Source organism: Ambystoma mexicanum, chromosome 6p (genome assembly GCF_040938575.1).
Source record: "Ambystoma mexicanum isolate Mex_15411 chromosome 6p, UKY_AmexF1_1, whole genome shotgun sequence".
NCBI classification, from domain to species: domain Eukaryota; kingdom Metazoa; phylum Chordata; class Amphibia; order Caudata; family Ambystomatidae; genus Ambystoma; species Ambystoma mexicanum.
In genome coordinates, this window is record NC_090935.1 from 510,097,206 (window position 1) to 510,169,294 (window position 72,089).

Consider the following 72,089-nt stretch of genomic DNA (forward strand, 5'->3'; position numbering starts at 1 on the left):
CATCCCCAAACTGGCCCCTCTAACTAGACTCAAAAGAACAACTACTCCTCGAGACATCTGTTTGAACGATTAGAAAACCTAAGTAAACAAGAATTTAACAAATGGTGGGAGATCAAAACCCTTAAAATGTATCTGGAGGTCAATCGGATTCCAAGAGGCCTCCGAATTTGTATTTTCCCGTCCTTCAACGAGGATGACACAACAGCTCTAAATGAATGGGTAGAACTACTAAATAATACATCTAAAGAAATGGTGACACGACTGATAAATCAAGCAGCTTTGACACACGAAAGAATAATGAAAGATATAGAAGATACTAAAGAGGCAATTAAGGATCTACAAAGTCTGGAGATTACCTTTAAAAATTATCAAATATTGGATGATTTTCTTGGTAACTATGAAAAAGAACTCAAAATCAAAAAACAAAGAACCTTTATTAGAGATGAGAATGACTAGATCAACAATAGGATTTTCACATTCCAAAGAAAGTATGATGTTAACACCAAACGACAATCTAAAAAAAGACAAACTCCTACAAATAAAAGTCACCTCTCTACACCCTCTTCTTCGGATATATGAACTTCATGTGACAAGGAATTACCCAAAATAGAATCTATTCCAGCTGCATCATCCTCACCCAATGATCTCACACCTGAAACCAACCAAACTCCTAAAACAAAAGCATGTCCTTTTTTGGAAGAAGTTCTGAGACACAAAGAAAGTTCGCGTATAAACAACTCAACGTACCATGGTGCACCACTAAACCAACAAAATCTCAAAATACCTCTCACCTAAACACTTCAGAGGTTAGAGTGGAGGAAGCAAAACACGGAGAAGAAAACCAAGGAGTAGAAACATGAGCTCAAAGACAAGGGAAGAGAAGATACATTTAATTATCAACTTATCAGATTACCAAGTTACACCAGCTTTAACTTCAGCTCTTAGTAAAGGGCTTTCCTTCAGCCCCACGCATAAAGGAGACTATTTTGAAACACAGCTGGAACTCTATAGATTTTGTAGAAAATGGAAACTCAAGAAATATTTTGAGGAAACTCCAACTAAAAAAGAACACCTTCAAACATTATTTCCATCCCAACTTTCAGACAAGATGGTCAAAGACACAGTGGACCTACTCAATATTGAAGAAGATCTAAACTAAGGAAATGTTCCTGGATGAACAAGGTATATCATCATACTTGTTTGTTTGTTTGTTTGTTTATTTATTTGATAATGCGCACCAAGCCTAAGGGCAGCCGGGCGCAGTGGTACAAGAATACTCGAAGCTTAGTTACAGTGTTACATAGTTGGTACGTGCATACATTACATAGATTACGTAGATTACATTGCAGTATGGGAGACAAATACAGTGCAAGATTAGTGGCAGCTATTCTTAAAGATAGCGTATACTATAGTAAATGAAGTGAAACACCAGATGGGTGGCCTATGGTTGCACTTGGGAGAGCAGGAAAGTGTGTCATAAGAGTTTGGGTTGTGAAAGTCAGGAAAGAGAGATGTTATAGGTCATTCGAGCAAAGCCATTTGGGGGCGTTAATTCTGAAACGAAACTGGTGTAGGGAAGAGGGCATCTAAGGTCAGTAAGGAGTGAGTTCCATGCTTGTGCAGCTTTGACTGGGAAGCTAGTTCCTCCCGCCGTAGCACGTTTAAATCTGAGAGTGTCAAGCAGGAAGGCATTGGCAGATCTCAGTGGTCTGGTGGCAGTTTTCCTCGTGATTTTTTCTGAAAGGTAGGGAGGTGCTAGTATGTTGAGACATTTGGAGGTGAGGGATATAGTTTTAAAGAAGATTCTGTCTTTTATTTTTAGCCAGTGGGCCTCTTTCCTAAATTTAGAGATATGCTCTCTATGAGGTATGTTCAACGCTGCTCTAAGAGCGTTGTTCTGCAATCTTTGAAGTTTGTCAGTGAGATACTTGTTGGCTCCTGAGTATAGGGCATTGCAGTAATCAAGTCGGGACATGATGAGCGCATTTGCCAGAGTAATGCAGCTGTCTTTAGACAGGAATGGTCTAGCGGCTCAGATTAATTTGCAGGTGTAGGCAGTAGTAGAGGAGAGAGAGTTAACTTGCTTTTTTAGGTTGAGAGAGGAGTTCAGGTAGAATCCTAATGTTTTAACCTCCGGCAGGACCTTAATGATGTTATTGTCAATGTTAAAGGATTTGTAAGCTGGAGTTAGTTTTTTTAGATTTGAATTGGAGCCGAGGAGTAGTATCTCAGTCTTATCGTCATTCAGGCAGAGGCCATGGGTTGCCATCCATGCCTGAATGAGGGTGTATATTTTGTTCACCATAGCCAGGTCCTCTTCATAGTTGCCGAAAGGGGTATGAGGATCTGGGTGTCATCTGCATAATTCGTGTAGGTGACACCCAGTCTGTCCAACTTGTCGAATAGTGGTTTAGTGAAAATGTTATACATGGTTGGTGAGACACAAGATCCCGGTGGGACTCCAAAGGAGATTTGGATAGGATTGGCGCAAGAGGAACTAGCCTTAAACCCAAATCAGCTTTTGTACACATCCTTTCTTCAGGAAATGTCATCTATATCTTTCACAAGGTAGTTAGCAACAATATCAGGAAGAACTATCTGAGTAACAATTATACAAAAACAATGAATAATTTAACAAAGGAAGAAAAGTTAGCCATTAAGAAACTGGCAGAGGACAAATCGGTGGTAACAAAGGCAGCAAACAAAGGAGGAAAAATAGTTTTACTCAACAGAATAGACTACATAAAGGAAGGCCTCAAACATCTTAACATGACAGAATGCTATAAGAAACTATCCAACAATCCTATACCAGATTTAGAAAATGTTTGGAATGAGACAATCAAATCATGGCACGAACAGGATCTTCTTAGTGACAAGGAATACCAGGGCCTACTATGTAAAAACTCCATCATGGCAGCAATATATTTTTTATCTAAAGTACATAAAGTTTATGAAGATTTTCAATCACTTCGACCAATAATAAATGGTATTGGCTCCTTAACAGAGAAAACTTCACAATACATTAACTCACACCTTCAACCCTTGGCAGTACGCTTAGCCTCATTTGTCAAAGATTCTAAGCACATAATCCAACAGATAAACCTCATCCCATTGGAACAGAACTATTTGTTTGTAACTCTAGATGTTGTTTAGTTATACACTAACATACAACACAATAAAGGTTTGGAAAGTACAATGTTTTTTCTAAAAAACAGATCAGTCTCTTTCCTAGAGCAAAACAAAATGATTATTGAGATGATACATTTTTGTCTTCATAATAACATCTTTACCTTTGACAACAACATCTATAAACAACTCCAAGGTACGGCCATGGGATCAAAATTCGCCCCGTGCATACGCAAATTTGTTTATGGGCTTTTTCAAACTACAACATGCTTGGAAACATCCCCTCTTTTGCAGCAATATTAAATTCTGAGGTCGTTTTATAGATAGTGTTTTGATCATCTAGGAAGGCAATACCCAAGATCTAGACAATTGTGTCACCCATCTCAACAGCAACACATATAATCTATCTTTCACAAAATCAGTCAGTGCAATAAACATTGAATTTTTGGACATGGAATTATTTGTGGAAAATGTGCAAATTCAAACTAAACTGTTCATAAAACCCTCGGCTGGCAATAGCCTCCTTTTTGCTACATCACATCATCCCAGATATACCATCAACAACATCCCACATGGGGAGATCCTCACAATCAAAAGGAATTGCAGTGCACCTCTCACCTATCAAGACAACCTTCAACAAACTTACCATAAATTCAAACAGAGAGGCTATGGATCTAGGATCATTACAATTGCTATCAACAAAGCAGAGGAAGTCTCAAGAGAATCTTACTTAAAGACAAACCGAAAACTAGTACATCGAGACCCAAAAACTCAGTTCATCACTACATATAGACTGAAGCTAAACAAATCAAATGTACACTATCCAATCACTGGAATATTCTTCTCACAGACTCAAGCCTACAGAAACATCTGGACAACTTCCCAAGTATTTGTTTCTGGAGAGCACCAACTATTAATAAATTGATTAGTCCAAGTTTTGTTAGCCCAATCACAAGCGAAAGAAAGACATTTTTCCAGACTACCACTAAAGGCACTTAAAAACATGGGCACTGCAAGTTATGCCCATGTCTACACCAAGGAAAAAAGGAAATCGGTCTTCTAAATGGAAAAACTAAACCAATTAAACAAATGATCAACTGTAACTCAACATATGTTGTACACGGAATTGAATGCATCTGTGGGAAACTCTATGGGAGTACCATAAGAAAACTCAATGTGAGAATATTTGAACACAGGAGTTATTCGCAACAAAGATCTCAGATCTCCCATTTCGGTCCACGTCATTAAAAACCACCCAAACTTTGAAATCGCAAACCTAAAAATCTTTGATTGATTGATTGATTGATATTTTATTTCTATCACGCTCATACACAATTGTTTCAGAATGCGACAAGGCAAGGGAGGGGAACAGGGAGAACAAAACAGCGATCTTACTAGGCCCAGTGACATTGAGAACGCGCAAGTGCATGGGAGGGGGGAGGGGAAAAGTGCATGGAAGGGGGAGAGGTGGAAAGTGCGAAGCAGAGGGGAAACAGATAAATAACAATAAATAAATAATAAAGGCAACAAACAGTGGTAATGCAGACAGCAATTTGCAAGTGCTAGGTTTAAGGCAGCAGACAGGGTAGGTCTGATAAGTGCAGGAAGAAAAAGGGGGAGCTGTATGGGTACAGATACAGACCCCAGTGCAAGGGGTGGCCCGGAGGGAGTGCGGGAGGAGGGCAGGATGAGCAGGTAACTGGGCCCAAAAGACACAGGGTGGCCAGGTACACGGTGCCAAGAGAGAACATATCAGCAGGGGAGAGGGGGAGCGAAGGCAGAAGAAAAGAGGAAGGTCTTGAGGTGCTTCCGGAACTGGAGATGGTTCTCCTCAAGTTTTAGAGTGGCAGGGAGGCTGTTCCAGAGGGAGGCCCCAGCCAAAGACAGAGATCTACCCCCAGCTTGTTTCTTAGAAAAACGACTGACCCTGAGTGAGTTGGAGGTAGAGGAGTGAAGAGCTCGAGAGGGGAGGTATTTGCAGAGGGATAGCTGAAGGTATTTTGGACCCAGGCCCCAGAAAGCCTTGTGGACAATGCAGAGGGTTTTGAATTTAATCCTTGCATCCACTGGGAGCCAGTGGAGAGATTTCAGAGCTGGAGAGATACGATCCCAGGGCTTGAGGCCAAGGACAAGTCTCACAGTCCTGTTCTGGATTAGTTGCAGAGGGCGGAGAGTAGAGGCAGGTAGATTTAGATAGAGGGTGTTGCAATAGTCCAAGCTAGAGAGAACCAGAGCTTGAGATACCAAGAGCTTCTGGGGGAAGGAGAGGAAAGGCAGAGTACCTCTGAGGATGTGCAGTCGGAAATTTGACTTTTTAGAGACCTCAGAGATGTGGGCGGAGAAGGAAAGAGTGGAGTCAAAGATGACCCCGAGGTTCTTAGCCTCGCAGGTGGGGGTAGGAGGAGGGCCAAGGGAGGCCGGCCAGAGAGTGAGGGTAAAGGATGGTGAAGGTGTGCCGATGAGGAGGATCTCCGTCTTGCTGGCATTCAGACAAAGATCATTGGTGGCACACCAATCTTGAATGGCAGTTAGGCAATCAGAGATGAGAGAGGGAGAGAAGGTGGCAGAGGGCAGCCTGAAAATGAGTTGTATGTCTTTGGCTTGGAGAAAGTAATGCTACCCCCCAGAGGAGGAAACAAGGGGGAACTGTTACACAAACAGGAATGCAAATGCATTTGTATAATGGATACTTGTGTATCAGGTTTAAATTGTGATACTGAAATGTATAACTGGTTGTAGATATTATTCTTATTTTTCTTCTTTTTATTCTTTCCAGGCATGTATAAATAATCAAAAGTATTTCTAACCACCTGAAATACCTGACCTCAAATATTTGTTCTGAGCATCCCACTGTGCAATAACTTAACCTGCTTACAACATTCTCTATTTATATTTACCTTCATATTATTAAGATTCATGCAATGAGATACGTCTGAATGTTTTGAATACCTCATTATTATTATTTTCATGCCATCTACCAAACACTATAAATTTAAATCCCCAATAGGGCGTAAAAACTAGATCTCTATAAATCCATCATTTGAAATTCCAATTTAACTCTACAGTATTTAACTTATATACATAACCCAAATAAAAAATATGTATTCAATCACTGATGCATAAATTGTTGTATTGGAAAGAAAAAATATTTAACCTTTGCTTAATAACTCCTTTTCTTTAAAAATTCTAAATATAAACATGCACTCACTCATTGATGCCTAAATCAATGTAACAGTAAGAAGAAATAGCCATTTTAGGCTAAAATATCTCCTTTACCAACCTGCCTAAACTTTCAACCTGTAACTCTGCTTTTCCCATTTTAAAATGGCCGACAAAAACATCTTAATGCGTGATGACGTCATCTCGTCACGCTAGATAACCTTGAGCGTGGCATGATGATGTCACCGCGCGTAGCGCTGACAATATAAAACGCGCGTGCACAAACACTTGCATTGCGCATCCGGGCCGGCCTTCTTTATACAGCTTATCACGGCTGAAATGGACTGTTACACCCTCAGAGATTGGAACTCTGGAATTATTAGGTAAGTCAACATAGATTTAAATGTTAAACTTGAAAGCAACATTTGCTCTGCTCCAAGCCTTTCCTTCTTTCACTTTATTTAAACAGAGGTTATCTATACTTCTCTCTTCCCTGTAAAATTTCTGATCTTTTGGATTCAAATAAAAGGAACATCAGGCAATTCTATAGCCATTTCTTGAAGACCATTTTGGACACACATATTTGTCATTTATCAGAAGCCACTTGAAACAACAATTGGATGAAAGTTAAATCTTTAAAACTGAATCACAATTAGGCTGAGTCAAACTTTATGATTTCTTTCAAAGGTGCATTTTCAGATTATGAACTAACATGAATTGTTAAACCAATTCTAAACTCCTTTTTTCTGACTTTAATAACTTTGCTTTCGTTTATTTTCTGTTAGAGATAATTTCCTCTCCTGATGAACCATTGACAGACTCAATGGGGAAACACGTGTCGAGTAAAGGCTATATTAACTGACCCATAATAAGGATTTGTGTACGACAACTGACTTGAAGATCATGAGGTGTGATGTTAACACCATGCTAGATATGATTTGTTTTTTCAACTAATTAACGAAAATAAAGAACATTTTGAGAACACTATCACCATTGAATTGGATTCCTTCTAAAAATATATATATATTTTTAAATCAAACTCTAACTAAACAATGCTAATTGGATGCTTCATTGACTCAACTTTGAATACTTTTAGCAATTAGGTTGGAGCATTGGAGTAACTTTTTCTCAAATTCTTATTTACTCACAATGGATCTGTGTAACAGCCACACAGCCCATGGGAATTACTCATGTTGACAACCTTGTGCATTTTTCTTTAAATCAACCTAGAGCTTTGCTGGCTGCAACCATTTGGGATGAAGAAGATGCCTGCACAGAGCTATGAGGGTCAGGCATATCCCTTTAAATATGGTCAGGCAAATCTAATTAGGAACCCACACCTGCAACCTGCCAAGTAAAAATGAGAACCAGAGAATAGCAGAGAAAACAATTGGGAGACCTGTGGGGGAGAAACCAGCTGGAGACATTTGACATAAAGAGATGACCATGGAGAGGTCTGCGTGGAAGCTCGGATGCCGGCCGATGCCCCTAGGAGCTGTGGAGCCCAAGACAGTTTCCACTGTGGGACTACCACAGATGTGGAGCCTCAATATTCAGAAACGTGTTGCTAATCCTGCTGGCAAGCAGGAAAGAAGAACGGATGCCGTCCGCGTTGGGAAAGCAGAGGCCCAGGCGTGTACAGGCGAACACACAGAGTTTGAGCGGGGCTCGCTTGGGGCGGTCTGCCAAACGGAGAAGCGAACCGAAGGTAAGAGCAGCCACCAGAGAAGACGTCAAAAGCCAGTGCGTGTCAGCGAGGTCACTCAAAGCTGGCTGCCCCAGGAAGCCTGCACACAGATAAACTGCCACACAATGTTGGATGAAAACATGAAACAAAGCTGCAATATACATGATGAATACCAAACTGAATGAAAACTTGAATCAAATATAAAATATGCATTTTAAACACATAGCTGAATGAAAAGTTGAACCAACACTGAACTATATATAAATTGAATACCCAAGTGAATGAAAATGTGAAATAAGAACAAGTTATGAATTTTGAATATGGGCAAATATTAGAACAAATTAAATATACAAGGGTAAGTGCCCAATCAAAAGTAATCTTCACAAAAAGAGCGCAAGTGGGAAAGAGTGTCACAGAAAGGTGGGGCATGAACCATAACCACCGCCATACAGTAAACTTTATGAATGAGTACAGTGCTAAAAGTCGAAAGACAAGCACAGAGGTTTGTAACACATAATGGGCAAAGTCAAGAGGCTGACAAAGATAAGCCAGGAAAATGTGAACCTATAAATAAAGCCAAGAGGCCGACAAAGAGAAGTCAAGTGAAGATGAATATATACATAGGGGTAAAACAGAAGAACCTTAGTGGGCTAAAGAGCCTTAGATTCCTGGTTGCATGACCTGTGTTGGGTGGACCGTGTTGTCTGACAACATGCCTAGACCAGGGAACCCTAAAGTGTGAAAGCCAAAGACATTGTGAAATATATCCCGAAGAAGCACTACAAGTAAATTGATGATGTAAACCGGAAGGAGGGTCAAGTTGGCATGGATTTGTGTTGAAACAAATATCAGTTGTGGTATTTAAGTCTTGGGGAAGGGAACCCTTAGACCTGAGGAACTACAAACACTGTCTTGAGGACAGAGCCTCAAGACCCTTTCATTTTGAACTGTGTTGGTTTCAACTTGGGGAAGGGAACCCCAAGGATTTTGTGGAACTGTGTTACCTTGAACTTGAGAAAAGTAATCTTAAGAGTCTTGTGGAACTTTGTTGAGCTTTGGGAAGGGGAGCCGAAAAGGAGGCAACGAACAGGGAGAAGCTTATACTTCGTGGTGAACAATATTTCTTTGATTATTGACATCCCTACATGTTGTTTAGCTTTTCTGTTGTCTGTGTCTTGCTTCCTGATGCCTTCACACCAACCATTCACCCCGTCCCACTTATCCACCTACACATTGCTCTCTCTCTAGGGCTGCCTATATCATCTATTCCACTTGCCTACCACACAACACCTGCTTCTCTCCCCCACCTCACACCACTCTTTGTCTTGGCCTCTGGAATGGGGAGTCCTTCTGCTACAAGTCACCCTTCATTACTGACTTTTTTACCCTCAACTTTCCATTCTTACTACCAAAGAAACCTGGATCTTACCTCATGCCTTACCTACAATAGCAGATCTCCACACTGTGAGAAACCAAAGGGTGTCTCACCTACTAGTCCCCACGGATCTCTCTATGAGGTGGCCAGGGCACAGCCATCACCTTTGGGTCCAGAGCCTGGGGTGGCCCAGTGTAGGAGGATCACCTGGCTAAGGAGACTTCGGGGATTGGGGATAAGGAAATCGATGGTGAGACGCGGTATTCCCCCCTTTCACGTACCCATGACCCATCCTATTGTATAGGATTCTCCCATGTTCCAACCTGCCCTTCTGCACAAACACTGGGCCAAGGAAGAGAGTGGCTATGAGTAAAGAGGCTAACCTTTACATATCTTATTGGGCATGTCCCACTAAACGGTTCAGGTAAAGTCAGGCTCTTGACTTTAATCACATACATCAGATACCCATTAGCTCTCCCCACATGGATAAAAGGCGCAACATAGAGACACACTCTGAGCAAGGTGGAACACGAGAAAGAGCAGATCTTCAGCGGTGATGGCCAACCTACTGGAGCAGAGCCACCGATCGAAGGGCTGGAGAAAAGGGTAAACAATACCTGATGTTCCCTGCAGGTGGTGTTGACTCTGGGAAACTGAGGGAGACACAGAGAATGCCAAATCGCAAACCAGAACAAACCTGCATTGTGTTATGAGGATGCAAACCCTGGTGAACGACAGGGTTGGTGAGATGAGGCCAACCCTGTGGTATTAACTTGGACGTGTGAATCAAAGTCGCAAAGACAATAAAGGAACAAGCACAATCGGTGAGTTAGTGAAAGACATGAAAGGCCTGTTTGTGTCAAGGAAAGATTGAAGCCACAACAGTGTATTCACAAGTGAAGGTTGTGCACATGCTGATGAGACACAAAAGAAAGCTAACCAGTGATGAACTACTGTAGAGCCAGTGATGCAGAGTAGCGTAGTGGTCCGGCGAAAGGAATTGGCCCACTCGAAAGTTTACACAAAATGTGAAATGTTTGGTTATAAAGTGACAAAGTGAACAAACTCTGATCAAGATTAACCCCAGCAAAAGGGGAAGTAAAAAAGGTGACTGCTTAAAGGGAAATATGTATTTTGAACTTTTGAGCTTCTGGTACTAAACTACCAAGACCAAGAAACACTAGGTGAAATAACATAAGAGTGTGAGCTGAAGATAAAGTTAAAGTGGTCCCGTAGTAAAAGCCTTGCACATTGGACAGTCTTCAACATCAGGAAAAGGTCTGAGCCCAACTGAGGGAGACCGGAAGTCTGATAAGTTAGGGGAAGGGAACCCCTAAAGAATGTGAATTAAGCTTGGGGAAGGGAACTCCTGCAAATGCTGTGATTGTAAGGTCTGGGCCTGACTCAGGGAGATCAACGCTAAATAAGGTACTTTATGGTTGAAAGGTCTGAGCCCGATGAGTATACTCTCTTTTCATCTAAAGATTGTTCATCGAAATCCTTTTCACCGAAAAATATTAATTGAAAGATTCTCATTAAGATTCTCAAAAATATTTTTGGGTGGGGGAAAGGGTTATATTTTGAACACAGGGGGTTGGGCCCCATCCCCATAAAAAAAAAAAAAAAACATGACTCCAGTTCTGGAAATTACTCACTGACACTACACAAATTACAGGGAGCTATCCAGTGCCGAAGTACATTGTAACTGTATGGAATCTATTTCAGCACTGGACAGCTCCCTGTAACTTGTGTAGTGTCAGTGAGTCATTTCAGAACTGGAGACATTTCTTTTATTGGAGGTTTGGAGGAGGGGAACTCGCTCACACTACACAAATTAGAGGGAGATGTCCAGTGCTGACCCAGATTGTTATTTTTTGCAATCGACTGCGGTACGGAACAGCTTCCTGTAAGGTTATGCATGTTTCACCGATTTTACATTCAAAAAATGAAAAGTGTTCACATACCTAAACTCTTTTCGGTAAATTCGATTAAACTTTTTTCACTAAATAAAATTAGATTAAACATGCCCTTGATTTACATTTTTTGAGGAAAAGAGATGTAACCAGCCCGATGAGGCACACCTACATGAACATTTTGCTTTGAGAGGTCCGAGCCTGACTGAGGGAGACCTACGTGAACTTCTGTTGAACTGTGAAAGAACTTTTGAAAGCCAGAATTAGTGACTTTAATGTGGAAGGCCAGGCAGGCCTCGTTATGACAATCTTAGCCAGAGTGTGTCATCCTGTCTACGGGGGCTACCTTACTCCGTTGTTGTCCAACATGGGGTGGAGATCTGACTCAGCCACCTTGATCCTTTATGTTATAACACTGATTCTCCTTTGCATACATATTTCCCTTTACACACCTTTTCCATAAGAGATAGGGCATGCATTAGGTTTTGTTAGTATGGGCTATTTTGATTTAACAGAGACTGACTAGGACTTGTGTTTTCTTTATTATTTGATGGTAGAGACTACTGACATCATAGCTATAGGACAAAGCAGGAGTTTTTCCAAACCCTGAAAATTGAATAAAGGATTGAAACGTGTACCTTTTGTGTCAGTGTCATTCTTGTGATACCATGCCTTCCTTACAACAGTGACTCTGATACCTTTTTACACTCCCCATGATCTGTTGGGAAGTGAGACAGTGTGAGGTTCCTCATGAAGGTCAAAAACAATACCACCTTTCACCCGTCCGATATTACCTCTTCCTGTTTTGAATGTCACAATTCAACTCCTCCTTACTTCTCTCACTGTGCTGGCTCTATAATGACCCCCCTGGTCCTCAACTCCTCCTTCCCTGAACTGAACCTCTCCTTGAGTCTCTTACTACCGATGTACCCATTGTCATGTTGGGAGGCTAACATTCCCAAGTCCTCTGCAGCCGCATGCCTGAACATAACTCCCTCCTATGTGAAAACTCCCTCTACTCCTCCACGATCAGCATACCCACTCTGGGTGCGAAATAACTAGACCTTCTCTTTCCCTCTAATATGGGTTCTTCCTCTGACCACTTCACCAGTAATCCCTCCATTGTTCAATTTAATGCTCAGCCCCTCCACCCTCCACTCCCTGCTTCAATGTCTAAGTTGACATTGAGGTGGGACTCTCATGTACCTTACCTTGATAATGTGAGGATCTCTCGCTTGTCTTTCTACCCTATCCATCCTTCTTATATTGACCATATGCTCCTGACTTTCACTATGCAATTATGTCTCTCTTTGACCAAACTTACCCCATACACCTTTCATCTGCTTCCACTTACCTAGAGCACCTTTGAAATTCAGACCCTAGAAACAACATGTGCCTTGACTGACTCTGGTGCACATTACAGACTCCTACCCTAAGCCTAGTCTACAAAATAAAATCCTCTGCCATTACCTATGTACTGACAAATTGTCTTACTTCATAGAGCTAAACTTCACTCTTTGGAATCACCCCCACAAACTTTCAAATATCTTCCAAGCTTTGCTCACACCTCCCAAGCCAATATCCATTGCCTCTTCACTTTCTGCTAATTACTTTTGCTCACGTTTTCTGTAAAATCTCTATCATTTTTTACACTGTCACAGTCCTCCTCTCTCTCTCCCTTCCCAGACCACCTCCTGTCCACCACCTTTCATGCCTACCTCCTCTTCTCTTGACTACTTCTGTCCTCCCTCTCCTATTGAATTAGCACCCATCCTGTGCCCAATGCATCTTGTACTCCTTTCCACCTATTTGATCCCTAAATGGTCAAAGACTTTATCTCCATCACCTACCCTTATTTCTCTGAGCTCTTTAACCTGTGTTTATGTTTCTGGACTCTTACCTGTTTCCTTCAAATCTGCAACTGCCTTATCCCAATTGAGGAATCCCATTGCTTAACCAAACACCACAAAAAGCTATTGTACAGTCCCCCCCCCCCTTTGTCATTATTCAAAGATCCTTGAGTGGGAGGTCTTTAACCGGCTCACCAAGAACCTTGAGAATAATGGCATTAGACATCCACTGCAATCTGACTTACAGATAGCACTCATGCCAGTCCCACAACTCCTCTCTTCTACACTCATCCTTTTGGACCTCTGCTGCTTTTGACACCAATGATCACTCCTCTCTCCTCCTCACTCTTCAGGATATTTGTTTTTGAAAATCTTCTCTTGCCTGGATTGCCTGCTACCTAGAAGATTGATCCTTTAAAATCTATTGAAACTCACATACCTCTGTTCACAAACCTCTCCCTGTCGGGGTCTCCCAAGGATCAGTCCTTGCACTTCTACTCTTCAGCCTCTACACCTAAGCCCTAGGAAGACGTATCACATTCTTTGCTTTTCGGTTATAGGTCAAAGTTTTGAATGCATAGGATCGAATGACCAAAGGGTCGAATCAAAAGGACTGAAAACCAAAGGGTGGAATTTCTTTTTTTTTGGGGGGAGGCGGGGTCCACCCCCAAACACTCTTTTTTGTGGTAAAAACCACTTTTGTTTCCAAAACGGAACTAAAAAAAAAATATTTAAAAAAGAAATTCAACCCTTTTGTTTTAGGTCAAATTGAGTCAAACCTTTGGCATTCGATCCTATTGTATTCGGTACTTTAACTGGACACCTTGCTTTTCCTAGCAGCTTTTTTCTGGTGACAATCACATTTATTTCCCTCCTTCACCTCAGCCGAAAAGATTACCAACTGTCTCACAGCAATTTGCCACTGAATGGCTCTCCACTGCCTCTTACTGAACTCTTCAAAAGCTGAAGTTCTCTTTCCCCCAGCTTCCAATGCCATCCCTACCTTACCCTCTCCAATTTCAATCACGCCTGGCCTCCTTGCTCTCTTGCCCAAGGCTCGAAACCTGGAGGGGTCTCTTTGATAGCATCCTTTGACTGTGAGAATTCATCACTGCCACTATGTCTGCTGTTCATGTTAACCTCCTCAACATTTAGAAAATGTGTAATTTTCTTACTAGCCACTATTCTAGTCTACTTCTTTCTGGCCTTCCTCTTTACTCCTTCCCTCCTTGAGGTAAAGTCCTCCTCTTTGCTATCCCCACTGTCTACAAACTACCCTGATCATCCTCCACTTCAACCTACCAACAAGCATGTGGTCTATTCTCCATGCAAAACTGTTCCCTTTTAAAGTTCCTTCTCCTAGTCTACAAAGCGATCAATGGTTTTGATCATCAGTACCTGGCTGATTGTATTGCTGTTTACTCCTCATCTCATTCCCTCTGATCCTCCTCTGCAATCAACCTCACTGTTCCATGCTCCCTGTGCCTGCTCAAACTTCCTCCATTGCTCTACTCTCCCAGCTCCACTGGAAACCACTGTCCATCACAACCAAAGCCAGCCCAACTGTAGATCTTTTCAAATTTGGGCTAAACTTAATTTATCTGCTAAGCAATGCTGTATATTTATGCAGTGCACCTCTTTAGTTTGAAGCACCTCCCACCCCCCTTAGGTTATTTTTACTTTTGTAATTCACCTGTTTTTATATTTATATATTAAAGGAAACACTTTAGTTTTAGGGACATTAAGGTGAGAACAAAACCCCTGAAATTCAGCTGAAGCAACCTTAACTTCGCACCCTCTGTTGTGCAGCCTATGACCACAAAGATGACATCACAGTTTACAGTGGCCCCCTATTGTGTTAAATTATACAGTGGGCATGGCCAAACATTGTTGCCACGGTTGGTTAATGTTTTAATGTAATCAATGATGTCATCAGTGATGTCATCGTTGATGTCATCAGGAATGTCGACTGTGATGTCCTCATTGTGGTTATATTTTGATTACATCACTAATACCATCATGTATCATTTCACTGATGGCATCACTGAGGACATCAACAATAACATAATATATGACAACAATGATTATTTAACTGATGGCATCAGACATAAGATCACTTTAGGTACTTGCATATACTTAGACCACCGTTATGTTTTTACATATGAGGTAATAGTATTTTAGAAAAGTTCCTAGCAATGAGTATGTTGTGAGAAATGGTCAGCAGTTACACATACATCATATGACTATTTGTGAAGCTCTCATTTGTAGTAGTTTGTTAAAAGATGATATCTGAATTATAAGTATGAAGGAGTGAGAGGTAGTGAAGACCCTCTGCCCTCAGGGGTTGTATCCCACCATGCAGGGTAAGATTAAAGGAGTAGGAGAGTACAATGGCAATTGAGGACAAATTGAGTCACACAGCAGAGGCAGCAGCATCAGAGTCCAGCATACAGACAGCACTGGCTGTCCAAGGTCAGTGTCTTCTAATGAAGGACCATCCATAAACTGGTGAAATGTGCAAGAGTTCTACTTTGGCTGCTGGTGAGTGGAGAGGTGATGTCACTAGTGATGCCATCTGTGATGCCATTATTGTGGTCATAGTCTGCACAACAGGGGGAGTGAATCATTGTCTCTGTGCTGGTTGGTGGATCAGGAATGCTGGTTGAGGCATCTCGGATGGCTATGGTGACTGCAGCGTGACAACAGTCAGTGGGGCAGCATAATGCAGTCAAGGACTCAACTGTCTTGAAAATGTCCATAAAAGATGGACGTTCGATGATGCTTGTGTGGCACTCCTCCTAGCTTCTTCGTGGGGCTCGTGCTTTTTCAATGCGGACAGGCCAAAGCTCAGGGGAGTGATTGCAGGCAACGGCATTATCCTTTGTCCAGAGACTCTGTGGCACTTACCACCTGGGAAGCTTGCTGGCAGAACCTAGCATTCAGCCCTCTTTTAAAGCCAGGTGGGCCCATGTGATTGGTGTAGGCTAAGCCCACCTTAATGAACCAATCCTGGGTCTCCACCAACAATCTTCTGTTAAGCAGGAGGTCAGAACCACAGTGCTCTGCAACAGGACAGACAAGTGGGTGACAATATATAACCAAGTCCCACCCATCTCCCTGTCTGTTGTAGGTCAAAGCGTCTCTCTGGTTAACTGAGCTCTTTGTGATGTTTTATTAAAAGCGAAGGTGTCCCTTGAAGCATGAGCTGGGAGCAGACTTCCTGTCTCCCCCAAACCACATTCTTCTCCCTTCTGAAAGGGGTCTGCTCTGCAGGGACACCTGCGGTAACTGCTGTACCCAGACAGGGCATTCACTGCCTTTCACACAGGGGTGGGAACTAGCTTCAAGTTGACACATTGCATACCAAAGGGGTGTTAGCCACGACTTTCTTGTTGTCTATTCTGGCAACCAAGCCCCTTCAGGCTTGCTTCAACTGTCTCAGTAGTATGCACTGCACTGCCCGAGGACAAAAGTAATGCAGATTCATGGATCATTTGATACTTAAATTAGGCTGCCCATTCTGGAGGATGATGTGCCTTCCCCATCCTTGAGATGCTTTGATGTACCCAGGGCTGGCACATTCCAGCTGAATATAACATGGGAAGATGGGGCCTGTAGGCTGTGTCTTCCCAGAGTACATGTAACTTTGCCTTTTGTGCGGGAAGCAGATGAAATGTGCATGGAATGGCCTCATACATTTCTCAGAGGTTGATCTCCCATAGTTCATTTTCATTATTAAAAAAAAAGAAAAAAAAAACATGCGAGTGCACTCTCCACGTGTGGATGGTCAAATTCCTCACAGACACTCAACTATGTAAATCCTTATACAACTATGTTAGGCAAAAAAAGGTACACTTGTGGCATTATTCCACCATCTTGACAAGTAGACTACACATACCATAATGCAATTCAGCAGAAGGCAAAATAATAGTCTCTGAGTGCAATACTTTCAAGGACTGACAGTATCACGGTTTGAAAAAAAATATAATGGGGATGCTGTATATTTTCTTAGTGTGTAATGCAATATTTAAAACTAAGAAAATACACAGTATCCGTGACTGTGGACTGTCTCCAGTAACCAGGACGAAACCTGCCTAGCTTTAAAGTGAAGAAAGGGCCGGCCCCCTCAGGCCATGTTGCTCTAAGTGGCCTTGTAACTTGGACTAATTTATTAGTCAACATGGCCATAGGGGGCTGGGCCCTTCCTCGCTTTGAAGCTAAGTATGGTCAGTCTTGGTTACGTGTCTCTAGCCATGCCCAAATGGCCAGTTATTTCTCATCCCAACGTAGCTGTAAAATATCTATTTTTATTGTAAACCTTTTTTTTTATATTGCCCCGGTTATTGATCTATAGATATCCTCGGCTATCTGCAGTCTTATTATAGATGCAAATATCAGAAAAACTAACAAACAAAATGCTTTCCAGCCCCCAAGAAACATACCAAGTGCCCCTGCCTCTGTCCCCACATACCCTTGATCGCCTCCTCAACTCCCCTGCCCTTTCACATTCCCCCCACAACACACATTGTTTCTGTAATGCTTTCAAATGTCTGCTATTTGCGGCTATTCTGTCCATAGCGGAGGTCACAGAAAAGCTTTGTGTTGCAAACTCCGTCCCTAGACCCCCTCCAATTCCCAAATTTCACTTGGTGTCCTCTTACCTCCCCCCAACCACTAGCCTGATTGTATTTGCATGACAGGCAAATGGCTTTGTTTCCTGTGTTTCCTGTGTTTTTACCCAGGGCTGGCACATACCAGCTGAATATAACAAGGGAAGATGGGGCCTGGAGGCTGTCTCTTCCCAGAGTACATGTAACTTTGCCTTTTGTGCGGGAAGCAGATGAAATGTGCATGGAAGGGCCTCATACATTTCTCAGAGGTTGATCTCCCATAGTTCATTTTCATTATTAAAACATAAAAAAAAACAGGCGAGTGCACTCCCCATGTGTTGATGGTCAAATTCCTCACAGTCACTCAACTATGTAAATCCTTATAGGACTATGGTAGGCAAAAAAGGGTACAATTGTGGCATTATTCCACCATCTTGACAAGTAGACTACACATACCATAATGCAACTCAGCAGAAGGCAAAATAATAGTCTCTGAGTGCAATACTTTCAAGGACTGACAGCATCACGGTTTGAAAAAAAATATAATACGGATGCTGTGTATTTTCTTAGTGTGTAATGCGATATTTAAAACTAAGAAAATACACAGTATCCGGGACTGTGGACTGTCTCCAGTAACCAGGACGAAACCTGCCTAGCTTTAAAGTGAAGAAAGGGCCGGCCCCCTCAGGCCATGTTGCTCTAAGTGGCCTTGTAACTTGGACTAATTTATTAGTCAACATGGCCATAGGGGGCTGGGCCCTTCCTCGCTTTGAAGCTAAGTATGGTCAGTCTTGGTTACGTGTCTCTAGCCATGCCCAAATGGCCAGTTATTTCTCATCCCGACGTAGCTGTAAAATATCTATTTTTATTGTAAACCTTTTTTTTTTATATTGCCCCGGTTATTGATCTATAGATATCCTCGGCTATCTGCAGTCATATTATAGATGCAAATATCAGAAAAACTACCAAACAAAATGCTTTCCAGCCCCCAAGAAACATACCAAGTGCCCCTGCCTCTGTCCCCACATACCCTTGATCGCCTCAACTCCCCTGCCCTCTCATATTCCCCCCCACAACATACGCTGTTTCTGTGACGCTTTCAAATGTCTGCTATTTGCGGCTATTCTGTCCATAGCTGAGGTCACAGAAAAGCTTTGTGTTGCAAACTCGGTCCCTAGACCCCCTCCAATTCCCAAATTTCATTTGGTGTCCTGTTACCTCCCCCCAACCTCTAGCCTGATTGTATTTTGCATAACAGGCAAATGGATTTTTTTCCTGTGTTTCATTTTCGAATACCCTTGCCTATAGCCACAGCTATTTCTCCCATGGTGAAAAATCAAAGATGATGGCTGTTTCAGTTATAAACACCCTGCTTCTCATCAATTGACTTGAGATATAGCTATCTATTTTGGAGAAGAGGCACCCCCTCTCCATCAAACATTTAAAAAACTACTGGACGGAATAACCACAAACCACAAAAAATCCTCCAGTCAACGCTTTGTGTCCAAGTTGTCTTGAACTTGGTCCAATTCCGTCCAGCAGTTTGGGCTGTGCAGTCCGGCAAACCATGACCTATTTTGCCTATGGGAAAATGAATGGATGAATGGAAAGTAAGCTGCAACTTTTTTTTGTCATTTTAACAAATGTTTACCAAACTTTGCAGTCTGGGGGTGGAGGGGTGTCTCTGATATATGTGTACCTTTTTTAACACCCTCATAAACTGGCTTACCATTTGTGCTCATCATTGTGCTATTGTACATGCACCCTTCATGGCTATGCCTCTGCCATCTTTAAATGTGTTATTGTGAGTCATTTGTAATTTCAAATAACATTCCTGTTCTTAAAATAAATACAAATACAAATGTCCGGAGGATAGCTCTACCAAAAAGCATACCCTCTGGAAAGAGCACAATTTTGACAACGCATTTAAGAGACTTAAATTCAATTTAATGAAAGCTTTAAAGACATGCCCCTGGGGGCGAGAAAGTTGAGACTGTGCTGAAAACTGTGTAAGGCAGCATTGGGTGTTCTGGAAACAGATAGTGAGACACACCAAAGAAGCAGATGGGTATGACCCCCCTGATGAATGGATGACCTACTTTAAGCAAGCGTATGGTGGCCCAGCTATGGTACACAAGGGTCCAGGTTAAACAAAGGAGAATTTAAGAGGATGAAGGTTATCAAGGCACAGTTCATATATTTACCTATAAATCAATGTATGTTGCATTACAAGGGGTACAGTTGCCAGAGGGAGTTATTGTGGAAATCTTCAACCTATGCCTAACCTATGGTACCCTCTGCGTATGATAGCTTTCAATACTGTGTTTTGAACGTTTGCCTGGTGCCAGGAGGCTAGATACCACTATACCTATTTACAATAGAGGCATACAATCTTCTCCTACTGCATACTGCCCAATTTCCTGTATGAGAGATATGGCTGAGTTATTTGGGAAAATTATATGTAAGGTGTCTCTCCCTTGTTTTTTTGCTTTCTGTATATGTATACGTGGGCTGCAACCTGTAGTATAAGTGGGCTGCAACCTGTAGTAGACCTGAGCAAAGGAGTCTAACACCTCACTGCACACCTACACAGGGGGATGGTGGATGGACCCTAGTATGGGCCAAAGGGAGTTCCTTTCATACAGAAGAAAGTGACCCCAGTGCCCCGGTTGAATAAACAGACACAGTCTGGCTTTGTGTAACAAACAAAGACCACCTTACTCAGTGGTCGAAGTGAGCGGGAGCGGTCAGGAGCGGTGCTCCTATACTTTTTTAAATTACCTATTACCTTGTACAGGTCCTATACTTTTATTTTAAAAAGAAAACGTTTTGTTTTAAAATAAAAGTGTAGGATTAAATTGAAAGCTTCACTTTCAGTGCACTGCACGTTCCCTGAAACAGCAGGTGCAAGTGTTTGGGGGGGGGGGGGTTATTGTGTGTGGGGGGGGGGGTTGTGGCAATGGGGTTTGTGGGGAGCAGGGACAGGCCAGCAGGCAACATAGTTCCACTACTTCTTTTCGTACACTTCGACCACTGGCCTTACTTCATGTATATGTATCAGACCAACCAAATCTTTGTCACATATAAGCCATATTACATTACTGAGCTCCTAATAGAAGCTCCTTCCGATAATACAGGAAAGTAGCAATGTTCACCATGTTCATTTCATCACATTTGGTATAATTTAATTACACCTTTTCTATCTTAGTTTTTCTTTTTTTTTTTCAGTGCCTCCTGTGCGGCCTTTGGGACCCAATTCATTACCATTATCTGAATAACTATTCATACATTTCAGTGTGGGCCCCTGCAAATTGGTGCATACACTTTAACTAAATATACACTTATTTAACACTGAAATCACTTGACAAAGTGCGCATTCACCTTTTGGTAAATCAATCTTCAAATATATCATGTAGGTCACATGAGTAAGGGCACATTCACCTTGGGTAAATAAATATGCAAATATATGATGTAGGACACTTGGGACACTGCGCATTAACCTTTGATAAATAAATATGCAAATATATCATGACGGACACATGGGAAGTGCGTATTCACCATTGGTATGTAAATATTCAAATATATCATGTATGTCACTTGAGGAAGTGCGCATTCCCCTTTGGTAAATAAATATTCACATATATCATGTAGGTCACATGAGGAAATGCGCATTCACCTGAGGTACTAAATATTCACATATATCATGTAGGTCACATGATGGAGTGCACATTCACCTTTTGTACTACACTCACACCACCTTATGCCAAGCTACCCAGTCAAGACACCGGCACGTAACCCCTCAGCGATGCGTTATGGAAAGGGCCACCCTCGGCACCATTCCAGAGGGAATCATACAGTTCAGCCCCCAGAGCGGGTGAAATGTACCAACTACTGGGGTGTGTCGAATCACTTGTACCATCAGAGATGTCAGCTCACCAAACCCTGGATCAATCTCTACTCTATCAACCAGGACCTAGGACTGGCCACATGAGCCATGAGAGGGGCCCTTCCTGGGTCTGGATGGTCCAAAGGTCCCTATCCAGGCACCACAACGCCTTCTCCTCAGCGTCTCAAACAAAACCTGTCAAGCTCCCTTTCCTCAGAGGCAGACCAACTCACAGGCTTATCTGCATCCCCGATGGGATTGGAGAGGAGGACTTTGTCATCCGTCAGGGCACTCCACGGCCCACGTGTAAGCCAGCAAGCGGCTCACACAGGGCTCGGGGCCCATTCTTAATGTTTCCCTTTCCTACCTTACTCCAACATCTTAGCGTGCGCACCGCCCTTCTCTCTTTCTCAAGGTAGCTGTGGCTGGCTGGTTGAACATGCCCACCAGAGTGCCCTTACTGTGTCCCCCGGCACACTCCCTCGACCCTGGGTGGGGGAGAGAGACTGGCTTCCGCCAGGCAGGTGGCCCAATGGGGAGGGACCGCCAATGGAACAAGAGGGCTGGGATGCCCTCTGAGGCAGACTCAAGGTCCTGTCGCTCTTCACCTCCTCCTTGCTCTGCCCCTAGCAGTCCCCTTCAGCCCCTTATCTGTCGCGGGGACTCACCAACCGTATCCGCCAACAGGGGGGCCCGCGACAGTCCTGAGATGAAATCACCTCACAGACAATCCTGCTCCCCCTGCTGGTGGAGTCTACCTTCATTGTTCCAAATCCTCTCTGCGCACCAAAAGGAAAAACCCTTGCATGAACACACAATACTACGAGAGTGTAAATAAACATGAACAGCCGTAACACTGTGGCATAATTACCATGCTCACAGAAAACCCACAGTAAATGGGGGGTTACATATACACGCAAGGCTTGTAGTATGGTGGATACAAATTCTGAGATGCCAGATATTCAGTCAGGTTTCTGCTTTGGTGGGGGACAGTTTACTTGACATACATGGACCTCTCATCCGCATTTGACGATGATCAGGACTTCCTGTGGCTAACAATTTGAACATGGGATTGCAAGAGATGTAATATTCTGTGCCGTGAATGAGGTTACCAGCTGGAAGGTAAGGTATATTAGTGAAGGTGAGGTCACAGTGAGGTTAGGGGTTGGCACATGGTTTCCAGGGCTGTGTCCCGCTCCTCTCCTCTTTAATCTGTATGTGAAGGTATTCCCTGCACATCTTGAAAAGACCTCCCCAGATGTCCCAAGAATAATGGGGCGATGGGTTCTGGTGCTCATGTACACAAATGAGGCAGTCCTCCAGGCACCTACTCCAGAAATGCATGAGTAAAAGGGGCCTCTCAGTTAACATGGGAACATGTAAAGTGATAGTGGACTCAAGGAGAACTAAATCATGCAGACCCATTCTACTTAACAGGGTGAAGTTGGAATCTTCCAGTTGTAATGATTACTTGCGGATAATGGGTGCCACATATTTTACATGACAAAGCCAGAAACATCAGCGGAGTGTAAGTACCTGTCTCCAAATGGGGCACAGGGAAGCTGGCTGTTAAGATGGATTTCTGAACTCTGTCCTGGAGGGGCAGAGGTTCAGAAGGCCAGCCTAGTTTCTTGGAACAGGGTAACCTCTGAACAAGCCAGACCAATCAGGGTAGCGATAGCAGCGGTCAAGACTAGGTCTCAAGAGGGGTGAGGGTGACTGAAAGCCCGCAATGAGCACACAAAGCAAGGACGCTTACAAATTACTCCAGACAGGTGTTATATTAAAAATATAGACACATTTATTACAAGGCCTTTGTAACATCGACCATAGTAAAGAATCACGGTAAAACTCCAATAAACCAACACATCACAAGCAATACAATATATATACAAGACCAAGGGGTCTAAAGAGTTAGAAGCACGAAATATGCAGACCACCTAGATGGGGAGGAAAACAGGCAGTGCAAGTAATCGTTAGACCCAGTTCGACATCAGAGGCCACCTAACTAGAAGGAAGATCGAGCCCTACGAAGAGTGGAGCCTTGTGCTCAAAAGTACCTGCACATGCGGGTGCCAACGGGCAATGGAGAGTCTCTTCAGGGAGATCAGGCAGTTCAGAGAGGTGAACAAAACGATGATGAACAGTTCCCGCTACTCAAGCGCTGCCTCCACTTGTGGGCAGAAGCAGGACGCGAGTGCGGAAAAGGGTTGCTGTTTACGACAGCGCTGGAGTGCCAGAGGCTCCTGCGGGAGGGCGACCGGTTAGGGTATTGACTACTCACCGGTCCCCGATGCAGGCAGACCCAGGCTTCTCCGGTTCCGTTTCGGTACTGGCAGGTTCAGATGCGATCAGCAGGATGTCTCGACACCGTGTAGATTCCGCAACAGCAGGAGTCAGGGTCGAGGGTGTCCCACATGCAGCGAACATGCACAGTTTTGTTACCACAGCAGGGCAACTCGGCAACCGTATGTATTCTGGTCCCAAATCACACGTCTCACTTCAGACCTGGGAATGCCAAGTGTACGAATCGTGTGAGTGCGCCGAGGACACGGGATTAGCAGTAAGCCAGCCAGCGGTGACAGAACAAGGTTCCTGTGTAGGCTGGTCAGTCCACTGGATGGCCCAGGGACGCTTCCGAAGGCTTACGTACAGGATTTGGTGACGATGCCGAGAATAGTTGTTCCCACTATTCTAAAGGGTCGAAGCGCCAGTACAGGCCTTCTCGTTCGATCAGAGGGGTCTCACAGGACGACAGCAGTGCAGGGTGCCAAACCTTCAACGGGTCACCAGCGATTCCTCAACTCAGCTTCTTAGTTGCAGGATACATGGCTCCTTATCCTTTGTTCGTGAGAACTCAGGAGATCGACATGGTAGTGGTGTTTCCAGCCTCCTCTTATCCAGAGTTCCCTTCGCGCCAAAACGGAGAGGACCCAATGTGAGATCTGCCCACAAAACACACACACCATACGTGGACCTATCACCGACCATGGTGGTCCCAGGCATTCAAGACACTCTAGACTCTCTGGCACCCAGGATGTGTATTGGGAACAGACATCCCAGCCCACATCCTGGAGGCACACAAAAGGCATGTAGAAGCAAGCGAAAGCGTTGTGTTTCGCGGGAAAGTGCATGACCAAATAAGGACTGCCCCGGGTCGGCTCGTCCTGGGGGAAGGTGAAGGGGCAAGACGGTCAGCGGGCAGGACAAAGAACCTCGTGGCATGGCCATTTTGAAGGCCAGGCCACCCATTTGGGCCAAACGCGGGAAGCGCGTTTAACATGGCAAAAAGGCGTTCAAAACACAAAGAAACGATAGCTGCCACCAGTCCCGTCCGTGAAACACTTGCACATTTCATGATAAGTTCAGCGAGAGTTTCTAGGGCCATTGGAATGACTAGAGACCCAAGAGCACGGTAATGTAAGTTACGGTGCACTCTTGTTTCATGTTGCTCAAAAGCTGCAACATGAGGAAAGGACTAAGGGAAACGAGTCTCCCGGTACTGACTGTCTTAAGGGCATGTCAGTTTCTCCGTAAGAATGGAGCAAAAGCCCAGAGGAGTGCGGCAGAAGGCTGCGCTTCTCCGGCAAAGTCTAGATCAGGGTGTAAAACAACCGCAAAAAGATGGGGGGTTCACACATAGAAGGAAAATTACCTACAATCATTAAATCTTTCCTAACACTGGCCAGCAGATTTAAATAGTTATCTTTGACCAACTAAAGTTAGCTAATCTGGTAAAAGTGGCAACACCAGGTATGGCACAGGCGGGATATAGTGTTGATATCGTGTATATTGAATACCCATATATGAAATCTTTCATCTTGAAAACCTTTATAGTGAATGTATTTAGGGTGGGGTAAAGGGTTAAATATTTTTGGGAACCGGGCGGGATGGGTTTTTAGGGTTGGGAAACGTGGGTTGGCCGAGGAGGGCCAAAAAAATGCTTTCACTATAAAGGTTTTCAAGATAAGAGATGCGATATATGGGTATTCGTTATAATTTACCTCAACATAAAGACATGTAACTGGCACAGGCTTCTAGGGATATGTGAGGTCTGACAAGTTGTAAGTAGTGAAAAACAGTTACTGTCAATCTTTAATACACATACAGAATGGAGATTTCCCATCCTCTTAGACATCATTGCTTGTCATCCCGTAATGTTTTGTGTCTGGAACAACCCCCAAGTCAACCCTAACATACGCCATCATCAATGACATTCAGCAGCGCTGCTTTATGTTCAAAATTCCCTGGCCATCATACATGTCAGATGTTTAAGGCAATGACCACGCTACTATTCAGGAGTGTGCTACACATACAGTCATGTTACTTATAAAACACTTAGGGGACAACCAAGAAGATGCAGAATTAGCAAGCACAAAACAAGCGGAGGCCCGCCACACCATCCTAGCCGTCTTGTAGCATCCATACACTGACCAATGAAGCAGGGCCTTTCTGGAGCAAGCCGCATGCGGCCACTCTTAGATGTTCTAACCACCAGACACCGACACAGTCCCAGAAATATTGGAAAGCCTTCCTGTTCCCACAGTTATCTTATTTAGTAGAAAAGTAGACTTCATTGTTAAGACGTTGACCATTGGCCTCAACAAGTGGGTGGCACTTTATTCGTACCACAGGTTAGCCTGAATTTCTAACATGTGCTACTGTTTACAATAAAGGTATATGTGAAATGGATAAATATTTGCAGAACTTATATGTGTTATATGTAGGATGTATGCTTCGACATCATCAACCACTCACTACCTCAGCAGTCTTGCCCACCTCTCATGGAAGAAATTGTGGGAATTTCCCTCCTGAAAAAATCTGGCCAGGGCTACCGGGATCTCTACAAATTCATACCCATTTCAAATCAACCTTTTCCAGCTAAACTTGCTGAAGAGCACCATCGGAGAGCAGCTACGGGCCCTCGCTGAGAACGATTCTAATCAATCAATCCACTGATTGATTAAAGAAAAAAACACACATTAACAAAGGCCCCTTTAAAATGGTTAAAAACACTTTTTAATGCAATTAAAAGCACAAGAACACTACCAAACCTTTTCAACCAACTGAAAAACAGAATCAGTGATTTTTAGCAACTTCTATCTTAGTTCAGATTCCATATATTGAGCAAGTGGGCATGTTCTAAAGCAGATCAAGTGTCTGGGCAGCAGCTGGTACCTCTTTGCTCCTTGGGGTGGTATCCAGAGGACCCACCAGACCTGCATCACAGCTGTCTGGGCTGTGTGAGGAATCTGAGGGTGTCCTCACTTCTTTCCCCAACATATCCTCTTCCCAGTTGGCCAGGGAAAGGGCCATCACTATCGGATCCTGACCCTGGCATGGATATGCAAGGGAGGATCACCTAGGTGGAGGCGACTTGGGGAGAGGGGATGAGGCACCCTTGGGTGAGAGACATGGTATCCCCCATGTCCCTTTTCTAATGAATCGAATATCCCCCAGGCCTTCATAGGCTATTACGAATGCTTTCCCTATCTTTTACCTAAAGTATCTCCAAGTAACTACCAGTCAGGTAATGGGACAAGGAAGAGACACACCATAAATCCACTCTTTATTGATTCTCACACACACAAACACCACTTTGGTACTGTGACGAGGAAGATGCCACAAAGACTGACTACAGAACTAACTCTATGCAGTCTAGTTTCTGAGTATCTAATCAAGCTGTTGGGATATTAAAAGGCCAGTGCTGGGAGGGACCTGAACGAGAGAGCAGTCATGTGGAAGTGAAACCCATGAAAAGTCCAGAGAAGCCGGATAGGTATGCAGAGCAAGCACAGCAGGAAGCCAGGTGGAAAGCAGACCGGTGCGAGAAAGCTCTGCAGAGGAAAGCTAGAGCTTTAGTCTAAACCGGAGAAGCAGCTGGAGAGGCCGTGTGAGAGTCGAAGGAGCACCACCAAATGAACTGCAGCAGAGAAGGAGCTGGCAGAGTCACTGAGGCAATGAGGTGCATCAGACATACCAGCGAGTGAGAGAGAAGCTGTCAACAAACCCAAGGGAGGACTGGGAGGACAGAGAATGCTTTCCGGAAACACAATCAGTGCCGCAGCCTCACACCCAACATCAGACACGCCAAGCAACACTGGTGAGTCTGCCCAGGAGTGCTGGGAGCCCCGGGGCATACCGACATGGGTTTCAATGGGATAATTGCCATATATGACAAATGGATACAAGATAGAGACTACGTGAATTTTTAAGACGATTTGGGGAAAATACAAAATAAGTACAACAAGAAAGTAATGAGCTGTGATAAAACGAGAGGAATATTAATACCAGTGAAGTGAATTGGTTATGATCTGACATGAAAAGTAATAATGCTAATAAACAGAGCCAAATAACCAAGCACAAGTGAATGATTGGGATGAACATTTTCAAGAGGCAAACGCGCATTGCCAAGAGCCAAGTGAACATTGCCAAGAGTCAAGCAGATATTATTATGCATTACTGAAAGACATTAATGGTTGAGAAAAGAAAACCTGTATGCAAGAGAAAACTGTCAAAGTGGCATCAGAGGTTTTGATCTGAAGGCATGAAACAGTAGATATGTTTCATTGCAGGAGAGTTGGGAAGCCTGTGTTGGCCATTGCAAGTGACAGTTATTAAACAAGTGAATGGAGAACAAGTCAAGCCTTAGTGTGAAGCTGAGACAGTAGCAAAATAGCTATGAAGCAAACTCAAGTAAGATGTGTCGGTTGCGTAACCTGTAATGGGTGGACCGCGTGGTCTGACAACTGTGCCTAGACTTAATACAGTCACCTAAGGAAAAGCCACTTTGTAATTGAATAAAGGAAAAGCTGTGTGAATTGAAACTGAGGAAATTAACTTTATGAGCTGGTGAAAACCAAGCAAAATGGAAGAGCTGGGAAGTGTCCCAAGGAACTGTGTTATTTTGGAACATTGAACATCCAAAGGAATTCTGTTATTTTGGAACATTGACAGACTTGAAAGCTTGGGGAAGGGAACCCCTCTTTTTTAAAGTGAACTGTTTGAACCTTGGTGAAGGGAAAACACTTTTTTATCCAAGAGCTGGACGAAGCTCTGACATTTTATTTGAACACTTCTTATTTGATGCTAACTTCCCTAAACATTGTATACAATTAGATGTGAGGGCAAGTATAGGTTTTGGACACAGACATTTGCTTTGGATTTCCTGACACAGACTTACATTAGTTTTATTCAGGTAGGGAAATCCCACATTAACACAGGACAAGTTAGGCCTTTTTCCAACCCTCCTTTTTTAGTTAATACAAGTTTATATCCCAAATCCTATTCAGTTGTGTGTGTCTACTTCATGATGCCTTCACAAGTGCTCGGCTCAATACAAAATGTAAAAGGTAGACCTTCAACTAGTGTACAAAGGTGTGCATGCAATGAAACCATAGAGCCACCAGAACATTAACATGATGCACAATGCTAACAGTGTTTGCATGGGGGCTGGAGCGCCTAAGGCGAATGCTAGCACCTGTGAGGATTAGAGAGTCCGGACTGATGAAAAATGGAGGATCCTGGTGTCCCCAAGATTTGGCTGCTGGAATTCAAAATATGTTTGTAGGATACTGGCAGGATGGACTTTTGTGAAGGATCAGGCAAGTCCACTGGGGTATCTACATGTCTTGGTTGCATTTTAAGGGAATTTGCAATATTGAACACCCAAAGCCAATCTCAGCAGATTCTAGTGAGGTGTCGGGTGCATGTGAGATCTTTGGGCTGCTGAGAGGCAGCAGTGACGAGTGGTGATTATGCTGCTGCTGTTGGCTTGGAACTGTTGGTTTGCGGCCCCACCACTCGTGTTGGTGTCTGTGTACTGTGAATGCGATGATGAATGGAAAGCTATAATAGGAGTAAGGAGGTCTTTCATTCTTGAACTATTGTTTTGTTGGCTGCCCTTGCTCAGGGGAGGCCTGTTCTTAGGGTGGTCCTCTTATCCAGAAGGTGTTCTCTCCATTGATCTCCATGAGAGGTATTTTCCTTATGAAAGAGGCCAAGCGATATAGCAGCACTTTCGCCCTGCACCTTAGGAAATGGGACTTTACTGCCCTTGCTCCTTTGGGAACCACAGACCATTTCTTAATTGTTTGCTAATGTTTCCTCTTATTTCATACTGCTTTCAATCCACAATTCCTGTGGAACCTCTTTCCAGTGGCACTAATGCTTCTACAGTGGGCCAAGGGTGTTCTGTCAAATCAAGAAATTCAATTAAAACAGCTTTACTTAAAAACTCAGAGGAACCAATACAGGAAAACACCCTGAAGCTGAGAATCTTCAGCAGAACTTCCACTCTTATGAGGAGTTAAAATTTAATCGGACGCAGTTCTTAAAGAAAAGTCAAGTTATGTTTCCCTAGGTTTAGACTGTTCGTTTTTAATGTAATTTGCTCTGTATAGACAGGATTCCCTGTGAAGCAGACCCTGATCCCACTTGACTCCTGTCTCCAATCAATATACCTGGTTGTGCTCCAACTCACTGAAGCTAAACCCATTGGAAAGTGAAATCATACAATTCGAGGGAAGACCTCTCCTCCCTCCCTGTGGCTGGCCACGCCTCTGCACACTTCATAAAAGGCCAAGGGTGCTACATCATCTGCAGTCCCTTCCTTAGGAACCAAGTAAGCATTGTCATTAGTACCGTTTATTCCAACTCAAACTTCCCAGACAAAACCTACTATTTGCAGACTTAAAGTCACAAGTGACCTAATCTCCAAGTGCTTTATGAGGATAGCAGTCTATTTCTAGACATCTAACCGGGTCACTCCAAACTCCCATAATAAGCCTAGAACTTACAAAACTAATACTGCACCTGGACTTCAAGGATCCCGAAAAAACTGAATCTGGCCCCCAACCATTGACGGTCATGAACTAAAATATTTCAATTCAAAGCAGCATGTATCAACTACAGAATCCTGCATAGCCTAGACAGATAATTTCCAATTTCCATCTCCAAGAACATACACCCTTATCTGTGACAGTACACTCAATCTCTGTATCCCCCGCTTCACCACTCCCACGCACACCCTTTTTGCTTAAATGTTGAAATTAATTGAACACCTATTCTTTCTAGACTTAACTCTCCCTCTATTGGCCTAATTATTTTTTACACCATCATACTTGTGTAATCTTTGGAACACGTGACATGCCATGAATGGCCTAATTTAAAACATAATTATATTAATAAGTACAATGTATTTTGAACATATATACAAGCGTACATCTGATATTTCCGATGACATACAACGAATGCTCATAGATCACGCATGTCTTCCTAAAGCCTCTTATTCTTATTACTGTTGCAAGTGCGTGACTTAGCCTGACTTCCTGTGCTTGTGCGTCAGTAATGCTGTGCCTTTCATAGCATGGTGAAAAACGAATTTATGGCTCCGCCATAGTTTTTGTGTTGCCATGCGCCTCCAGAAGGTAAATATGGACTTCAAAACCCATTAACATTGAAGGTGTTGACATTCTTCTATGAACAGTGAAAGTGGGGCACATCCTTCGCTGCACACTGTGACGAATGAAGCGAGCGCGTCAGTACTGCTCCGTGGGAAATCTCCCCTAATGTGGCCAGGGAAAGGCAGAAGCTACCTGACTCTGACCCTGTGCTGGCTATCTGTGAGTGGACAACATGGGGGGAGGACAACCCTCGGAGAGGCGAAGTGAGCCCACTGGGTCAAAACAGGTCTTTACCTGTACTCCTCTGTAACACTCATTTAACTTTCCCCCATTCTTGTTTGGAATATTGTAGTGTCAATAAATAATTGCCACTACTTGCAGATCACCGACCTTATGTACATCCCCTTCCCTTTAATAACACTGAGACAAGTGCTGGAACCTATGTACATCCCAATTTTTTAACACTGAGATGAGGAAGCGGGATTGGGTGATGAAGATTACTAGAAGCAGCAAGTCAACTCCATGTTCTAGTCGTTGGAGGACATTAAACAGTCCTGGGACATAAATAAATGGAACAGCAAAACTGAAGGAGAGACTCAACCTTACGGACACTGGTTGATACACGGGAGAGAAGCAAGCTGCAGAGTGGAGCGAGCAAACTGGCAAGAACAGTGTCCAATGAAGTCCGGCAGAAGAGTGCTTGCTGCGCCACCGTCACGAGCATCAGGAGCAGCTTACAAAGGAGAAGACAAGGCAGGAAATGAAAAGTCAACAAGACGCACTACCAGTCAGCAGACAGACAGCGCAGGAAACAGTGAGACGCAAGGGATGCCAAAGCTGCCAGAGAAGACTGGTAAGCCCAGCCCGATTGGGATACCGGTGCACTTTAGGGAAGGTGCAGTTTACCGTTAGTGAAGAGTAGAAATCCACACAAGCCAGCTGGGACTTTTTACATAGTTGGAGAAGGGTTGGTGGCCCGACATATAAAAATATATATAATTGCTTAGATATAGAAAAGAATGAATACTATAAAAAGTGTGACCTTGGGATTATCCCTCAATTATTAAGTGGATTTATAAAGCCCTGGAAGGAGAGTAAATCAGGCCCACAGTGAGTGTGTGACCAACAACCAAGTAGCAAAATAAAACCCTTCCAGGAGAGTAAATCAGGGATTGGAGAAACGGGGCAGAGACCCCCAGAAATTGTGAAAAAACTGAAAAAACAGGGGAATAGATCCCCCTTCTTCAATTGTGGACCAAAAGAGAAGAACTATACTGCTTTCTGAAAAAGACACCAGAGGTTAAGAGAAAGAACTGTGAAGTGTTATGAAAACTGAGAAAAACTCAAGGGAAGAGCTATCCTCCTTGGGATTGTAGAATGTACAAAAGTGACATTGTGAAAAAACAGAACACCACTAGGTGAAGGGAAGGCCGCTTCTCTGGTGGAAATGTATTTGTTTTTCTTTTCTTCACTTTAAAGACTATGTTTGGAACTTTGGAAGGAAGATGCAGGTGTTTGGCTAAAAGACATTCCCATTTCGCGCTATATTGAGTTCAATGTGTGAGGGTCAGCTTAGGATTTTGGACACAAGACAGAGAACTCTTTTTGATTTACTCATCCTGACCCTTGTTGAGGCAGGGAAAATCCTCTCACAGTCAGAGATGGGTAGGAATTCGGCAACCTTTCTTTTGCTTTTGATAATAAAAGTATTTGATAAACACCGAAAATGACACTGTGTTCGAGTCTTACTCTTGATTCCTCCACTCAGGATTTATTTTTGTTTAGAATTCCTGTGAAGTTCTGAATGGGTGCACTACTTCTGCAGCATTTGAACACTATTTGTATCAGGTCATCAGACAGTTTTGGAAGGATGTCAAAGCAACACTGGATGAAACATGATTGGCATGCAATATTACAAGTTAATTTGCTTTGAGGTATAATGAGTGCCAATGTCAACACAAGACAGGCAATATTGGATTCCCATTGTATCCTGCATTGTGCACAAGCCTACCCTTCCATGGTGCTCCAGAGACGAATGAAGATAGGAGCATAAATTAATATCTTTGACAAATGCATACATAAAACCCACTCAAGCGATGTTGAACAACTAATGTTATCAGACAATATGTCATGTTGACTGTCAAACTGAGTAACAGAATGTCAAATGTTTTGCTAACCATCAACGAAGAGCAAAAGTGCAGAGACCCAAGAGAATCTTTGCATGAATGCTGGACAGGCAGTACTGGATGAATATTACTCTCTGATTGGTATAGGTATTGTATCTATAGTGCACACTTCAACTGCACAAAGTCGTATTTTGAGTATACATTATATAATTGACATTATTAACTACCAAGTGAGTGACCAAAATCAGGTGCACAGTATTATTTTGCATATGGTAAAAGAAAGAAATATCCAGGGTCCATTACATTTTTCATGACTGCTGGCTGGTCTTTATTAATGGGGTTTTTAAGTGGTAAACAAACGTTTGCAGCATTGAATGTAGGCTAATGTCTTAGGACATTAAAGTATGTATTTATGGAGTAAGTAAGCAATTGCATGCGTTGTCCATTACTGGTCGATCAAGAGGTCTTGTAATATTAATGTGGGCGCTCTTAATGTGCAATTACACACTATCAATGGTTTCTTCCCTGACTTATCAGTGTCCACCAAGTTCTGTTTCTTAGGAAGACATACAAACAAGTGTGACCTGAACAACAAAGTGTTTAGCCACTGCTAATTGTGACAAAACTGATGCATGCACAATGCATAATTCAGATGAGCTGCTAGATCAGCCATATTTCAGGCAAGTTCCAAGACAATATCTGAGTTCAATTAACACAACAAATGGCACTCTGCATTGTAATATTGCACATTCTAGCTTTCAAACGTGTCATACGTGATGAATCAGTAATGATTCCTACCAGAAACCTTGCCTGGGACCCTTCTCTTGTGGCCAGGGAAAGGCAGATGCTTCCTGATCCCGTGCTGGGGGTGGTGTACTGCGGGAAGATCACATGGGTGGGGAAACAAGCCAGTAAAACTGGGAAACGCCCCTTTTACGCTTTCCCCATAATCCCACACATTTAATGGCTGTTTGCCAAACAGCAGAAGTCAGAAAGTCTAACTTTGTGGTTGAGGACAACAAGTCCAATAATCCCATAAGTACCAGGATGAGGAAGAGGGCTGAAGAGTCTTGCTGTATTAGTCAGGCAATTAAGCCTAATAACCCACACTTACAGGAACCTGAGAGGCTAAAAGTATGGGATGTGACGTAGAGTGACAGTCCTGCACCTGCTGGGAAGACTGCCCTTTGTGACTCGAACCCTCAGCTGAGTCTTTCTACTACCTCTGTACTGGTGGGTGGACCCATAGTACAAATACTGCCTGCAACCGCGTAGTGACGGATAGCGACAGTCCTGCACTGCTGGCAGGCAGGGCTGGAAGGGCGACAAAACGCCTCACTCCCATCTCTCCGGCCCAAGAAGAGGAAGATGGTCGTCACCTGAGAAGAGCCTGCCCACGAGTAATAATGGACAAAAAGATGTGGGAAGAGGGAACAAAACTGAGGAATGGCCACCAACTAACATTGACGCCGAGAGGTAAAATGTTGTTTCCGGCACTGGATCCAGATCCCAATTTGACATTGCCACTAACCTGTATAGTTCCGCACCCAAGGTGAGCTGTATCTCCGGTGGATGTGGCTGCTACGGAGGAGCCGGAGGCGCATGCAGCTCGTGCTTGCCCGGCCTCGCCTGACTCGAGCCCTCAGCCTTTGTATCCTCCTCCGTCGATCCCCGAGGGGGGGGCGCTGCGTGGAGTGGCAGGCAGGGCCTCTTCGTGTATAGAGTCGGGCACGGGCTCAGGGCGAAACGACATGGCAGAGATTGGGCCCCCTCCGGGGGCACCACCAGGATGGATTAACCCTGGTGGGGGCAGGCTCAGACACCGGAGTAAACAGAGCCGGCAAGCGCCGTGAGGGACGCCCAGCAAGTTAGCTTGCTGCGAGCATTTGGTCCCGCCCCTTCACAATCTTTAACTATTGAGGCACTGGTACACACAGTGCCTGTGACAGTGGCAGAACCTGAAAGACAGCCATGACAAGCTATGCAATCTTTTGGCTCTGCCACCGCCAACTTGGAAGAGATCACCACAGAGCCAGATACCCTGAACAAAAAAAGCAACATAGAAATCCAGTTCCTCGATCTACTAAAGGGCTGGGCAAGAAAAAGTAGGGTCAGACAACAAAAGATCGGCATCCTTAACTGCAAAAAAGAGCAATAGAGTACTAGACAGGCCTAACAGCCTAAGATTGTTTCAACATTAGACCTTATGCAAAAAAACGTTGCAGAGAAGAACTTACCGACGTAGAAATCCTTGAGGCACTTAATGAATGTTTGCCTTTCTCAAAACAATGACGAAATGAGGACAACCCATGACACACCAAGGTGCCATCAAACAAAGACAGCGAAAAAAAATCACTCAGATTTCCAACACATCGGATCAATTTATAGACAGTTTGCCCAGTATCCCTACTCTGCCTCCCACTACCACAGTGATCAACGAGACTAATGCTGCAAACAGGGCTGCCTTCACTGCAGCCAGGCTTAAACCAAGCACCAAATGACTCAGCTACTATAAAGATGCCAAAACAAGTGACCATTACAACTGGGATGCAGGCCAATGTCATGAAGGAAATGCCTCTGGACCACGATCAGAGGATTCATTTGTGCAGGGCGAAGTTACGAGAGATCAAGTGGAAACTCTCCAACTACACAGAGAACATGGTTTGTTAGGGGAAGCTGGAGCCAACGAGCCCCTACAACAAATTAGATCACAAAGGAGTCGAAGTCCGATGTTTGAGAAAGTGAACCTCCAGAGACCACGTAGCGAACAAGTCCTTTGGGACCCTTTAAATGTGGCCATAAACAGGAGAACCTCCCTGGAACCCCACAGAACATCCAGCTCTCAACGGCCAGCACCTTCTCCACTCTGGATCGACTCACCTTCGAAAGGAAGACATCATTTCCCCACAGATTCAAACCAGGGCTACTCTGACAAAGAAACCGGATATTTTATCGGTAATGTCAACAGTAATGATTACGTTGGCACCGTTTATGAAGCTGTATGAAGCAGTCAGTGATATCTTGAAGGACCACACATCGATACAGGCCATGATGCACGGCATGCTTATCTTCTTGGAGGCCAACATCATGGCCTTGGATAACAAAGAAAAAAGATAGCTTTCAATCCAAGAGTCGCCATAGAAGCATACACAAGTTGTACAGGAACAACCCGCTCTATCTGTGACCACTAAAGAGGCAGGGTCTCAAACGTCAACCATGAACGACCTAACAGTGAGCACCAAAGAAAAATCTTCTTCCAGAAACGAAAAGAAAAATCTGGAAAAACCAGAGAGGCTCACAATGTCAACGTGCTGAAACCAGTCTTTATACTAAATTGTCCCCTCAAGGTCCCTCTTAAAGAAATAAGAACAATGGTAAACCACACTCGTGCAGGTGGGATGACATATGCTCTAGAAGAAACCATAACGGTGAAACAGCAACTGTTCCAAACTTGCCGAAAACTATAGACACATTGTTGAAGAATGATGGATGACCTGATGAACATGAGTTTACACCCTGATGACAAATTGATCTCAGAAGAGAAGGCTGCAAAGGAGCACAGGCCGCCCCAGGAACAACCTAGACAGATCAAAACCCCTGTCCAAAACAAGGTTCTAGAGGAAGATAAAGCAAATCACGCTCAAGAAGACAAAGAACGAAAACGAAAAGGGAGAGTGAATGGAAACAACATGCCTGGACACCACGTAGAACGACCTTGGAAACCAAGGGCTTTTAGGGTGAATGAATCCATACGAAAAACTTAGGGACAATAAGAGCCATCAGCACGAGAGATCTTTAAAGTCACCCTTGTCGGATAGAGATAATAAAAAAGAGTTTCAAAACTCACAGAGGGACATCAGATCGCCCGAAGCTCAACAATAGTCCTGTAAGGATTCACTACAAAACAAAAACAGAAATCTACAATAAGGTCAATAAAAAAAAGGACGCCACTAGATGGATTCTAAAGTTGGAGCAAATTGAGGGAAATGATGACGATGTCATCCTCAATCGAAGTTCGGTCCTAGCTTTATTTAGCTATATTCCAAACATGCAGAGCCTAAAATCAGATGATCTACTAATTGTGGACTCCAGCCAAAGAAAACAGAAAGCCGTAGCACACTTGTACATCACCTTGTCAACAGTGAAACGTCAACCAAGAAAGGAAATTGACAGCCTACTGAAAATGGGCTATGATCAGACTGAATCCACCAGAATGGTGAACACAAAGACAAGGTCGAATTCAGTCAAATTTACAGCTGGTGCAACACAAAGCCAAGAAAACGTTCAACATATACACGATCATAAAAGAAGGTCAGAGGCCCAAAACAAGTTCTTCACAGTAAACAAGAAAAACAGTGCTCCTAGGAAAATAAGGGAACGTCGTAGAACAAAACATTCAAAGTCCCGATCCAAAGGGAGCAGCAGACATGTCACGTCACTTCCCGACAAAAACAAGGTGAGCAGCGTGAAGACCCATAAACCGGCACTTTCTCCTACCCATTGTGAAACTAAAAGGACAGCTAGTTAGGCCGCACTTGGAAAACAGGACACTGGCGAAAACCTTGGCAAGGCATTTTCTACACAAAGTCTGTGGTCTTGGCTACTGAAAGCCCTGTCAACGCAGAAAAAAAACGATAGCAATTCCCGACTAATGAGCATAGTAAACAAGTGAACACAACCCCAAATAAGTAATCGAAGCAAATTAGGCTATGCTCATGGAACACAAGGGGCCACGCACATTTGACAGCTCCAAGTGACATAAAATTGGGCGATTACGACATCCTATGCCTACAAGAGACTTGGTTGATAGAGTCTCCATCATTAGATGGCTATGAAATCTTATCACCAGCAAAAAAGGGACCCCTGGGCCGTCCCTCATCGGAATAATGACGGCCATCCGTCATGGTTGTGGAATATCTTCAGCAGAAATGCTAATAAGAAACCAATCCTTATTGATGATTAAGGCAGCATGGACGCATGCAGACAACAATAGAACTAGGGAAACAAAGACAACGATAATCATCCTGAATACATATTGGAACCCAGCAGCAACTGACACCTGCCAATTCCTTGAGATGATTGAAAATGCAATAGATGAGGTGACAGCAGTACACCTGGCTCTGCATTTGCTGATATGTGGAGATATCAACTCGACTTGTAAATCTAGAACTGGGGCAGCCCCCTCAACAAGAAGCAAGAAGGATTCGGCTGCAGATCTCAGAGGAGCTGCATGGACAAACCTAATTACATCACGGGAGCTTCATAACATAGCAAGGTGCTATTAAATGAAAACATTCTGCCGACGTAGGAACGGGAGTCATCAAGAGCAACGATTGATTACATATTCGCAAAGGGCCAGCTATCACAAATCATAACCGCATTCAGGTTATACAAACTGCTTCAAGTGACCATAACTTGCTGAGCATTACTTGGCCAGCAAAGCTGACTACAACTACGATATCCATCCCGCACTTGGAGATAAACAACCAACTTTCAAGACTAAAAATGTCGGCCGTCGCAATAAATGATTTGAAGATCAAATACTTAGCTCAAGACTATTCAGAAGCCTCAAGACAGACCAATTATTTACCTCTACTCTCGATCTACAAAAAGCCACAGCACAATCAAAATCGTGCAGGGCCAAAAAGACATGTGTATGATAAAATTGTGGTAGACAAAAGAAAAGAACTAAGAAAAGTAAAGGGAGAAGCTAAACTCTTGGGATTAGCAAGGACAAACCTGGTAGTGACAGAGGCCACGCGAAGATACAAAAAATGGTGCAAAAACCATCGTATTGAGCTGTATCAACAAGACGCAGAAAACATTCAAAGAGCCATAAGTGGCAACAAAAGTAGAGAATTTTGGTCGCTTTTGAACTCGACCAGCCCAGCAGAAGAATTGTTGATACTTACCAATATAGGAGAAGCAATCTGGGTCAACTACTTTAGAACTTTGTTTGAACATCCGAAGAACAGCCCAATTCCAACACAAATTTCGGAGTCACCAGAATGTGACTGCTTAGATGATAAAGAAGAGATAATCATGCTGATTAGGAACCTAAAGAATTCCAGAGTGACATGGCCCGATAGAATTATGAATATTGATCTGAAGGCACATCCAGCGGAATGGGCAGACCTCCTGAGCAAAATATTACGAAGATGTGCAGAGCTAAAATCGGTCCCCCCTTTGTGGAAATCGGCAACGGTGGTGCCAATCTATAAAAAGGGAAAAAAGAGTGATCCGGCCAAATACCGACCGATTGCACTACTGGACTGCATCGGAAAGGTGTTTAGGTCTATGCTCTTAAACAAATTCAAAGAATGGGAAAAAGCAACTCCGTGTGAGGACTACCTGCAAACAGGGTTTAAGAAAGACCTAGGAACAGCAGTCAACATCTTGACAATAAACATCCTGAAGAACAAGGCCTTAGAAGGGGGTCTGCGGATAGTTATCGCTTTCGTGGACCTCACTCAGGCATTTGACCGTGTAGACAGGTCGCTCCTCTGGGAGAAAGTAGTGGCTTGGAACTGCCCTACCTCGCTACTGGCACCAATCAAAGCCTTGTACATGGATACAAATATGAGAGTGTGACTGGACAAGCAAGGCCTACTCTCAGCAGAAATTCCAAACCTAAGAGGAGTAAAGCAGGGATGCCCATTGGCACCGGCCTTGTTTTTGGCCTTTATAGGAGACATTAAAGACTCAGGCACAGAGATGCACTGTTTCCCTCCGGAAATGGGTAAAACCCCATAAACAAGCTTTTCTATGCGGATGACTTTATCCTCCTCGATTACACACCAATAGGTATGCAACATCAGCTCAGCAACCTACATAAATATATGACAAACAATAATTTGGAGATCAACAAAAACAAAACTAAATTCATGATCATGTCCGCAGGTACAAAAAAAAAGAGAAAAAATTAAACTGGGACTCGATGGAAGAGAGATAGAAAAAGTATGGGAGTTCAGATACTTAGGAGTGGTACTTGACAGCTCTAAGAACGAGATAGCTATGCAAACATTTCTGAAAGAAAAAAACAAAAACCTAGCAGCACAGAGATGCGCAATCGACAAGAAATTTGGCCGGTTTTCACTGATTCCTGTGCAGAACTTTTATAAAATTAAAGTAGTACCAGCGCTGACCTATGGAGCAGATGCAATGCCTAACATTCCAACATCACTATGGCCCAAACTGGAGGCTCTGTTCTGGAGAAAGGTCCTTGGTCTCCAGAGAGTAAAGTTAGGTACCTGGTTGCGTGACCTGTAATGGGTGGACTGTGTGGTTTGCAAACTGTGCCACAATCTGGGGAGACCTAAGTATAAGAAGGACTTGGTTTTGCATGGGGAAGGGAGTCCTGCAAGCAACAAGTGAAGAGTGATACTTGGAACTGTTGGAAATTATACTTTTGTTTTAGAAAATAATGTAACCTTGAACATTAACACTTTGAAGGATAACCAAGAGGGTCTAAACTCAAGACAAGGTAAGCCTAGGAGACCCTTTGAAGATGTGAATCCAGACAAGGAAAGGTACTTTGAATTTTGTCAAGTGAATCCTAAGAACTTTTGAAACTATTTTACCCTCTGTGTCTTTAACTTGGGGAAGGGAGCTGTGGTCAAGCTCCTGGTTATATTGACTTTGCTTGGAACACTGTTAAATAGGCCAAATCCCACACACTCTATTTCTTTGTAGAAGTGAGGGCAAGAATATGTTTTGACACAGGCAGTGGTTTACTTTTAACTGACAGACTTAGGCTTCCATTTGTTTCCTTTTCATTAGGAAGCATTACCACCCTAGAGTTAGGGCAAGCTAAGTATGTTTCCATCCTGACCACTAAAAATAAAGATTTTCCAAATCTATCTATTTGTCTGTATTAACTCTTGATTTCAAGTCCGTCTCAAACCCCCTAGAAACAGACCAGCACACAGAGATTTGAGTTCTTCTGGTCTGCATGTATCAACACAACAGCAACGCTATCAGGCATTTTCAACTTGCCTCTCTCCCCACTAGCTACAGCCTTCCTTTCTGGATCCACCGGAGCACCTAGAGTCAATGCAGAGGACCGGGAGGATAGCGCTAAGTAATTAATCAAATGGCAGCAGTGTAGGGTACAATCTCACAAACGAGTAGACAACCCTATGTTTGTATTAAAAAATGCGAGCCGATCTTAAAAAAGGTCAGTGGATTCACAAACACAATCCATAGTTCATAAAGTAGATTTAAAAAGGAAGCCTTTTTATTTAATAATAAAAAAAACCTGCATATTTAAAAAAGTTCATTCACATAGTGAATATATCCTATATGCACTGTGCCTAGGGGTTAGTACAAGCTTACGTCATGAAAAGAAAGTGAGAAAAAAGACAAAAATAAATTACAATATTGGAGTGAGGGAGAAGAAATTATATTATGCCAATATAATGTACATATCAGAAAACAGACAGAACTGTGGATACCTATATTGTGTCAATCGCTACTGACTAGTATGTCTGTATGGCATAACCACAGGCTTTTTTTCTAATCCTTTTGTATCCCTATTTTTCTCCATGGCTGACAACTGTCCTCTATCTGGGATGTGGTGTTTTTTTAGGATGTCGACACTCTGTGTTTTGGCCCTTTTATACAGGGTACCCACACCCCATGTGTTCTTAAGTGCAGGTGTGGACTACCCAACTATTTCCATGGGTATTGGATTCTCAAACCCCTGGTCAGGCAGAGTTCCTTTTCTACAAAAAATGAATGAAGTAAGAATATGCCATGTACTATTTTGTGAAGAAGAGCCATATAGAATAATGTCAAAGTGCTCTGACATTTGCATATTCAAATTTGGTTTTATTGAGTGCTTTATGCAATGCACAATTGAGGTCTTTAGTCTGAAAACCGAGCCACTTCCATCTTTGGTCACTTCCTTTTTTATCTTTGTGTTTCTTTTATGATTATAGAAAGGGGCAGTGTGAGGAAGAACGCCAAAATATTTTTTTTTCTCACCACATCATATTTATGTATCCATAGTGTTACTTGTCACCAAAATATTAGGAACCCCAGTATGTGGTTTATTTACAACGGTGTCCTGCTATTCAGTAAAATTATGTTGCTCCTATCTTTCGGCATAGCGTGTTGGAGAAAAAACGCCCCGTGTACCAGCTACCACCAGTCTATGGGCCTAATTCATAGACATGTTTCAATGGGGGTTTGCCATTATAAAACACTTCTGTGAATTAGGCCCCAAGTGTCCATAGATATTTTGCTATGAAACATACACAACCTCAATGTATGGTTTACTTAGAATGGTGTCAGGTGGTTAGGTATGATTATATTAATCCTACCTTTTGAAAATGGGCTACAGATTCTAGTTACCAAAGAGCAAAAGCCCATGCTATTTGTTGTGCTGCACAATTTGCCTGTAAACGTAACCAAAGGCAATACACCTTGACAGAATTTGGCCAAAAAAAACAATGTAGTGTTCCAGAAGCAAGGATGGATACCTTGGATAACACTTCATCCTCCAACCAACTCAATGACATCTCTTTTAAAACACAGATATCTGTCTTGCTCTTAAGGATTATGCCAACATTCTGAAAGTCCAATATTGTGGAACAATTCTTTGGCATATATGAACTAAGGTTTCCTAAACACTCCCTTCAGCTTGTACATGCTTGCGGCATCAGAGCACCAACATTTTCTCCAGAAAATCAATGGCTTAATCTTAGATAGCACCATGAATTAGCCGTCAGTTTCAATTGGACTTGGGAACCTCAACAATGACTGTAAAAAATGTTTCCTCTAGCTTGAAGCTTATTTAAATCAAAGCCACCTCACAACTCCATGAAGGTAGGCAGCCTCGGCCTTATAAAGTTCAGGGGGATACACAATCCACCACATCCTCTATTGAAACCTGTGCTCTGAGTGATAATTATAATGCTGTTCGAGATATAGGACTTCCAGGATGAGTGTAAGGGAGGCATGGTATCACAAGTATGACACTGACACAAAAGGTACAATTTGAAAAACCTTTATTTAAGTTTCAATGGGGCTGGAGAAACACCTACTTTGCCCCATAGCTAAAATGGGAGTAGTCTCGAACATCAAACAATAAATAAAACAGTCCTAGTTGCGTCTGTCAAATCAAAATGGCGTATACTAACAACACCCAATGCCTGCCCCGTATCTTGTACAAAAAGGGTGAAAAGGAGAAAATGTATGCAAAGGAAAGTCAATAAATGTGGCTGAGCCAGCTCTCCTCCCCACATTGGACAGCACGGAGTACGGTGGTCCCAGTTGGCAAGATGACACACTCTGGCTCTTAGGCAGTTCAATACGTGGATCGAGGTCCGCCTGGCTTTCCATGTTAAAGTCTCACTTTCCAACCTTCAAACACATTTCACCAAGCAATTCATGTTGGTCCCCCTCTATCGGGCTCAGACTTCTTAAAGCAAAAGTTCACATGCAAAGGTTTGTTGGTCTCCTTCTGTCGGGCTCAGACCTTTCACAGCAGAAAACTTGCTGGTATTCCCTTGCCCGAACATATTAAACCTTTGGTCTCCTTCTGTCGTGCTCACAAGATTTCCTGATGTCAAAGACTTTCGAATATGTGTGGTTTTTCTGCAGGACCACTTTGACTTTCCAACTTGTACCTCACAACTCTATATCATTTTCCCCAGTGCTTCCTGGTCTGGGTCGTTTTGCTCTCCCCTTTTCTAAAGGTACATTTCAATCACCTCACTTTTAGAGTTCAGTGACTTTATCACTACAAACTTTTTACCTTTCACAGAGACTTTCGAGTGGGCTACTTCCTTTCACTGGACCACTCTGTTACTCAGTATCACTCAATTTCCAGCTATCGTTATTTCAAAGTACACTCGTACGTCTGCCTTTCATCACGTCTCATCCACATGTGTGCAGCCTTCAATTGTGCAATAATGTGTTGCTACTTCAATCTTTCTGTAGCATACACTAGTCTTTCATGTTGCTTGCCAACTCACTGGCTGTGTGCATTTATTTTGTGTTCTGTGATGCTTTGATTCTCGAGTCAAGGTTAATAGCACAGGCTTGACCTCACCTTCCCAACTCTGCCGTTCACCCGGGAGGGTTATTGGCATCTGTGAAACACAATGCCGCTTTCTTGTTTGGGACTCAGCCTCACCCACTTGCCTTTCGCTGCCTTTTGGAATGAAAGACCTCCTGCAAGGAACTCATGGGATTCTCCTCCCATGGCTCTCGTCCCTCTGTCCGTTGCTCTGCTCCAGTAGGATCCCCTTCACCGCGGATGCTCTGCTCTTACTTGTGTTCCACCTTGCTCAGAGTGTGTTTCTACATTCTGCCTTTTATCTGTGTGAGGAGAGTTAATTGGCATCAAGTGCCTGACTGTGCCTGACCCAATTAGTGAGACATGTCCAATGCGATGTGTAAGAGATAGTGTTGTTACTCTCAGTGCCCCTCTTCCTCAACCCAGTGCCTGTGTTGAAAGGGGGAGGGGAGTTGGAACATTGGAGAATCCTATGAAATAGGAGACGTCATTGATATCGGAAAGGGAGGAATACGTGTCTCGCCACCGGCTGCCTCACCCCCACTCCCTGAAGACCCCTCACCCAGGTGATCCACCCGCACTGGTCCACCCCCACTGTCTGAAATATAAACCAAGGGAGTCATAATGACTGACCGCCTCCGTGTGAATGTTTTTCTTCTACCTTGTGCATCCTTTTAAAAAATCTGAATGAGCCCATTTAAAGCAATCTCTGTGCATGATATTAGCACTCCATCATCTGCAATGAAAAGGACACAAGTAATCTACCCCCCTCCCCCGGGTTCAGAAATTTCTTTACCCAAGACACAGAGGTAGGCATTTAGGTAATTAATGAAAAGATTAACAAAGTAGGTATAAGGACTGTTTCACACTAGTCTCAATATTAATTGCCCTAGAAAGTTAATCCTTGGCACTGTAGCAAACTTTCACTTAATTTAATATGAAATCATTTCAACAAAATCACTAGGTCAAATTCTTTTCTTGAAACTATCAACTTTTCCCAAAGCAAACACATAGGAGCTCATGGTCATCAGAGCCGTGACCTGAATAGGAGTCATAAAAGTCTTCGGCATGCCTTTAACGGCTTCCATTTGCACCATAGCTCATTTTCAAACATTTTTATGGTGTGGAAGAGAGGTGGAACGCAACTTGCCTTTCTGCCACCTCCTTCCTCTCGGTTATACAAATGCTCTAGCATCTGCACCGGCATGGATTTTCATGCCGGCGCAAAAGCTGGAGATCCATTGTACACACTCCATTGTGTACTGCTGGAGATCCATTGTACACATTCCCTGCCATGCAAACATCGCAGGGAGCGTGTACAATGACAATTAAACCCTGCCTGACATGTTCCCCTATGGAGCATGTCGGAGAGCATTTAATTGTAATTACGGGCATGGCAAGCGGTGCTCACAATCAGTCATAAGTAAATGCTGGCTGGCATGCACGAATCAAATATAGCCAAAACAGTATCTGAAAGGCTAATGCGAGAAATTCAACAAAAGCAAGACTCCCTTCACAACCAGTGAGCTATCACAAACAACAGAAAATGCCTTTAAGATTTGGAGGCCGCTATGACATTTTCTAAGGAGCTTAATTTAGGGAAGAAAATCACCAAACTCAAAAATGACATAGCCGCCTGCACCTCTAACTCCTATTATGAAGAACAAGTCAATGTAGACACTGCAAGCATGGGTCCTAGACAAAATCAGTGTTTCTTTAGAATGCCCCCGCTAATGGATAACTGGAGTTTCTCCAGTGCAAGCCCAGATGATAGTGGTGCGGGTCCGTCATCAGCAGGACCTTTAGGCCCTAATTTGGAACGAAGGGCCCATTTTCAAGATAGGAATGTAAAGATGAATAATAGTGATCCCCCAACCTTTTGTACAACAGCAAAGCTGAGGGAGATGGCAGGAGAACCCGCTGTGAGTCATCTGCATCCCAGGTCGAGGTTGGAACCCCCCACAGAACCCCCATACTTTGCAAATCCTATAGAACCTGCCATGCCGGTTGTGCAGGCATCTGTAGTCTCTTTGGTCTTGAATCTCTCGCATATTATTCTAATTGAGGATCAAAGATGAAAAAGGCCTCTCTTTTGTTCCACAACAAAGCACGATGCATTCCAAACTTGTGTAGAGATCACACAGCTGATCCGTAAGATCCGGCTCAAACCTTTATTTGGAAAATGGGTGTTTGAGGAGGAGAAGATTGTTACTAAGCTGCAGAACAAACCTATATTTTATCCAGCACCATCTGGGATTAGTGCTGAAACAATAACTTTTGAAAGAGCCATCCTTAAGAAACTGAAAGAGTTGGAATTCTATAACAAACATGGATTCTGCAATTTGAGTAAAAAAGAAAGGATTTCACTTCAACTATGGATGAATGACAACACCATTATAATAACACCCGCAGACAAGGGGGGAGCTACAGTAATCATGGACTCTGACAATTACAGGAGTATGGTAAAAACAGTATTGAATGATCACTCCAGCTGGTGGGCGACCCTGCAACCGCCATTTAACAGAGGATTTGTTTTTCATTAGAAGGTTTGTGCAAAGGCCATATTAGCCATTTCTCACGCCTGCTCATCCAAAATTCCCAGCATTTTATGCTCTGTTGAAAATCCACAAGGAAATTAGCCCAATCCCTGGACAACCTCTTCTGTCGGGTATAGGATCTATTTTAGAGATGCTTTCCAATTTGTCGGCTTCTTTTTAAAAGATGAAGTGACTAAGATGAAACTCTACAAAATGGATAGTACAGCTAACTTATTTATGATTCAACAAATGTCGTTTGTCCCAGGTTGCAATTCCTTGTTACTCTTGATATCGAGGTGTGGTATACGCCAAATCCACAAGTGTAAACGTTGATTGCAATTGAGGAAATTTTTTGTGCCAAAGATCCACCATTACAACTTCTGGTTCCTTTTGTGTTGCAATTGGCTGCAATTGCCATTACAAAAATCGTTTTTCTCTTTGAACATTAGCATTTCAAACACATTTCAGGCACTGCAATGGGGTCGACGTTCACCAAGATTTGCAATAAATTGTACAGATCAGAGGCAGCATCCATCACACAGTATTTCTTGTCTGGAACAGCCTCAATGATCCCCTTTTTGGTTGGCTGAGTGACCAAGTTTTCCTAAGCACACAGCAATCAAGCCCTGCCCACCAGCTCCCGGAATCCTTTAAGAGGGCAGGGCTGCGCACACTTGCACACGCGCACCGAGAAGTGCCCGGAAGTGCCTGTTTGCCTGGGTGGAATACTACTGCAGCTGCAGCTCCTGACTGTTGGACTTTCTGTTGGACTTTCATGAACTTCGTTTTGTGTATTTAAGGATCAAGCCCCGCCCACCAGCTCCCAGAATCCTTTAAGAAGGCAGGGTTGTGTGCACCTGTGCGCGCACGCACGGAGAAGCGCACCGAGAAGTGCCTGGAAGTGCCTGTTCGCCTGGAGAGAATACTACTGCAGCTCCTGACTATTGGACTTTCATGAACCTCTTTTTGTATATTTAAGGTTGAGCCTGTATAGATATATTGACTCAAATCAAGCCCATAGAATTTACAGAAGTATATACAAGCCTCATAAACTATATATTAGCATCTAAAACACTTATTCTTTATACCGTAGATTAAGCCCCGCCTCCCAGAATACTTTAAGAAGGCAGGGCTGTGCACACCTGTGCGCGCGCACCGAGAAGTGCCCGGAAGTACCTTTTCGCCTGCTAGCCGGGAACAGGGGGCAAGGGAGGCAGGAATCCCTCGATCGATAGGCCTCTGCCACGGAGAGGGGGAAGAACGTGTTATAAGTAATACGACACTGAATAGAGGTAGAGCTTTGATCTGCCGTAAGCAGTGTGTGAGCGACGTGAGAAAGAAGAGGGAAAGTGAAAGCCACAAATAAGGTAAGCGGCCAAGAAACAACTGTGAGTAGTCTGCATTATACAGTACGTGTACCCTGCAGTTTAAATATATCTCCAGTGCGGTGTGTATAAAGGGCAGCAGCACATTGATGATGTTAATCACAGCATAAGGGCAAGATACAAGAGGGGCGTAAAAGCAGAAAGGGCAATAGCTGGGAAAAAATAAGTGTGATTTAGGCGTACACTCGGGGGAGGTGGCACAATTCTTACAAACGAATAGCAAACTTGTATCCCACAGACAAGGAGAAAGAAGTAAGGGTAATTAACAAAGGTGCAGATACTGAGTGTCTGTTACATTTCCACTAAACGGGTAAAGAAATTAAAAGTAAAAGTGGAGTAAGGAAATAGCTGTGCACAAAGTTGAAGGGGACACCATACGCAGAGCATGGTGGAAACCTTAAGGAGTGGTAAGAGACCAACGCATGATGACACACAAAAAAAACCTGAGAAGCGGAACACACTAATTGCAAGTGGTAGCTTTGTATTTGCACACAGAAACTTCTCCCAAGAGGTAAACCTACACTCCACCGAAATGAACGTAGAAGACACTAGGTGTTCATCGGGGGACGTGGGGCAAGACAAATAGGAATTGAGCGGAATAGAATTCCCCCTCTCCCAAACGCATCAGGAAATAGGGTAAAGGACTTCATAGAACCACTCAACAATTTAGGGTACCCTGAAGAACACCCGCAGAAAAGTTTTCTCAGTATGCAAGAAATACCAATGCGGCCATCAGCCCTAAACATGGAAGATACTATTCCCAATATACCTCAGTCTGACAATTCCTTACTGGCCCCGGTAGTGTCAGCTGAGTTGGATAAAAGGGTTAGGCTTTCAAGGGGCCCCTCAACCCCAGTAAGAGCAAAGGGAGGGGGACTCGAAAATGTATATTTACACAAAGCAATTCCCTTTGAGGAGAGACCAGGAAGTAATGAGGTGCGTGATATACCTCAAGAACTCTTCCCTTATGAGGACAATATGGGGAAAATGAAAGGCGAGTTTGGGGGGGAGGCAATGGGAGACATAAAGACATATCCACACAAATGCTCAAGTCCGTCCACCCCCGACTTAGCTCCGAGTCATGAACATGAGGCATCCAAAATAAATCACCCTAGTGAGGAACTTAATGCTGAAGAAATTGTGTCTTCCCCTGAGTCCTTTCCGCTCCTAACCAGGATTTTGAACCTTCTGGACCAGGGTCATGAGAGGACTCATGGTGAGTTACAGGAATTCAGATTTATGACTCTCTAAGGTACAGAAAAACTAAGTAGACTGGAAGGGTTCGTACATGCACTAGATATGTGTAAAAAAGATACGACAACAAAAATACATAAGGAAATTAAGACGATGTATACTAAAAGCACTCAAACAGCGACCGAACAAATAGAGCAAAAGGACGCTGTAGTTAACAGAAACTCCTCGCCTTCAAAAGGACGGTTTTACGGGGATATTTTACCACGTGGGACAGAAAGGAAGGAATAGATAGATTGGGAGGAGGCGAAGGAATTAAAGAGACTGATACTAATTAATTCAGAGAAGATCAAAAGGAGAGGAGAGACTACAAAAATAAATAGCAAGTCAGCAAATATCTCAGCACAGAGTACAGGGAGCAAGCCGGATAGTCCATCAGCATTACTGGAGGTGATTGAGGAGGAGGTAATTCAAAAGCAGATACAGAAGCAGGAACAGGGGGGGAGGCCCAATTCAGGAAGAAGAGTCTCCTTTTGAGTATTATATAACGGGCAGAGAAAAGAAAATGCGAGCGAGGGCCCTTAAAAGAAGAGCTAAGAGCGAGAAGGTGGGAAATACAGTGCTGAACAAAAAAAAAAAAATACGAAAAATCAGCCCTCTCCCAAAATGAAAAATACCAATATAAACATCAAAGTTATTTGTAGCTTATCAGGGGAGGGAGGAATACTGGATTTCACTTAGCTAAATGAAGAAAGTAAGAAAGCTATGGAGGTGAGGGATGCTCCATGCTGCCAGGAACAAGGGAGGGAGGGGAACACAGACCCAACAGTAGAGAAAGCAAAGGATGTATATGATGATGAATACGGAGAAGCTAAGAACACCCTCTCCAAAGCTATGAATCATAAGGACGGGACAGCCAACATATCCAAACAGAAAAATGAAATATTAAAAAAAAAAAGATCTTAATAAACAGAACGAAAAAAAAAATAGATGGCTTCAAGGAGATAAGGAGTATTCAACAGTTCTTCAGTCTCAAACCCAAGGAAAAGACATCAATAGATAAGGTCATTGAAGTGGGGGACCCAAATGAAGACAATAAGACCACCCAAAATGCTGTAGACAGCACTAATGTTCCAGCCACACCCACACCGCAAGAGGGGAGGGAATCAGCGGGAGGGAAAGGCATGGGGGACAGGAAATTCAGTGAGCCAAATGTGATTCCCAGTATAGATATCAAAAAACTGGTTGAAGAAGCGCTCCTTAAACTCCTGCAACACTCCTCAAAGAAGGGACCCCCATTACCGTTGTTCGATTGTAAAGCATATAAGGGAGCTCAGAAGAAGGCTCCCCAGAATGAGGCAGTGGACACAACTAAAGAGAAAACCCCACAGAGAGTGAATGATGAAATGAATGAAGAAAGTATTCATAGACAAGTGATTACAGCAAAACATGGACCTGATCCAGCTAATTTACATGGTAATATGATGGATAGGAGCGAGGAAGGAAATGGAGGGGGACCTGAGGTAAATCAAACCTACAATGAGGCTAAGGGATTTGAAGAGAGGATGAGAGAGAAGTACAAACTGTGGAACACAGACAAGGTATACGAACAAGGTAGAGGCCTCACACGAGAGAAGAAGGGGAAGAGTGACACCATGGGAGTAGATAGTAGAGAGCGCGGTAGCAGCGGTAACTAACATGGAGGGGCAAGATCAAATGTTCTATAAAACAGAGATCGAAGATAGAAGGGAATTGAGGGAGCTGAAACTTGTGGATGACCCTAGTGTCATACTGAATTTCAGTTTAACAATAGGAGGTTCGCCGGCTGTAAATCGAGAGCGGATCCTCTCTTTTTTTAACGAGATACCTCACCTTTCACTTAACTCCTCAAGCGATATCAAGCTTATTGATTATATAAATCCGACAAGGTATGATTGTGTAAGGATAGTGTTCCACTCCAGAGCAACATATGAACTTGTTCTTGCGGAAGGAGTAGCACTGCAAAGATTCAGATGTGACATAGAAAACTACTGTCAGGGTCTGGTGAAACAACAGGGAGGGGAACAGGTTGGGAACCACAGAGACATAAATGGGAGTAACTACACGCAAGGTGGGGGAAGTACAAATACACAGATACATACAAAGGTGGAGCTCAGATGGTTGGCATTTACTCTAAGAGAATCAATATCTAAGATCCAGTGCATGAAAGACATCCCTTTCAGCACTCCTAAGTCCACCTTTTTATCATGGAACTCTAGGGGATCACAAGCCCTAATGTTCTCACTTATCACATGCTCAATGCTTGCAGGCTTTTCGTTTCTGTGCATCCAAGAAACGTGGGCTGTGACTTTGATATCATTGAATGGCTTCACATTTTTCAGGAACCTGCAATAAAAAAATCTAAGGGGAGAACATTGGGGGGCCTTCTCATTGCAATTAAGAACAATATGGAGTTCACAACTTTAAAGAATTTTCATATCAACAATGGGTGCATAGCTGTTTTTGTAAAATTAGGACAGAAGGAACCATTGATGCACTTGTTAATTATAAATATATACTGGCGGCCGGATTGGGATTTGGGATTTGATGGAAAACATTGAGTCGTTATACCTAGTCATCCAGGAATGCCAGGATATGAGTAATGAACTGTACGTTATTATGTGTAAGTGAATGTAGGGCAGGTCGACTGCCTAACAAAAGGGGTGATAGCTGGAAATGTCATCAAGGGGATATATGGGCGCAATTCCTAGGAGGGTGGGGGATGCAATGTGTAAATGATTTAGTGGAAGATTCCATGGAAAAATCAACCTGGTCGAATGGAAAGTGGCATTCTACTATTGATTACATTTTTGTGTGTGCCAAGACCTTCAACCTTGTACAATAATTTAGGCTGATCTACACTCAGGAGAGCGATCATAACATATTAAAGATGACACTACTGGTAGACCTGGATAGGGGTGAGGAGCAATACTATAGCCCGATGTTATCAGTAAATTCCCCACTGAATTGATACTCTTGGCAGAGCACGAACATTGAGAAAGTTAATGTGCTTTTCCAGGCGGATTTCCAAAAGAATGATTACCATTAAAAAAAAAGATGTACGCACACGATTCTTTTGTGTACTATATAGAGTCAGTAATTAGAGGATTACCGGGAATAAAGAAAAATCCTTTAAGCAGGGAGATGCATAAGCATGCCTTCTGTGAAGAAATGAAAACTCCTAAGAAGGATAGGAACCACAAAATGTATGCACTTCACAAACATTACAAACATTCTGCCACAGAGTCGGAATTGCGTGAATTTAACATGACATAGAATAAATGGAAGCGAAAAGCAAGATGTCTACGAGCAAAGCTTTATCAGGAGGATGCAGAGAACATGCTATTATCTTGGTTGGTTAATAAGGGGGGACACGAGCAAACTAAAGCCCAAACAGTATGCATCAACTCTGAAACATGGGAAGGTCACTTTGGTAAACTATATAGCCAAGAATGTATTTCTGTTATTTAAAAACATTCTTAACTCAAAAATTATCCCCATGTGTTGAGGAATGTCATACGTTGTACCAATCTACAAGAAAGGGGATAGGTCACTTCCAACTAGTTACAGACCAATAGCCCTTCTGGACGTTGATTCCAACATTTTTGCAGGTCATGTTTTAGAGCACATTTGGAGCTGGATGGACAAATTTAACATCTTGTCACCCAACCAGTTTGGGTTTAGAAAGAATGTAGGTAGAGACACAGGAGGTCTACTAATTAACATTTTTCAACAATTTGCGTGGACTCCAGGAAATCTTCCTATTTACGTGGCGTCAATTGACCTAACGTCTGCTTTTGATTTATGGACAGATCAATTCTGTGGAATAAATTGGCTAATTTAGGAATTCCATCGTCCCTTCTGTCATTTGTATATAATATGCATGAAGACTGAAGAATAAAAGTATGACTGTGCGGAGGGGATATTATCACAAGAAATCAGGGTACAAAATGGCTTAAGGCAAGATTGTATATACGCACCGACCATATTCAATTTATACTTTTCAGATGTTGGAGGGAGCCTAAAAAAACCTTATTGTAAATTCACCAAAAGTTGAAGGCATAAAGATACATTGGACAGCATATGCAGACGATGTTACTTTATATGATCACAACCCTATAGGCCTCCAGCAGCTTCTAACTGCTTTTAAAGAATGCATCCACACAAATGCTTTTAAAAATTAATTACAGTAAAACAGTGATCTTATGCCTGTCCCACAAGAAAAAGCTAACCAAAAAATTCTCCTGGTTCCTGAATCATGAGAAACTGTCTGTCTGTATGGCTATAAGATACTTAGGATATTCCGTATTTGGAGATAGAAAAAAGGCAAAAGTTCAGGCCTATTGGCTACGAAAATTAGCCCGATGATAGCACAACTACATAAAATTGATTCAAAATATGCCAAATTCTTGTTACTACCGTGTATACGTTTGTATAAAAACAGAATAGTTGCCCAATTGTGTTACAGTTTAGAATTAGCGCCACTGTGGTGTAGGGCGGAAACAGCCATATATGTGTCCAAAGTGGTCAAATCTATTGTGAGATGTATGCCCAAATGTCTGCCTCTGGCAGCGATTCGTTATGAGCTTGGACTGCATTCAATTAGAAGTGTTATAGAATGGCATAGAGTATCACTTTATAGGAAACTGTTAACCAACAATGAAACATGATATGGCATCATGGGTAAGAGGTTCAGGAGAGGCTCTCCGACATTAAAGTACCTTAGGGACATGATGGAGGAAGTAAATGCAGCCTTGGATAAATTGGGGGTTCCACGAGAGTTGCTCATCACGAATCCAATGAAAATTAAAAAACTATTGCTCCATTTTGATTGGAATCTTACTATCTACGAGGTAACTAAGTCTAAATTATATAAACACATTGTATTTGACTGTAAAAAAAATGGGGGAGCCTGAATCATATTTGATTAAATTCCCGATAGGGAATGGAGATAGGAATATATGAGATTTTGTTTTAATGTGTTTGGAACAGGAGAAATAATGGACATCAGAGCTGGACAGAGTGAGTGTTATACCCCATGCAGATTCTGTAAACAAAAGGAGAACTGCAAATCCTTAGTCCATATGCTGACTGAATGCGATGGATTAAGGAAAGGACGCATCACCAATTTCAGACAATATGTACCGAATACGAAGTGTGTCGACCTAGAGCTTTTGTGGCTAGACATGTAACATGTAAAACAAGTTAAACTACAGATCACAGTAGCAAGATTTTTGAAGAATTATTGTTGTCTATAAAATAAATGTGTAAATGGATCATGGCATAAGTACTATTAGTATAGGATCAAAAAACATACCTGTTAGTGGATCCATTTGACCAGACGTTATAAGTACCAGTATTGCTGATATTTCAAGGAATTGGGAGTATTGTTGATGTTCCTTGAGGTGATGAAACCGTACGTTGATAATGCAATTTTATATGTATATGTGTATTTTGGAATTTCTGCCATTCTTAAGGTATATTTTTAAAAAAATGTGTGTTCTTTTTCTAAAAGTTACTATGTAACTATAGACATATAAAAAATAAAATAAAAAAAGGGTACAGATCATTTGAGGGACTAATTAACACGTATCCTGAAAGAGACACTGCTGCTCAAAGTGCCCTATGGGATTCCCCAGGCCCCACTGGACATGCTGTGTGTCCACGTTGCACATGTTCTCAGATGCAGAGGAGCACCTTCACTGATATAGGTTGGCGTTTGTCCTGGTTTCAAAGATCTTCCACCAACTGTAACACCTGTGATGCTATATATCTTATCACATGCCCTTGTAGACTTATATATGTGGTGATGACAGCACGTCCAGTCATGGTCCATTTTGGTGAACATAGATCCTGTATTGAGACAAAAAAACCAACAGTGCCAATGGCTGAACGTTTTGTTAATCATCAACGTATATGTATGGATTTCACAAGGATCATTTTAGAAAAAAGTCAAATTCCCCATAGAGGCTGTGATGTACCATCTCTCCTGTTCAAGAAAGAGAACAGTTCTGGGTTTTTCACCTGAAGACGGACACCCAGGCCTAAACGAGATGACCAGCTAGAAGATTTTGGCTACTTTATAGCCATGCATTAGGTACCTACCGCCATATATATAATGTACTTCCAATGCAAGAGCACATGTTGCACAGAGTGGGATAAGTACTCAGCATATCAGATCCATTATGTAATAAAATAAATAATATTGGCGTGATGTTAGGCAAAAACCCTGATATGGGTTGATAGTGTTATCTTATCACATTGGGCACACTATCCTCTGATAACTGATAAATATATGAGATGAACGACATCTCCCATGCCAAGAGGACGGCCCAGTTTTCACAAGTTATCGTATTGTATTTATCGAAAAGGGAACGGAAACGTTTGAATCTCAATGCATCTGGGTAGATGCGAGTGAGTAGAAGACAACGCTTAACTTCAACTAGCTGAAATAAATGTTTAATATAATGCCCTGTTAATTGAGACAATATGATGTAGAAAATAAATAAGTAGAATCTTCGAATTTAGAAATGCCATGAATATTGATTGATTGCAGCGTGATAACCCAAAACGTGGGTATGCTTCTGATAAATATGGGATTTTTGCAATTGAGTTGCGTGGCATATAGGGAGATATGATGATGATGGAGATGGAGATTTACTCCATGCTAAGATTGCCACCGCGTGTAGCTCTAGCTTGTCAAGAAGCTATGTAGACCCACATGGCAAGCTTCACATGATTACACACATATTCCTTTGTAGAGTTTGAATGATAAATACTCACGCATCAGGGGAGCCAGTATGGAATCCCCCAGGACAAGTGATGCAGAAGGAGCAGGGAAGCCAGGGAGGCTGATGAAACACAGTACGATTCAATATGAGTAGCCACATAGATAGAATATAGACGTAGTGTCCTTTTAATAGTCCCTTGACCTAAGTATAGTTATTTGTTTGACCCCCTCAGATAAGCCAAAACGAGCTGGAGTGTCAACAATCCGCTTTCCTTTGGGACAAACAAGTGGTATTACCACGGACTCGCATATTTATGGTAGAATGGTGGTGTAACCTTGTGGGCACATGATGGGGTCTAAATCATGAATAGATACTGATGACCCTTATGTATGTTTGTTGTTCCGCCCTGTAGGTATTAACTGCAAAACAAAGGGGAACATAAAAACTAACTTGAGGGCCTTGTCAAGACCTGAAGACTACCTGCACTGTGAAAGAGATCTGAAGTACCTATTTGGTCCTGAGGAAAGAGGGGGAAAGTAATAATAAACTACTGAAACCAGTTGACCATTGTCGTGGGATGTCTTTTCTCAATGCTTTTTTAAACAAAATAATTCTGCGCTTGCTTTGTCAAGATGGAAGGACAGGCAAGCAAGCAAGAGGAGGAAACTCATGTGGCCGAGGAAGACTGAAATGAGGAGGGGGCAGAGGGGTAAACAACTCGGGAAAGAACATCTCAGGGAGACAGCTCCGTTCTGGGAAGTAGAGGATGAGACCTTACAAACTAGCTCAAATATGGCCATTGTAAACTTATCAAAACACATTTTCACTGATACCCAGAAGCAACTCTTGAGTCTGGGACTCAATTTCTGCCCTGCCCCCCATTTTGACTATCCATAAACGAGTATTGATTTGGAGGAATGTATTCGTAAAATCAAACTCATTACATTCTTTGTCATGAATCCTATAAAAGAGAAACAGAAAGTTAAACAAGTGGGGAGAACAGAAATGACCAAGGAAGACCTAAGTATGTTATCCACGTTGATGTTTTTACAAGTAGGTCTAGAAGCTACCTCTGACGTGATTGAAATCAATCCGAAAGACCTTGAAATCAATATGGAATGGCATAAAACAAGCAAATTAAAGACAAAATCAAAGTTCAATCCACCAATGATGACAGGCAGTAATATAGAACTGTTCCAGAATTTTGTCATTAAAGATCTCAAGAAAATAAGACTAAGAGAAGTTAGAAAATGTAAATCTAATATGACAAATGAACATACAAAGGCACTTAAGGAACTGAGTCTCTTACCTGAATGTACCATTAAGACATCAGACAAGGGTCGGAATACTGTACTGATGGATATGTCACAATACATCCACAAAGCCAACAGACAACTGAATGATAAGACCCGTTACGAAAAACTATCTGAGAGTCGCATCTCAGACTTGGAATTGCAAGTGCAAGATTTCATAAACGAAGAGACAGAGAAGGGGATGTTAGAGGATCAAGAAATTAAATTTATCTATAAACCATACTCAACCATCTCTACTATATACTTTCTTCCTAAAGTCCCTAAAAGCATCAAGAGACCTGCAGGTAGGCCGATAGTCACACTAACAGGATCATTACTAGAAAACATGTCTAAATAAATCGACAAGACATTCTTCCCATTTGAATTGTCCCTACCATCCTATCAAAGAGACACAAAGAATTTTCTACTAAAAATCAATGATTTACCATGTGAACCAGATTATATCTTAGCGACAATGGACGTAGCATAATTTTATACTTCCATCAGACACACCCAAGGTTTAAGAGCCTGTGCATACTACTTAAATACCAGATAACTGAACTACACCAGACATTCATAGATGATCCTGGAAATGATCGGTCTATGTCTAACCGACAATGTATTTCTATTCAATCAGAAGTACTACAGGCAAAAACAGGGGATGGCGATCGGCACTACATTTGCCCCCGCATATGCTAATTTAGCTATGGGGTACTGGGAAAAGTATGAGGCTTTTAAAGAAGAACATGAAAGGTTCACAGATAAAGTGATAATGTGGCATCGTTACATTGATGACCTTTTTATTATATGGAAAGGAACGTTTGATGAGTGGAGAGACTTTGTCAAACAGTTAAACATGAATTACTTTAATCTGAAGTTCACAAAGACACATAGCTCTGAGAAATTGGTTTTGCTTGACCTATCAGTTTTTATGGAAGATGGTAAAGTGAAGAGTGCACTATTCAGAAAACCTACCAGAGTGAACACGCCACCACATGTAAATAGTGCACACTGTAATAACTTTATCTGGAGTATTCCCTATGGAGAACTTATTCAGTTGAGAAAAAAGTGTACTAAGATCGAAACATATGACAATGAAAGTAAGACCACTGCCTGGGGTTTTAACAAACAATGCTATCCCGAACAAGTAATTACAGGGGCATATGTGAAGGCACGAAAACGAGACAGGATGACATTGCTACTCGATTGAAAAGTTGTAAATGAAACTCAAAGAAGTAAAAAGATGGCACGACTAGTATTAACATATGGACAAATAGCCAAGAAATTGAGAAATATTGTCAAGAAGTACAGGCATCTACTCATGATTGATACGGATCTACATGATACACTTGGAACGTATCCAAATTTCTCCTTTCGGAAATGCAAATCCATAAAAGACATGTTAGTGAGTAGTTACATGCCACCTGAACCCAAAAAGAATGCATCCATGTGGCTGAGAAAAAGAAATGAGGGTTTCTTTAAATGCTCTAAAAGCAAGATTCGTAAGTATGCAGACGAATGCTCTACGTATGACCACCCTATACTCAAGAAGACTGTGATTACCACTGAGAAGATCACTTGTGAGTCTGAATATATTGTGTATGCCCTAAAATGTACTTGCAAAAAGTGGTACATAGGGTGCACTCAATGTAGACTAAAAATACAGATCTTGCAACATATTCGAGCCATAAAAAACATAGACTACACATACCCAATAGCCAAACACTTTTGGGAAGAGAAAAAAGGAAAACTGTGTGACAATTTTTTGGCTTAAAACAAATAAGCATTGGAACGAGGGGAGAAAATAGGGAAAAACTATTGAGACAGTACGAAACACGTTGCATTATAGAGTTTGAGAGTAAGATCCCTTCGGTACACAATATCGATGAAGAACTTTTCACATACTTGGGAGAGCGATGATAATCTGTGCCTGAATTTGAAACACACATAGAGACATGAATTAGATTTATATTCTCCTCATATCGAACATTTAAGTTCTTTACATAATGTAAAATTATGTAAGAAAGAACATAGGGTACCGCAGCAAAAGTGTGCACTTGGATTATGGGAGACTGGTTTTTTATTCTTTTAAACTTGGTATTTTTTTGCGATGGTCACACTAGACACATTTCTGGACCGCTTTAGTGCGTAACGGTTTTTCAATATGCATTCTACTCTCTTTAGATATGTTAAATTTAAATTTAATTATTTTAATACCTCCCGCCAACCGGTTTGATTGCAGGAAGCCTTTTAAACCACGTTTAATGGCGATTATTTTAACCCACCTATACTTGGCCGAGTATGTTGGTCCCCACAGAATGATATAATAGGTACTCCCAGACATTATGGCTTTGAACACCACTAGTCAAAAGATGGTGTATTTGCAGTTAGTATACGCATGGGTAAACTATGACTGGTCCATCAAAGGCATTGTGCATTAGTGCTGCATGAGATTCCATTTACAATGATGGTACCTAAGAGAAGCATTATTTATTTCAGAAGTATATGTAGATGTCGCTGCATGGATTTCAGCGAATGGATATTCACAGTTGATGCTGTGGAATCATTTTGGAACGAGCACTATGCACTTTATGGTGTGAGGCACACAGCAATTGAGAAAGGTCAATTGGACACCCTGTGTATTATTATTGCATACTATACTGTGGACTGTGTCCGTATGATAGACTATTAGCCGAATGCAACAACACTATGTACCTTTGAAGTGTTAATTTGCTATTCCATAAATTACACAATAATCTGTACTCATCGCAATTTATACTCAAGTGAGATAAGTAACCACAAGTTGGATAGACTCGAGAGTTATTGAACAAAGTCGTCAGCACTATGCATGTTATTTTCAAATTGCCACATTTATGTACCTTACTCTCTTATATACCTGTTTAGATACTGTATGTCAGATGGATAGATTGAACTGTCATGGGTAAAAAATGTTAGCATCATGCACTTTATGCCCGAGTTGGAACCATAATGCACTGTGCACTTTAAAATGGGTCATTAATATGCACTGTAGTTCAGAAATACTCACTAGACTGTATTTTATTAAGTCACAATTTGAGAACAGCAAGCACTACGCACGTTATGCCCGAACTACTTGATGTAATGTGGATATAAAAAACGATCACACTTGGCACATTCCATTTAAGGTGTGAATTTCTACACAAAGTCAGACACCCATATACGTATTATATTAGAGATTAGATTTGTATATTTAATGATACCATTGTAAATGTCGGGAGACTACTCTCAGTGGAAGAGGCTGGGTTAGAATCAGTGAAACAACAGTCCTCTCTCTATGTACACGAAAATGAGAGACAGCAATGTTTAAATACGTGCCTTTAACATGGGAGAAACCATATGAACAAGCTACAGGAAGTAGCGAAACACGTCGTCCCATTGATGGCCTGCTGTGATAATATGCCGGGCGCGGGTTGCAAACCCACGATTTTTAATATGATGTTTTTTGGAATAATAAAGGATGGGATTTTTTTTAAACAAAAGACTTTTTAGTTTGCAACATGAATGAGGAAACCTTATCTCCATTCGAAACCTAGAATCCTGATTCTGTGAGTGTGTCTTAACTTCCACCTAAGGCATTGGTGGAACAAAGAATTATATATATATGTGACCAAGTGCTCAGTTGAGCGTGAAACGCGTTGTGTGCGGGTCGTGCTTACGGGCGTCTTGCCTCTGTTGTTGCTGCTGCCTTTCTGGCCGTGTTTTTTACCTATGTTTTTTTATTATACATTACATTTTTGACCAATACTTTGTTGTGAGCTGTGCTAATTTTATTGATATTGGTTTTCCATCTAGCCCGCGGAGAGTGCGGTTCCTTTTTTCCTCTCTGTTTTCCTAATATATATATATATATATATATATACATATATTCAATGAAAAAACTTTGTTAAAGGCACATAAAGGTTACAAGTAAAACCAAAAAACCCTGAAATTCACCAGTTATTGTAAGCTAAGCAACCATCACTCACGCCACCACTGTGCTCTGCTAAGAACACCCATGACATCAAATATGACATCCCAAATATGATTGATGACATCACATGTCTAGCCCCTTCTATTTTTGTTCACTGACATATCTAGGCCAGGTGAGTTTATTCACTGACAGTCAAAAACTTAAAATTCAAAAGGTATTACATTTGTAGACGATGCTATTCTCACAGGTTCTTACAGAACTTTCCTTAGAATTCAATCACATCTTATGATGCACCTACATAGACGTCATCTGGAGATGTGTGATGAACTAGATACTTGATTATGCAATGTATTGCTCCAAAGAACATTCTATTGCAGTGTTGTTTCTAGTACAGGAACCTACTCATACAGAAACATAGGCATTGGCTGCAGCATACACCATAGTGATGTAATATTTCTAATTTTCCAATGTTGGATAATAAAACGGTGAATGCTTCTGTATCGCACTGTTGCGTACTGTGAAACATATACGAAGTAGGTAATAATGCATCACTTACTACATACTTGTACTACTACCACACACAAAACATTAAGAGACCAAAATGTATACAAATATGGGGCTTATACAGGGAGAGTAAAGTAACTCAAGAGGCAGTATCTTGAGCCACTGTGTATAACCAACATGATTATTATTATGCATAGAAATGATTGCTGTGTTTCAGGCCTGCTTCTTGCTTTCCTGTGGCATCTACGTGTAGGAAGGACAATCTTTTTTTTTCAAGATAGCCCCCATGGAAAGGGAAGGCAGGGTTCTTCGCCTTCCATGGCAGCCTGCAGAAGTTGAAAAGAGAACCCTATGACCATATTACCACGGGTACATTTTTCTTCCCTTTCAAACCTATCCCAATTTCGAATAACTTTACCACAAAGCCAGTCCCAGGTGGACATGGCCACTTTAACCCCCCCCCCATGTGTTGTCCCTCGTGGTCCTGGCCAGTAGCCTGATTGTCCAGATCATGACCTTATTCCATGACCCGGACCATCTGGCCACTGCCCATGGCCACAGGCTACACCTCAGTCACCAAAGGTATATCACTATTTTTTGCACCTACATTATGACACTTCAAAAAAAAAAATCCATTCAGATTTACGAAAACTTTTATATCTAGATCTATGATCTTTTTGCAAACCTTTGTGTAGATTTGTCAAATGGCACCACATGTATAAGCCTTTACAATATTTTGGGACCCCCCTCTAATTTTCCCCTTCTTGACAGAATCCCACCAAAACTCATTCAGAATCAGTTCGCTAACTTTTGCAGTGAAAACCACATGTTTTTTTGCTTCTTGCAACCATATCCCATCCAATCCTCATCACCCGTCACCTCCCCTGAGATTATTTGAGAAGTTTGACAAGTGCAATGTTGTGATTTTTTAATATGTTTTTACCACAATGTCTGTGGACGCGGGTGCTGTCCGCCAATCCAAGATGGCGGGCGTTTCCAAAAATCTGATGCACTTCATGCTTTTCACCATCTAATCAGCGGGTGTGTCCAATGTCCGCGGACACCACAATGCCCTCTAAGCCAATCAGAGTCCTGTCCTCGGAGCGAACATAGATAGCACACATTTTTTTGGACCTACTTTTTGGTTGTTTAAAAAAAAAAAATACTGCATGGATTTCCACCAAATTTACAAAAGCATGCTTTCGGGACCAAGCCACCTCTACTGCCGCAAATTTGGTGAAAATCCATCTAGCGGTTTGGGCTGTAGGCATGAGCAAAGTTTTTTCTCCATTCAGTCTATGGGAAAAGAGCCATTTTGGGACCCCCTTATAACTTTGCCCCCCCTTGACCAAACCTCACCAAACTTTGCAAAAATAAAATTCAGAGTGGGCCTTATACTTCTTTTGGCAAATGTTTGGTGAGGATTCGTCCAGGGTGAGCGAAGTTATAAGCTGCCCAAAAGGTGCTCTTCCTATGGGTTCAGCAACTTAACCATAACTACATGGCCGCTGCTGCAGGGCATGTAATATATATATTCTGTTTATTTTTTAATTGTAATTTTTGGGAGGAATTATGCTTGTGTATATTACATTTTATGTACCTTATGTTGTCATTTTGGATTACAAAAACATTTTATCATTTCTTTTAACATTCATTACAGGTCTACATTTAATGTACTTTTGAATGGGTTTACATTGCATACAATTGTTTTTCTGTGTGAGATGGTTATAATTTGTTGGTAATATTGTATGGTTTAAGTGTGTGGGTAAGTTAAGGTTGCCATGATATTATTTCTGATATTTGTAGACTGAGGTTTTGCTGGTTTAATCTTAACTATTTTGTATTTCTTTCCCAAATACTTTCAATTTGTTTTACAACTATATGGATACTGATTCTGAGTGTTGGTTGTAATACTAGCATTAAGATTGTGTCTTGTTTGTGTTGAAGGAGCATGTGTTGTAAAAACGTTTGTTTTACGATCGTATGTTATCATATGGCATGTTATGTGAGCATATGCCTTAGGAGTGCTTGTCGTACCTCCATATGTCGTGTGTCCACATGTCATATGTTTACATGTCAAAGGTGCATGTCTAGTTGCAAGTTTGATATGTGCACGTGTTTTAGTGCTTGTCGAGTATGTGTCATGACCATATGTGATAACACTGTTTCATAAGAGTGTGAGTAGTAGAAGTGCATGTCACAGATGCACGCTTCATAGGAGTATGTTTCATAAGAGTGTGTCATAGGACCATTTTTGTAGCAGCGTGTGTCATGTGAGCATGTGTCGTACGTCATACAAGTTTGTGTTATGTATAAGCATGTGCCATAGGAGCACATGTTGTAAGAGGGTGCATAGTAAGAGATTGTGTTATTTGTGTTCATATACACAATGTCAATCTCACAAATGCACATGTAGGGTTTTAATGTAAAATGTACCCCCATTCTGCTCAAGCATTGTATGTCTCCCATATGTTTGAAAGCTCAATTAAAGCCAACTTTGATGTGAATTCTTTGATACATTTGGGAGACGTATATGACTTCTCCAATTTGTACTTCTAAGTACTTTATAGCTCTGAAAAACTTACATCAAAGTAAGCGCTAACTTTATTGTCAGTTTTGAAAAGATGTAAATTCCATTGGTATGAAGAATGTACATGTATTGCATCACCTGGAAACTAACATCAAAAGCTGCACTGACTGATGTGAGTTTTTAGATGTAAACTGTGTAATGTGAAAACGGTGAAACTCATAATCCTCTTGGTGCAGTTTGTATAAAAAAGTGTACATTTATTCCATCACTTTAAAGCTGGCATCACATTCAAGTGAGACTTGCCTTTGATGTGAGGTTTTAAGAGATGGTAATTGTGTAATGGATGAACTGTAAAACTAATATGGCTCTGTATACAGTTTGTATCAAAGATGCACATTCATTTTGTGCATGGTTCATATAGATACATATTCAATCCTAAATATGTCAAAATTGGCCAAGTCAATAGTCAACTTTTTTTCATCAGTGTACCAATTCCAGGTAAAATCTGGAGGTCCGCAAAAAATTTGAAAAATATAAGTGGAAAATGTATCGCATTTTGAACTAGGAAGCCATTAATGTACAATTCTGACATTTTGCATTAGCAGGTGGCTGCCTCAAAAGAGTACTCTGGAACATTTTTAGATTTTTTTCCAGTAATTGTTTGCCTTGGGAGGATAGCTCAGTTGCAACAAGCTCGCCTTGGATGCAAGTGGACATGTAGCACCACAGGTTCGATCCCTGTGTCCGTGCTTAGAAACCACGTTATAAATACCTATCATCATCATCATGAATGTTATAGAGAAAAGTCTTTTTCTGAAATGCCACAGAGCCTTTGTCTTAACCTTAATCTATGCCTTGCACTATCGCAAAGGTATAATATATATAGATTCCCAACTGACCCATCATCTCCCTACATCACGATTCACACACACTTGCCAACCACATCAAATCATGACAAATGCGGAAATTTAAACCGCCTTGGGGGCTGTGCCAATAGGACACTATAAGGAATTTATTTTTTTATTCTTTACTTATTTTTACAACATACATCACAACCCTAAGAAGATGCCATGTGGGGTCGTTCTATTATATGTATTAACTCCCTTTACCCTTGTAATGTTCCCATTGTGCAGCATATTGCCTAATATGGTGGTCAACAAGACACTGGCATACTCGAGCAAACTTCAATCATTAGGTTTCTTTCTCAATGCTTTCTTTTTCTTGCCCACTTTTTAGGTCTGGTCTTTTTAGGTCAGGTTTAGGTCTGGTAAAAGGCAGGTTTCCTCACTGCCCGAGCAAGCAAAAAGACATATTAGTGAGGTGCCCTGCTGTCATTTGGCTGACCGATCGGGCAAAGCCAGTGCATCCAGCTGAAAACTCTTTTACAGCGTTGGTTATTTTGAAGGAGCAAGAGAAGCATTCCAAGCTTTGGAGGCATTTTCTGAATGTTGCTTTTAAGTGTTGGTTTATGTCCCTGCTGCTTGGTAAACAGAGGAATTGCTCACTTTTGACATGCATTGCAGTACACCCCTCCACACCTCTCTAAATGTAGACCATACCACTCACGATAGGCCTGACATTTTCCATTTGTTTTGTCAATTTCACATCAAAATGTGCTTAATGTCATTTGCATTTCATTGTTTTAATCGTTAAACAATTGTACACTACTGTAGACTTCATTAAAAATTAGCTATTTGTTGTAAATTTGGAGAGCAGAGTCTGAGGCAGGTATCAGTTGCAATGAGAAATGTGTGGTTTGTGAAGGCTGAACGCAAAGAACATCCGGCTCTTTGTACAAAGCACTCCACTGGTGATATTTAAGCATCTTTCTTTCCCCAGCCAATGCACCATTTGAAGATGCCAGACAGCTTTGTACATGTTAAACTGTTGGACTCAATCTTGCCTGATTACTCAGTAATGGAGCACAGACACGTGTCCCTGTGGCACAATCAGTTAAATGTGTTCTCAAAAAGATTGGTCATGTAAGCTCATCCATAAACGTATTATGAATGCTTTTGAATATCTGGAAATCATGAAAACGGCGCGCAGATGTTTCGACATATTAATGTTCATGTATAGGTGCCGCGCAAACTACAAATACCAGCATTTTTGTAGTCCTGTAGGACTATTTCTTTGCAGATCAGGCGGGAGAGCGCTGGCGCTAGAGGGACTTGCCGGTTAGTGCCGTATTGCACTTGGTTTGTTCACGGATACTGGATCAAGGGCTGTGCGAGTTCTTTGCAAGTTATCTTTTCATTATTCAAAATTGTGTGATCAATTGCGCAATCTTCAACAGCCTCCTAAGGGTAAAATAATTCATTTTAGCCCACTTGGGGAACCCCCCAGATATTGAGTGTTGTGTAGAGGAGGTCCCAAGTATAGGCCACACCCCAACCGTCCATTTTGATGTACCAGGAATGTTCACACCGAGACATGTGGTGTATGATGAGCAAATAAACCAGCACAGAGCCGCAGTGGGGCTCTGTCCAGTACCTATCAGAAGAACAGCACCTATTGAAATACCAGTACCAAGGAAACCATGGACAGTAAGGTATCCATTGAGGAAGCCATATCAACCAATAAAACAAAATGAAGATTGTCTGAGTACAGTCCCGTAACAAACCAAAAAGGTCTTAATGAAAGACGAATGGTGACATCACGAGAACCCGGACTGACCCACATATGTAAGAAATGACAACCAGAGAATGACGCAAAGAGATAAAACGCCATGAGACAAGGATTTCTTGTACCTAAAGTGAAAGGACGATGTCAAATGTAAGAAGCTTGAGCCATGAGCAAAATGAAGATATTCAACCAAGGTTACACGTGTACATATGCTTGGAACCGCAAGAAAGCTAAGAAAATCATGTGGCTTGCTAAGCTCAGTAGAAAGATAGTGCGGCAAGCGCCACTATACATAATCTACCTCAAAGAAGTATGTTATATAAGTATACTTCCACTTTGCACAAGAAGCAGAATCAACCAAAAGGTTACTAAAAGGCCACACGAGAAGAGTTTTATATTTAGCGAAAAATCGAGACTACAGTGGCAGAAACGAAACTCAGCAGAGGCACATCGTGCCTGGAGAACCAAGGTCGTATCTGTCAAGATGGATGAACAGTGGCTACAATTCATTGAAGTAAAGAACAGAATACACTGCTCTGAAGGGTCAAGATAAGAAGCCGGAGGCAGGAGGTGGGTGAAACGAAAGTCAAACACACACATTGTATGAAAAAGAGGCCAATTCACGGCGTCTGAACCATGTAACCAGCTGAGCGAGCAGAAGTAAGCCTTTTACACCTACGCATGGAGCCTTATCGTACCCATCCTCCTTTAACTTTCTCAGACCAAGAGGCAGACACAAGGCCAAACTACAAGGCAGTAATTGACACACGGCCACTAAGGTGATGAATGGCTGTAACATAAATTGAAGGAAAGCTGGGGTACAGACTTACTCCCTGCACCTGGCCTCATTATTCTGTGTGCTGCTAAGTGAAGTGGAAAAGTACAGGTGGGGTAGTGCCAACCCAATAACAAGGGACCAAGTAATCTAGGGTCCTATATTAAGTAGAACCAATGAGATGTCGTACTTTTAGTGACATCTACAGTAGCTAGTTTGAAGGTAGGGCTTAGATGCCCCCATCTGACAGTATTTCCTCAATCCCCTTACTCTGTTACCATATACAGATTTAGTACCTATAGCAAAGTTACCTTTCCTGAACCAATAGAATTGTATGCCAACTTTTAAGCGTTACACGTCAATGATGACGAGTTTTCAGTATAAATGTTATGATTTTCATGAAGTTTGTTTGAGTTGTGAAGCGAGAATGAAGGTCACATATCTGCTGATGTTCATGAGACTGCCCGTTTTTTGTACTTGTCATGAAACGGACTCCCTTTGCCAAACCGTCGAGTTGTCATTATTGATTTGGTGTTGGAGTATTTAATCCATCTCACAGTGCTGCTATCTTGTCTTAAAGTGCTTCTGGGCAAACCCCGACTCTATGGGCCGGTTGGGGGTCCCGGAGCAAAGTGGTGAACCCCAAAAACATTGCCCTCTCTCCATTATATCCAGAAAATGCTCAGTGCAATAAAAAGAAACAAACCTCACTGCATCTTTCTTTGCTTAACACTCGCTCCTTGGTTGAGCATTGAGTCAAAGTCTCTGATTATTTGTCTGATACCTCCTGTGACCTTTTAGCTATTATAGAATCATGGCTATCAGATTCCATTCCAGATGCTGCAATGTTTGCTTTTCCGTCTGATTACATTATGTTAAGGGCAGATCGTATTGGCTGCAGAGCGGGCGGGGTGGCTATCGTCCAAAAATGTATTGACATACATATAAATGCCCATCCGTGTCTCCTGAAGGATGTGATAGTTTGGTGGCAAAAATTAAGTCGAATGCAAATTATTCTTTGACTGTTGTCATCATATATCGTCCACCTTCTATCTCTTCCATCTTTGAAGAGCAATTCCTAAGCCTTATTAACAATGCAACCAGGCTAATACCCCAGTGATTGTCATGGGTGACATTAACCTATGTGGAGATGATCACAGGGATACACACACAATTTCTGTCCTTCTTGCCCTTAATGCAGTGAGTTATTCCCAACACATACAGGTACCCACTCATAGGGATGGACATATCCTTGATTGTGTTTCAGCCCATCAGGTAGCGGCACTGGACACTGAAGTTATTGCTTGTCAATGGTCAGACCATTCATTGGTCAAATGTACTCTTATAATACCCTTGTTGACTTTGTGCAAGGAAATTAATAAGGAGAAAATGTTAGTGATGGCACACGACTTAAAAAAGGTGACACCTTCTATGATGTGTGGTCAGCTGCAAAATAAACTGCTTCCCAAAGATACATTTAATACGTCTGATGAGCTAGCTCAAAACATTATGGATACTCTAAACAACATTATGAACACCCTTGCCCCATAAAAACACAAGTTAGTGAAAAATAAATCTACTAAGAGTGTTTGGAAATACCAATGTTGTCTCTCAACACCTTAAAAGGAAAGCGGAGAGAGAGTGCCAAAAGTCCCCTTCACCTGTTAAAACAAACAATCATTGATGCTAAAGCCGAAGGTTTTAATGACAGAATTGCATCTTTTGATTCCAGTTCTTCTGAACCCTTTGAGGGTAACTCATCTTCAACTCTTTTTGATGTAATAAAAACACAGATTGGTGTCAAATGATTCATGACAAATTTAATCACAGTGACTGGACATCAACATACAATTGCTATTAAACAAAATAATCTTTGCTTAAATAGTAAGGCTAATTATCACGTTGCTGTAGATTAACTAGGTTTATGAGTGAGAGAGCAGCCAGCCGACACTGTTTTTGAATGCAGCCGCTGTTTGGAGGCTCAAATTATAAAAATTGTGTCAGGTATGAAGCCCACTACCTGCTTGGGGGATAGCTGCCCTGCTAGCATATTGAAGGCATGCATGCTTACCCTTGCTGCATGGTTTACCAAACTGATCAACCTGTCCTTTTCAGAGGTTGTCGTTCCTACTAGGGTTTAGAAAGCATTGATTACTAATCTCTTAAAAAAAAAATATTCTTCATCCTAATAATGCAAAGCATTATCGACCTATCACGAATGTGCGTTCCTGCTTTACATTTTAGACTATGTCGCCTATATACAACTAAGGGATTTTATAGAGAAGAACAACCTCCTTAATCCCAGATAATCAGGCGTCAGAGCTGGATATAGGACTGAGACATCATTGTTGGACCTTAAGTCTAACATTGCGGATATTGTGGACCAAGGCACGTCAGCACTACTTATGTTGCTGGATTTGTCGCCATGTACGACCTGGTAGATCATCTGTTGCTGATCTCCAGGTTGAGAACCCATACCCACTGTTTCAGCAGTGCCACCCAGAGGATTGCTTCCTTTTTAGGTCCACAGAATGCAAGAGTGGCTGTGGAAAACACCAGTTCTTCTGTCAAACCCACCACCTGCGGTGTCCCTCAGGGATCCTGTGTTTCGTCACTGCTCTTTAACATTTATATAATGCCCTTCCTCAAACTTCTGGATGACCTGGGTGCCCAGTATACAAATTATGCTGATGACACTCAGGTTGTCTTTGAATTGTCAGGCTGCTATACTAAAGATGTTTCTATCATTAATATGGTGTATGAAGCAATTCAAGAGTGGATGTGCATGAACTGGCTAGCGCTAAATGTGGACAAAACAGAGTAGCCGATTATAGCTTCGGGAAAATAACGTAATAAACTGTCATCAGAATATGAAAGCTTCCTCATAGCGGGAAATAAAATCAACGTAACTGGGAAGGTAACAACCCTGGGTATTATCCTAGATGCGGATCTGTCAATGAAACCACCTGTAGCCCAGGTTTGTGTCACAAAACTCCTTAACCATATTGAACCATATATCTCCCAAAGAAATAGCACTCTGCTGGCCTCCACTTTGATTAATTCACGGCTATACTATGTTAACAGTCTATTATTGGGTACAGCAAACACTAATATCAGAGTTTGCAATTTACTCAAAATGGGGCGGTGAGAGCTGTCTGTGGCCTTTCTAGAAAGGATCATGCTATATAGTCCAGAAGAGGTTTACACTAGCTCTTGGTTAAACATCAGATCACGCATAAAATACTCTATTTCTTTTATGTGTCGCAATGGAGTGGCACCACAATTTCGGTCAAATTCATTTTTCCACTCTTGTCCCTGGTCGTTGTCTACGATCCCATGATCCATCAAAGCTAGTTTAAATGAGATTTAAACTTCAAAACTTTGGAGGTACCACGTTCACTTTCAGGTGCCGACCTTATGGGACAAAATCTCACGTGAGCAATAGCAAAAATAATTCTCTTACAGACTTCAAAAGGTGCCTTAAGACCCTGCAGTTTAATACAACTCTTGATTATTCATTATAAATCACCCGATACGCTTCTCCATTGAGCTCCGCGGACTCTATTTCTTCCATTTTTGTTTTGTCTGTCTTGTTCAAGCACGTTGAGGCCTATGGGCAACGTAGCGCTATAGAAAAATTAAATCAATCCAATCAATCAATGAAGACACTATAGCAGCCTGAATAGCGTATACAACCTAAAAAAACAATGTTACTCATGGCTGTTAAAAATGCTGTACTTCAAATCATACATAATTGTTTCCTGGCATGACCTTCCAACAAATAACTTCTACATAAAATACAAGGCTCTTAGGAAAGTGTAAATCAAACTCAGGACAAAAGTGCTTAAATGCTTATATACTTGAAAACAAATTAAGTCTCAATGATTTTTTGCCTGTACCAGCTGGCGATTTATTAACAGGCACCAAATGTAACAAATTCACGTATGCCCTGCAGGGGTATCAGGATGAGCAGAGGCTAAAGTGCCTACTCTGCCCTCCCACTTCTACAAACCAATAGCCATAATTCTAAAGGTGAAACAGGCAGAGTAAATAGATACAGCTGTGAGGAATTTGACCTATCTGCATGGTGGGTGTGTGCTCACCTGGGCTTTCATGACATTTTAAATGAAATTGAATGATGGCAGCTCAATCTCTGGAAAATGTGTGGGGCTAATCTGCACAAATGTTCCTATGCTCACTGCACAACATACGCATATACCCGTGTACACTGGTGGACACAGACTACAGGCGCAGTAACCTCTGTCATATTTAGTTGGGATATGACAGGATGAGTACACAATGCATCTGCAGAAGGGGGAAGGCCAAACCTTCCCCCTGCCATAGCCAGTCTAATTAACTACCAAAGGCTCCA